Raw genomic sequence first — 60,948 nt, 5'->3', positions numbered from 1 at the left:
CGGCCTAAGACTTATATATTACTTCCTTACAATAGTTTAACTTTTAGCTCCCGATAATTTGCAGTTTACATTTGATATAATAAATACTCCGTACCAGCGTACGTTTATTTGATAGGTTTTTTCGTGTAAATTTACCATCAGGAGTCGTTTCGAGTTCAACATAAAATACACTACAGATCGCGAACTATAACAAAAATATACATATTTGTATTTCTAACACAATAGGAAAATGTCTACATTAAGTATATAAAAAAAGAAAAACAAAAAGAACTAAACTTGTTGCATGACCCGAGATCGAAAAAAAATTGTGAATATGTCATAGCTAGGGGGGAGGACGAAATAAAATTATAGCACGTTTCATAGCTGATGGGCCGTGGCGTTTATATAAGAAAAAATTAAAATAAAAAATTAAATCAGAAATCAAAATGTTACATCATTGCAAAAGCAATTACATTTTAGGGCCTTTTCAGTGCGACGCGGATGGCTTGCGCGGACGTCCGCGGCGGACGGTGGAGTGTATGAAACCTCAACAGCGCGTTCAGAGCGACGCGGTTGAGGTTTCATACATTTTGCCGTCCGTCGCGGGCGTCCGCGTGGGTCGTTCGCGTCGCACTGAAAAGGCCCTTAGACGATTCAAAATTCAAATCTTTATTTCTAACATGGGAATTCATAGTCAAACAAAATAGAGAATTCTTTAGAGGACGATTCAGACGACATGTGCCATACACAACCTTAACGCGTTGTATAAAGGTTGAATATGACGCAATATGTTGTTTGTATCACCCTTTAAAGAAGCCCCTATCTCGACTATGAATTCCAGAGTAACATCCATTTCTTTTAGTTGATAACATTAAGACGAAGTTTTCATTAATTTTATACCCCAAAACTCTGTAAAAAATGTTTTGGTTTAAAAAAATTACACACCGGTTACCATTGGTACCCATCAGCCGTGGCACGAACTACAGCAGTCAAGCAAAGAGGACATCCCGAACGATTTATTTCGCGCCGTGAGATATTCACACGTGTAATATTGCGAGGGAGGGGATTACGCTACGGGGGGAGGGGGGTGGTGGGGGCCTCACTCGCCGGTGCCGGTGCTGATCACGCCGGCCTTGGCGCCCGGACCCGGCATGCTCTGCATTCTGGAAAAAAAAGATTCTAAATATAATTGGTCGCGTAATGAAAAAATAAAAATAGATTGCTTAAAACAAGATCTCAGATTTGATACCAAACTTATTGAACTTGATTATCTCAACTATTGTTTGTCATATCGTCAGGACGTCATAAGCTTTGACTTGAGTTTAGAGACTAGGTTGCGTATGGCGGTGATGAGCACTGTGTAAAGGCGTCGTAGACACATACCCGGTGGTGGGCGCGTCGAGGCCCATGAGCGCGAGGGCGCGCAGCGCGGCGCGCGCGCACTGCTCGTGCGAGTGCGCGGTGGATGCACCGCCGCCGTGGCACATGACGGGCGGCTCCGTCGACAGCGACACCAGCGACAGGTACTCGCCGTGGTTGCGCTGCCGAACAAATACCTTCTCAGTACACACTCAGTATGACATTTTACTTTTCACCTATTTTGATAGTATTCGAGGGTCGAAACAAAATAACGTAAAACTAAAATAGACCTAAAGTTACTTGATTTAAAGTCAATAATTTCGCAACGTTTCCGCTTGGAGCGCTGGCTGTAGTGTACAAACTAAAAGCATTAAAACAAGGCAGTTATGGACCCTTTTACTCTCAATACCTACTAAGTAAGGACTCTAAATACTATCAACGTTGGTGAGAAGTAAAATTTCATACTGAGGGCACGGGGTAAGGACATGTGCCTGAATCATTTGCCTGACAGCAACACCTTGTCATGAGACCCACCGCGGAAGCAAGCTTCCCCACCCCTTACCTATCACAACACTGGGTTTGAATTGATACACATTTCAAAATAGATTAAAAACCAACAAAGGAAACAAAATCCTACTAGCTCCACTTTTAAAAGTAAGTATATGAACTGTAAATAGGAATCAATAAGTTATTGCATATAGTTAGTATATAGCAAAATAGTGTTACCTTGGGGAAGTCGGAGAACTGCACAGTGAAGCCCAGCAGCTGGGACAGGTACATGAGCTGGTCCTTGGCCCCGGGTGAGTTGCTGCCCGCGCCCGTCCCGCTCACACCAGAGGACACGGCGGGCGTTACGCCGCCCGTGGCGCTTGTCTCGCTCACTCCTGAAATATATTGCGGTATAACTTATACTTATTACAGACTAGTTGATGCCCGCAACTTTGTTCGCGTGGATATAGGTTTTCCAAAAATCCCGTGGGAACTCATTCATTTTCCAGGATAAAAAGTAGCCTATGTGTTAATCCAGTAATTTTTGCGTGAAAGGATAACAAACATCCAACACATACATACAAACTTTCGCGTTTATAGTATTAAGTAGTATTAGGAACTGACCATTGGGTTGTGAAGGTTGTCCACTGCGTTGATGGTAGTCCATCATCAGAACGCCGGGAACCGGCTGTCGCACATCACTGTTGGCGCCTCCCGAATTCACCTCGTTTTCCTGAAGAAAAAAAACACTTAAGATTCTTTTCCTACAAAAATGAAGCAAAACGCTACTAAAAGTATCTACAACCTCGACATATTTGCAGCTTTTTCACTTATGAAGCCCAAGCACGAACAATGCGATAATGCTTTTTAACATTTTACAGTAACCAAATATCTCGTTGTTAAAATACTACTGTACTATTTCACTTCTCATGCTCATAAAGTTCCTTATGCTGGCTGTAAGCGGACTAAAACTGCGTTTTATGCTCTTGTGCATAAGTGTTGTATGAAAATTTCTGTAGTGCCTCAGCTTAGCCTCCTAGGCTCCCATGCTCTCCTGGTATTTTATGTAAGCTACAGTCGGTGGCGCGCAAAAGGTCTCCGACCTTGAACTTGCGCAGTGAGTGATATATCGCTTTTTATATTTGGTGTTCCATTAAAAAGCCTTTGACCTTGTACCTGCACAGTGGGTGATTTATCGATGTATGTCCAGAGCATATGCAATGACCAGAAGAGGTGAAGTATGAGAGTTAGATCACCCACAGGTCGCGGACGCGTATCCCTGTTTCATTTCCTCACAGTCAAAGTGAATAGCAGAGTGTATAATTCGGTCACAAAACCCATTTTACCCTCGACTTAAACATCTGCCACGTCTCGGATAAAATGGCTTGTTTAATGTACAATTTCCTATTTTTTATAAGTGTGTATGTACAATGTACATAGAAAGAATAATTTACATACCTTTCGTTTTACGTCAATGTTATTAGCTTTATTAGAATCCCCAGAGACGTTGGTGGCGTCACCGCTGTTTGCACTCAGTGTGGGCTGGTCGTTGGAGTTTGTGCTCATTTCCATTGCCAGCAGGACATCTGAAATAAAACATATTATCAAATATATGTTATGATCTTCAAATACCTCAACAGTTAAAGGACTGAATTCCGAAAGATCACCATTCACCAGTTCTAACCCCACCCGTTGCATTATTGTCGTACCTACTCCTAGCACTAGCTTTATGTTTAGTTGGAGGGGAAAGGGGAATATTAGTAATATCGTGATAAACTTGACTAATTTTCTTTAACAAAAATACATGTTATTACTATGTGCTGTTGCGGGTGCGCATTTCGATTTTAGAAAGCTCAGTTTTCAGGGTGCAATTATAACCATTACCTTATACTTGTAGTTTGAGGGGTTAGTGTTTTTGAAACCCGCAATGTACAGCGTGCAAAACTCGGGGTCAATGCCCAGCCCAGTGCGGGATTGGCCCCGCGGCACCTAACTACGCAACGTTCGTTGACCTCTAGCGTTAGTCAGGTGCACTGACCCCGCGGCGCCTAACTACGCAACGTTCGGTGACCTCTAGCATCAATCAGATGTTTTATTTGCAATACATTGCGAGCTTTAAAAAAAATGTTTTTTAAATGTTTTTCGCGTTTTTTTTTGTGGTATCTTATCAGTAATTACCTGTCTTAGTTTTTGCTAGCATTCTATTTACACTCTGCATAGTAGTTGCAAGCTTGCAGCGGACGAGAATAATAAAAATACCGCGTACCGAGCGAAGGCAAGCGATATAGGGTTCTAAAATAACACTCACTGTGAGCGGCGCGTCGTTTGGCGGTCTTCTTGTTGGGTCCCAGCCCCGTGGCACAGTGCGGCGGCGCCTCGCACTGCACCAAGAACTCCCGCCGCCGCGCCGCGCCCCTCTCCTCCAGCACGCGGTACTGCGGCGAGCGCGCGCGGGCCGCGTGGCGCGCGACGGCGAGGCGCGAGATGGGGTTGTCGGCGCCGCCGCTCGCGCTCGCGGCGTTGACGCCCGCGCCGCCCGCACTCGAGCCCCCGCCTTCACTGCCCGAGCCCGCGCCCGCACCGCCCTCCTGCACGATAAATAAACATTTTTAACTTCATGCTCAAGGCAGCTATGACTCGAGAGCCTGGACAGTGTCGAACCGCATTTCTTCTAACATACGCTCAGAGTATATAGCTTTCATTTACTCAAAACTGAAAACCTCTTGGCAATAGTGCAGTTGATAGTCTTTTGTTCTTGAGTCAGTTTTGTGAGGCCGAAATATAGTCTAGTCAAAATGAAATGGTCACCTTGATGAGGTTCCTGGGCTTCTTCTTAGTGGGCGCGTGTCGGCGTCGGTCGGCGGGCGGGCGCGCACGCAGAAGCGCGGGCGGCCAGCGGCGCCGCATCTCCTCCAGCATGCGCTCGGCCGCGCGCCGCTTTGACACTTTCTTGCCGTTCCCTTCCCCTTCTGTCTCCATATCGCCCACCGTGCACGCTGTTACGAACACCTAAACGCAAAAACAACATTTTACTTCTCATGCTCATAAAGTTGTTCTTTATGCTGGATGTAAGTGGACTAAAATTGATTTTTATACTATGGAAATTTCTATGATGCCTGAACCTAGCTATATCCTCCTATAATCTCCTGGTACTTTATTCATGTATAAGCTATAGTTTGTCACGTCAAAAGGTCTTCGACCTTGAACTTGCGGAGTGGGTAATATATTAATTTACATATTTGGCGCCCCATTATAAGACCTCTGATCTTGTACCTTTCTTCTTATCTGCAATTATTGTAGCGCATCCACAGGCCACAGCCAATGACATGGTTCGTATGGTTCGTTTTGACAAGTTTTAATAAAATGTTCAGTATTTCGCGATTACTAATTAGACATTGCACACCAATAATAATTTTTGCTTCGTGATAGGATTCTATCCCGAATCCGCCGGGCTTACGACCACACTCGTCATAACCAGCTGCAAACCAATCCATGTATTCCAGCTGCGAGCTGAAGAGCCAGATACCCCGCTTCTCATCCTTCCGATTGGTACCTAAGGCCATTGGGTCCATTAACCTGGATACCACCATTGCTGCATCATTTGACAAATTCTTGAAAAGCCGGCAACGCATTAGCGGTTCCACTGGTACTGCAAATGTTCATAGGCGGTGGTTATCACTAAACATCAAATGACCCGGCTGTTCGTTTGCTCGCTCTTCATATAAATATTTTTAAAAGACCCTTACCCTCATGTGTGGCGGTCCGCGCTCCGACTTGACCGTGAACTGCACGTTGAGATTCCGTTTGAGCGCCAGTTCGTGCACCAGCGACACTGGCGACTTCACTTCCGAGTTGAGGATATCCGAACCAGAATCTCCTATGACAAAACATTCCTATAGTCATCTAGATACACAGATCTGACGTCTCTAGCGATTGATGTATATTGTTGAACTTTTTTTTTTACTATAATATATAGGCTTGCACTTGACTGCGACCATACCAAACAAGAACAAATTTAATTACAAGACTCCATAGAATCCTCGTATTAATTAAATTAGTTTAATCTCGACTTAAATTTTCGAACAACTCGGTGTCGATTTCACTAACGTCGAGTGACATTTAACCGAGGAATAAATTGGAATGACAGTTTTTGTATTGAAAACCTGCCAAAATATCAAAATTCTCGAATAAGACTTATTTTACGTTGGTGATATCGATCCTTAGTGTTAGACCTGATATAGATAAAGATTTTTTTTTTATTATACCCACCATTGTCGCTGTCGTTGCCGTTGGAGGGGCGCAAGTCGTGCAGCGCGCGCGCGGCCGCGTCGTGGCGCGCGCCCTGCGGCGTGGCGCCCTCGCCCACCCACGAGCGCCCGCCCACGCACACGCGCACCCTGCGACAAGCGACACAAGGAATGTTAAGCTGGACCACGCCGGGATTACTTGCTCACGTGACCCGAGCAAGATATAACGCGTACGAAGTGATAAAGGATTCGCCATAATATTCTGACATTTGAAAAGTACGGTTAGCAAGGAATTTTGGATACAATTTTTTTTTAACATTATTTAATTATATTTTAACAATTATTATGATAGTGTTTTTACCTACATTTCAAGGAAATTTCTAAACAGTCGCTTCAGTACTGAGTAAAAAAAAAACATATCACAAATCATTACTGGCAGTAAGCGAAACCGTGGCTTAGAGGTCAGAGCGTTGGGCGCGAACCCGGAAGACGCAGGTTCGAATCCTGCCGGTTCCGCAATTTTTGTTATGTATGTAAAAGATTTTATTTAATTACCATTAAATATTGTACTGTACGGTATTGTATAATATAAGTACGACTGGTACGGATGTGTACTGCGCTGGCTGTTACCTGTACAGCAGGGACGCGGGCTCCATCAGCCGCGGCGTGTGAACGTGCGGGCCCGGCGCGTGAGGGTAGGGCGGCACGAAGGGCGCGGGCAGCCGGTACGGCACGCGCGGCCGCGGTCGCGGCACGGCCGGTACGGACGTGTACACCGCCGGCTGACACAGCTTCATCGCCAGTGCGTTGAGTTCCACTGTTGGCATTACAGCACCTGAGACCAATGGAAATGGGTACAGAAAAAATTGTCTCGACCGTTGGACACAAGTGATACACAATTTCGATCTTATCACAAAACGTAGAGGGAGAAAAGGGAGAGGAGCATCGAAAGAGATAGAGAGTGAAGATGTAAGGAGAGTCAGGGATGGAAAAGTAAGGAGAGTTTTCACTTCTCTTCTCTTCACGCTTCTCTTACGAGAAGCGTTCTTACCAGCGTGGCGGTGGTGCGAGGCGTGGTGCGCGTGCGAGGGCGGCGCGCGCGGCGGCGGCGGCGGGAAGCGCGTGCCGCCTAGGGCTGCGCTCGCCGCCGCGTGCTGCGCGCGCTTTATCGATGACCCCTGGACATAATACATCAATATGCATGAACACACAATTGGCTAGTTTTCTGAACAACGTTCCAACCCACAATCTGATAACTTCTAACCTCAGCTGTGTATTCCTCAGTATCACCCAGTCGGAGTGTTACTGTGAATACTTTTTTGTGAGCGGGCCCCGTTTCTGATGTGAGGCGGTATTGGTGCTTAATCTGTGAAAAGATACAAAATATTATAACTACTTCTAGCAAGTATGAAATATAAATAAATATAAAAACAATAAATATTGATGGGAATTTTTGCATGTAAATTTCTCACTACTGACTACTACTACTGTTCGGTACATTTATGTTGTTGTCTTCTTTTCCACATGACTCATACACACGCATATGTACGCACGAATACATTCATACGCATGAATGCACAGTACTCGACTCCACATCATCTGCTTTTCATTTCGTTCATCTTCTTCTTCCACTTCTCTATCAATCTGCTGCTAACTCGCTCACACACCTTTTTGTACCTTGCTCGCCGCCGCATGTTTGCTCTCTTATCTCTATCTGCCTCTCTCTCCCACGTCACTCTACTGCTCTCATCTCATGCAAACACGACGTACGCACGTACCTTATTGTACCTGGCCAGCTCGTTGACCAGGCACATGGGGGTCTTCTCTTTACTGTTGGCCGGCGCGGCGGCGCGCGCCTCGCCCTCACCCGCCGCCGCGTGCTTCTCTATTTTGTCGTCCGCGTCTGTCGCCGCTCCCGCTCCCACTCCCGCATTGTTCGATAATACTATCCCGCTCTCTTCTTTCGTGTCAATATTGTTGCTTGGCGCGGAGTTTATTGTGCTAGCCGAGGTTGATGGTGTCACTATTGGAAGTAAAAATGACGTAAATATGAAATGTTTCGTAATATTTATGAATCTTGAAAAAAAAAATAACAATAGCTACTGTAATGAAGTAAGTAGTAACTAAAAAATGAACTCCAAAGCTAACTACTTAAAAATAATAAAACCACTACAATTTTATTGAATGAAAGTAAAAGTAATTACTTAGATAAAACTACAACAGACAAAATCAAATTCTACTCTAACAAACTATTTACTGACCAAAGTCAGGCTTTAGCTTTGTTGGCACTGAGAGTATTGGTGAGGAAGGCCTGCACAGACCTAGATAGTAAGAAAAGAACAATTAATATTTCCCAATGTTTCATAACACCAGTGAAAGTTGGCAATTTCGCGGTGCTGGCGTTACGGTGGCTAAAAACACTCTGTAGGAAGCCACCCAATCTTGTTTCAATAAACGTTTTCAGTCATAACAGTTCAATGCTAAAAGCAACTATGGTGTGACGGCACCACTAGTAAACATGGAGAAACTTTAGTGTGCGTCCTGACTGACGGCCGACCAGGTATGGCGGATTGCTGAGCGGATTTACATGACGTAGTGAACGCGGGGATAAGCGCACCCGTTCACACTCCGGTCAAGTTCAAACATGTCGAACATTTGTCTAATAACGTTCATTCCGTCTGCGCGGTGCGCCGTCACTATCAGGACGCAGACTTTGGTAATAAGCGCGGAGGATGTTAAAAGACACTTCAAAGGCTTCAATCATGACAAATCAACCAAGGTGTAAAAAATCTATGTGCCACCTGGTCGGTATCGCGTCGCGCCTCACTTCGTTCCATCAAGTAGATTCACCCACTGCGCAGGTTCAACTCACCGTTGTGGCTCTGCTGCGTGGTGGGCGGCGCCAGAGGCGGCGGCGGCGCGTAGGGCGGCGGCATGACGCCGGGCACTGCGCCGGGGCCGTAGCCTCCCCCGACTGAGTACGGCCGCCGGATGCGGTTCTGTTGCTGTCACACACAAATGACAGATGTCAAACTTACAATTTCCTGAAGAGTAAGTGTGTAGTAGACAGAACATAAAACAGTTTCCATTTTAAACAGATTGAGAATGCAGATGCATCTATTCAACACCTATCATCAGTGAATACTCGCCTACCTTGAAACCACAATCCTCAAAGCTGAGGAACCGATAGGAGAAGAAAAGTAGGTAGGGTAAACCAAATCTTAAATTTTTTACCTGATAGTATATTAATAGGTATGTATAGACAATCTGTTTCATGGTTTGGTAGATTTGTAGCAATATTCAAAAAAAAAGTGTATAGTTGCATACGTCGTGATTAGCCCATGAGGTAGTGAGACATAGAGCGTCTTCCTTGGCCCGAGCTGCGTCGTCGTCGTGTGCGACAATAACAATAGAAATTTTCCTGTACGTCTAAGCGTGATGTTTAAATTAGTTACTAACACCATTAAGTAGTGTTGCGTCAGGGGGCCAGATGCATGGGCATGGAGCCCATACCGCCCATCTGTCCATGACCGTATTTGTCGCTATAGCTGAAAGTCCCAGCGTCGTGGGCGCTGCTAGATACATCTAGAAGGCTATAGCTGAAAGTCCCAGCGTCGTGGGCGCTGCTAGATACATCTAGAAGGCTATAGCTGAAAGTCCCAGCGTCGTGGGCGCTGCTAGATACATCTAGAAGGCTATAGCTGAAAGTCCCAGCGTCGTGGGCGCTGCTAGATACATCTAGAAGGCTATAGCTGAAAGTCCCAGCGTCGTGGGCGCTGCTAGATACATCTAGAAGGCTATAGCTGTAAGGCCCAGCGTCGTGGTCACTGCTAGATTACATTTAGAAGGTTACCGGCATTACAGAGTGGTGTTGCCTCGGCGGGTGGTGCATGGACCTCATAGGGTGAGGCGGTCGTGGTGTGGGCGCATGATGCGGCGGGAAGGGCATAGAGCCCTACCAGCCATCTGCCAGTAACCGCATTTGTTGCCGTAGCTGATAGGCCTAGGGTCGTGGGTTCTGCTAGATATGTCTAGTGTAACAGTTACCGGCGGCACAGAGTGGTGTTGCGTCGGCGGATGATGCATGGATCTGATAGGGTGCGGCGGTCGCGGTGTGGGCGCATGATGCGGCGGGACGGGCATGGAGCCCATACCGCCCATCTGACCGTGACCGCCCATACCGCTGGCCTGAGAGGGACCCATCGGCACCCTACAATAAAAAACGATTTCATACTAAATGTGTCTTTGTTGACCAAGTACGCGTTGCGAAAGTCTTGAGCGGGAGCCCTTCTAATACGCTTTAACTCCCTTGTCATTGGTTATTTTATTTGTGTCTCTAAAATCGTCTTGTGTGTAACCTACGTGTACATAAAAATCTGTTACACCTACAGCCTACAGAGTAGTATCCAAAAACCTACCTATACACATAGGTGTGGTAGGTCCCTTACAGGGACAATATTCTATCAAATCCTATAACAAAATTGAACATACTCAATGTAGAGCTCTCTTCTTATTCTGAGAAGTGACCTGTGTTCAGTAGTGAGCCGGCGACAGATCGATTATGATGATAATGATGATTGATGAATGTAACTGTTGTTACATTACCACCAATTTCCAGCATACAGTGTTCTGTATGCTGGAAATTGGTTACATGTTACTACTACTGTAGGCAACCGCTAAGGAAGCATTTCGAAAAATCTCACTGGTTAAAACTATGACAAAATAATTATAATTTATAACACGCGGGCGAATGACGTAGGTTCCGTTGCTGTAGGTATTTTGCCGTGCAGACGTCAACTCGGCATATTAATTATTTTAATCCATACTAATACAAGTGTCAATTAAAAATTTATAACACCCCCGACAAGTGAAGGTTAACTACAGTAACTAGAAAAGAGCTGATAACTTTCAAACGGCTGAACCGATTTTCTTGGATTATAGCAAAGAACACTCTCGATCAAGCCACCTTTCAAACAAAAAAAAAACTAAATTAAAATTGGTTCATTCGTTTAGGCGCTACGATGCCACAGACAGATACACAGATACACACGTGAAACTTATAACACCCCTCTTTTTAGGTCGGGGGTTAAAAATAAATACGAACATGTGACATGTGCCTGTATAACTGTCTAATATCTTTTCACGGCTCAATTGTGTAACCAATCTTTACGAAGAGATAGCTTGCATCCTGGAGAGGGAAATAGAATAATTTTTTTTCCTGGAAATCAAACAGCTACCCAGCAGTAATTTGAACAACCTTAATCCACGCGGATTTAGTATTGTAATAAAAATTACATACTCTTCTGTTGTGTGTTCACTCTCACATTCCGCCATAACTTCTGTAAATCTGCTAACTAACTCGTAACACAAGAATACGATTTAATTTACTTGATCCAAAGAAAATACTAATATGAAAGACAGTTCCTATTTTCAGAAAATCTGATGCTTGATTCCACATTTATATAAAGTAAGATAAATTTTATGTGAAATAGAAAAGTGTTTTTTATTGGAATTTAAGAAATGTAACATTCACAGACACTAAACAGAAAGTCCAATTTAAGATTAACTCGAAAAAAAAAATTCACAACACTGCACCGAATTTCTTACAAGGCCTTGTGAGAAAAACGAAAGTCTTTCTAGGGGTGCTTTCACCCAGGCGTTTGTTGCAATACTGTTATTCCAACTGCCCGTAACTTCAATGGCTTGATATATCGGCCTATACAAGAAATCTCCTTATATTCATCACTAGATAGCCTCGGATCAAAAGTGCCATCATATGTTCCATTGACGACCAGTTCTAGTAACAAAGGGAGCCGCAAAGAACCCTCGACGTATCAACAAATTACACAGGATTTGCATGTCAATGCAGTCGACTCTGTATGGGCGAGCGAGTAAAACACAGACTTTTATTAAATAAGTGTCAATGTTTGAGTAGCTATAAGAATATAAGCTGATATTTGCAGGTATTATTCTTTTTATTTAAGGTGGAACAAATGTGGTCGATTTCTAAGGAACATGTGGTGGATTTCTAATGCAACTTTGACGTCTTATAAGGACGATTTTTTGCGGAAACTAATTACTTTTATGAGATGAGTGAATATGCATCTTCCAGGCAATTACGGTCAAACCCTCATCATTGCTTTCTATTAAGCATTATACAATGCATAGTAAACGTAAGCCTATCTTACAGTTAAAAAACTACTTCAAAAAGTCAGTATTTGGGACATAGTTGTGGAAAAAAATAACAACTAGGTATATCATTGTAACATTAGATCCTTTAACTAATAAAGTAGATTCATCAAAATGTAAAGTTTGCGTGTTTAAAATATTATACCTACACGATTTAGAAAAGTCTAACCCATTTCAATAACGTTTTAATGAAAGTAAAAATACTTGTAATGAAAGTTTTATTTTTAGCTGATGCCCACGACTTTGTCCACATGGATTTAGCATCTTAAAAATCTTGTGAGAACTCTTTGATTTTCTGGGATAAAGAGAATCCTATATCCATATCTCTGGTCTGTATCAATTTTCGACAAAATCGGTTACAACTGACAGATAGACAGATAGGCCGTGAAATGGTAACAGACAGATAGACTTTCGCTTTTATGATATTGGTATTGATTAGTCTGGATTAACCAAATCAAGGTCCATTTTCAAACCAGAAGAAGATTCTCTGAAACCCTAACCCTCTGAAAAACTAGATCTACTTAAATGTAACAAAAAAAGGATAAGTGCGAGTCGGACTCGCACACGAAGGGTTCCGCACAACCGTACAAGAAATAACACTGTTTAATTAATTTATTTTTTAATTTTCATAGAGGTCATTTTGAAATTTTTATTGTTTGTTGCTATAGCGGCAACAGAAATACACATTCTGTGACTACTCTACCTATTACGTTCACGAGATACAGCCCGCTGACAGAGACGGACGAACGGTCGGACGAACGGACGAGCGGACAGACGAACAGACGGACGGACGAATAGCACAGATTTAGTAAGAGAGTCCTGTTAGCACTCTTAATAATTAAAGACCGCCATTCTTCGGGTATGGAGCCCTGAAAAGGTTGCTAGAATTATTTTTATAAATGCATAATATATTTCTCCTATGGAGCATGGACGAATCGTTTATCAGATATAGAGTTTAGACTACCAGACTGGGACATTATAAGCTGTACAGTCCTATTTGAATAGCCACATAATATGGAATAGCGGAATTGACTCTTATAATAGGAATAAAATAACATAAAAGACCCTACGCCTATAGACATGTTGAGTTGAGACTTGCAAAATAGTCATACTGGTTCTTGACACTTGCAAGTTCATTGACTTGATCTCCCCTTTTTATTTTAACCCCCTTTGTACTGTAAATCGTAGACAGTAAAAGTTTTTTTATAACTGTCTGACTTTTATATGATTTCCCTCTTTAGATAGATACGATAGGATAGATGATGCGATGCTTTTAGCATCAGCACGACTTGGTTGTTTTTCGTAAACTCGACAATGTGATTGAATGCTCCACACATACAATCTCAAGTTGCTGCTTTATCAAAATCTTAGGCCCTATTCAGTGCGACGCGGACGCGGACGCGGACGGACGGACGGTAAAATGTATGAAACCTCAACAGCGCGTTCAGAGCGACGCGGAGCTGTCCGCGTCGCGGAGTTGTTGAGGTTTCATACATTTTACCGTCCGTCGCGGGCGTCCGCGTAGGTCATCCGCGTCGCACTGAAAAGGCCCTTAATGTTACTTTTTCATGTAAACTGTACATGGATAAAATTGCACAACATTCAAAGTTAACATGACATTGTGAGTGTATTTTGCCAGACAGCTCTGAAATTCCAGCTTAAAGAAGAAAGGTCCATGACAGCTTCATCTCTCACAGCACTCCAATCATTGTATGTAGCCATTAACAAATAATTAATTATAGTGCCCTGCAAACAACCTTAACAATGATCTGGTTGGTTACCAATGGTTGGGTGCACACAATTTGTTTGCGAGGTCAGCTTTTGATTCCCATGTCCACTAATTTTATCCCACTATGCTGATTTATTGTTAAGATATTTATAATATATAATAAACTATCTTTTAATTAATTAATTTTATTAAAAAAATATCAAATGCAAGCAAATGAGTAGGCGGGTCACCTGAAGTTGAGTGTTTACCACCGCCCATGAACATTTGCAGCACCGGAAACCGCCGATGCGTTCCTGGCCTTTCAGGAATTTGTTGGTCCGCTCCTTGAATAACCGATGGGAGTTGATTCAACAGTTTGCATTTGTGTGGAAACTATGTATTTGTCTGGTACTAAGAGTTTCGTGTTACATTTTATCTCTATTTGTGCTATTAAGTCTGTGTATAATATTTCATATCATACTAGCTCATCAGGCCAGCTCATTACTGTGCACAAGTCTCCTCTCAGAATGGGAAAAGTTTATCCATAATCTACTACTCTAGCAAAGTGCAGAAGTCAAAGTCAAAGTCATTTATTGAAATTGGGTTCTAATGTACACTTTTTGACTGTCAAATAATGATGTAGTGGTGATAATTAATTATTTTAACTTAAAACTAAAGCTACAAGGGTTCCAAACACGTCCAAGTCTTAGAAGAGCCCACAACAAACTCAGCCAGTATTCTTTTTTCCAATTGGCGATTTCACACATCTTTGAGAACATTATAGGGAGCTCTCAGGCATAAAAGTTAATACAATGTTTTCCTTCATCATTAAAACAAGTGATGCTTAATTGTGTAATAAGCATATAACTCCAAGAGTTAGAGGTCAATGCCCGGGATTGAAACCTGGTGCCCCTTAAAGGCGGCAAAAGGCTGGTATCTTAACCACAAGATTATCAGCATTATTTTACCTTACTAGCTATGTGGAATGTATCATAACAGTTGATATTATATTAGGTATCCTTGTCATATCCCAACAAAAACCAAAATAAATTCTCTCTTAGAATAGCAAGATTTTGCCCCACAGACTGTTTGTCAGAACTTTGAGATTTCTAATGTTTGCACAGTGAATGTGAGCGCTGGTGATCAATGTGAATTATGAAATTCCTATTTTATTTTAATTTTGGTATACAAGGCAGGTTTTTACAGTATGTATTCTGAAATTAGGAGACCAATTGCAAGTTATGTGACATTGGGTATTGGTGTAAAAGACATATCTTTGTAGTGATTGGACAACATCATACAAAGGAAAATTATTACATCTCAAGAGTCGCGTTAATTAACATAAAGCCTATGTTTATTTGTAATGTTTGTAGTGGCACAGCAAAACAAATAACTAGTAAAAAGCCGGACGTTACCTAGTTAATGCTACATGCCTGTTCTCCCGGTGCATTTGGTGCGGCGGCATTTGGTGGTGCGCCGGCATGCCCTGGTGGCCCGACAGGTGCTGCGGCGGCGGGTGCCCCGACATCGGCTGATGATGCATGTTCGGGTGATGCATCATCCTAGCGATCGCAGCCTAAACCACAAATCACAAAATGATCAAACCATCACCAAACCGCCGACAATAACATGCCAAAAACACAAGATTGCAAACTCCGCCCTTACCGTAAATTTGTCACACAAATTATTCAAGTCTCCGGCTTCACGATCGACATAAATCCGCTCACAATACACGCGAATATTGTTTTATTTGGCAAACAGTAAAGAAAATCGTTTCGTTCAACATGCGGCCATGTTAAAAATGTTGCCATGCCGTGCGAAGCGAAAAGTGGAAACAAAATTGATTTTATTTCCAAATTAAGATCGTTCTTTTATTAGAAATTGTAGATCATTTTAATCATCATGATAATTATCTTGTAATTTAAACTATTATTATAAGGTACTTCAAAGAATTTTAATTAAAATATTTTTTTTTATATTAAAATAAAAACATGCGCGTTAAGCTCTTATCCATCCATAGGCTATATTATCAACTAAAATGGCGCTAATTTTAAATTGCACTGTGTTTGTGTTTACAAAACGTGGAAACTTGAAAATATATAAAAAGTAACATTACGATTTTGATAATTATTTCGATTTTCGACAAATGTTCCAGAACAGAAGAAATCCAAGATTTGTCAGTCTAGTTTATTTCGTCAATATTGGATTTCCATAGGTATGTGTGAGGCCCTCTGTGTTTAATTCATCCAAGGATCCCAAGAGGGTAACTTATAATATTATAGTGCGTAAATTTTGAGGTACGCATTATACCGTCACGTTTCAGCAAAGTAACGGTTTTAGCATTTTTAAATGATTTTCAAGCTTACAAAAATTCATTAGCTCACTATGCTTATCATCAGTTTTAGACTTTTTTACTGTAATCGGGAGTTCTCATTGCAAACAAGTGACATTAAAAAAATTATTTATTCAATTCGTACAATAATAAAATAATTAATGATTACAAAAAATAAAAATCACAATTCTGTTTGGCATATGTAAAGAAATACAATAGACATAAAATGAAAGTAATCCTCATCATTATTGATTTGGACATCAGTTAAATTGGAGTACACCGGTTCTATTTCTTGAAAGGAACTATCGAGAACTTCATCGCTGTCCCGAGTTGTTTCTGCCCAAGAGACTCGTTTTGAGCTTCTGGAAGTTTCTTTCTTTTTGTCGGACGTTGGGGTGGAGTGGGATACGGGGGAGGGTGGGTCTTTTGTAGGTGTTTGCGCGCATTTATCCAAATAATGTTTGCGGAGAACGAATTCACGCATCGAATCGTGTGATAACCTTTTAGGGGGTGGTGGAGGTGGTAAAGCTTTGTCGTCATCTTCTAAGATGTACGGGTTCTTTTCTTTTCTTGCCATCTCTATTCTCTTGGCTTCTTCTTCGTTGGGCGGCAACGGCCAGGCGCCGAGTTTGTTGCGGATGAGGTGCGGGCGTGAGTGCGCGGCGCAGAGGATGCGTTTGCGCACGAAGTCGTGGTACACGGTTAGTTCGGACGCCAGTTCGCGGCGGACGAGCTGTTTGTGTCGCGTCGAGACGTTCGGGTCGCGGACAGCCAGCAGAGCCTGAAAAGGACAAGATGATATTAATATTCTGATCAAATTCATTCAGGCGTTAGGCGTGAGAAGCGACACTTATATACGCGTTTTTTGGTGGAAGGTCAAAATGACCAGACTGGACTAACAGTCAAGTAAAATAAGAAGTGCCCATCTTGCATGAATTTTCTTCTTCTTCACATTCAAATGTCCTGAAAACTTCGCTTATTTTTGGTAATCGATTTTAAGTCTTACATATTATAAACAGGCCTTCGGCGGTCTTATCGCTACTTAGCGATCTCATCCAGGCAACCAATGGTACAAAGGGCATAGCTATGGATATCAGAGATAGGTAAAGGTCTATCTAGAGTTTATATCTTTACTAGTTACGTACCTGTGAGGCTAGCAGCGTGATGGTAGCCTCAAGCGCGCCGGCTACTAGTCGCTCATTGGGCACGGGTAGGGCGCTAGCAGCGGAAGATATGCTGCCAGCGGACTCGCTGCGAGCCGCGCGTCGAGCTTCCACCGGGCCGCCCGGGCTCCCGCACGAGCATGCTCGACGCCGACCGCGCGGCGAGCGACCGCCGCCACCACTGCCTTCTTCTGAATGATATGCCTGTACCAATAACAAATAACGTAATCTTCATGAATCATGATCAGCGCAATGCCGGCTCGTAACTGAGTACAGGTCTCTATTCAGAACGAGAAAAGGTTTTGGCCATGGTCTACCACGCTGGCTAAGTGCCGATTGGCAGGCTAACTTATGTATACCCTGCGCAAACTGTGCGAGTGTTTTGACCGCCAATAGAGCGTCGCTAAACAAGTTTTTCTTTGATATCTCTTGTTCCTGCGACAAACTAGTGGAGAGAGAGTTTTGGCCGGCAGTGTGCACAGTCAGACATCAACTATCAATATACTTATCTATTTATTTGACACATCATATATATGGATTATACGTTTCTTGAGCAAGAAAATAGCTGATAGCCAGGAGCTTCTTTGTCGGTGGGACAAATGCCTAGCATCCAACCAATCAATCAAATAATATTGTATGGAGAAAATAATAAGGTACATTAGACAACAATATTTCTTGTTTAAAAAAACAACAATATCTAACAAATTGATCACTTACATGATTCAACGACTTTGTCAACAAACAAATCGCGGAAAGAATAGTTCCGAACGTCAGCTGTGGAAATTGTTCGTAAGTAATCTTGGGCGCGCCAAAGGTTAGTTCCACGACTGGCTGCCATCGTTCCAAGTCTAAGCCAGGGTCTGCTAGTAACGACAGCAGGTCTGGGCTGAACGAGAGGAGGCAGAGTGTTGCCATGTGCAGGATTTCCAGAATTCTGAAATGTAAGTGAGTATGAATAAGTTGATCAGTATGTGTAAATTAGGATGATGACTATGTAAATATAATTGTTGTCATCTAAATCCCTTCAACATATCAAAGATTTTATGGGCAGTGGAGCTATACTTATCATAATATGATCCGTGTGAAGGATCGTTTCGACCGATCGATCGAGTCCTAAGTCCTTAAACGAGTAAGTATCTACATCACAATATTAAAGTTTATGACGTCACATCTGTGTATTTCATACAAGCGCAAGTGTTTTGACGTTTAATAAAAAGTCGCTGATTTGATTAGTAGTCATCATCCCTATTTACCGATTTTATATAAAAGAAGATCAATATTGTGGTAGCTAAACTGAAAAATATGTACCTGTGCAGAATCGCCGGTTGCGTGGGCGCCGGGCCCAGCGCCATATCATCAGCTTGCGGCGTGAGGTCGGGCGAGCGGCGTGCGCGCAGTATTAGCATCACACACTGGTGCAGGCAAGCACTCGTGCTACGCTGGGGTTACAAGAAAAAATTAAGAAAATCCTAATGCTAATAAAAAGATTTGTAATATAAATGTGAAACTTTGAATGTTAGTTACTCCTTCCTACAATAACTAAACAGATTTGGCTAAGAATGGGGATAGCTTATAACCTGACTTAACACACAGGCTACTTTTATCCCGGAAAACCAAAAAAAAATCACAATTCACAACTAACCCACAAGGTATCATATCAAATCTAATAAAATTAATTTGTACTTACCATTATCCCAACGAGAGAATTTATATTTTCCATCCGCCAGCGCGATTCGAACTTTACCAGCTGAACTACAAGGTTCAAAGTCGAAGCGCAGAGATTCAACGCGTCAATGCTATACACTTGACGCGGTAACAACACTGCTTCTATCAAATGCTCTAAATGAACCCCAACAAACGTGATCGCATCGCCGACGAAGAACTGCCCATGTTTCATTACCATCATTGAAATAAAGTCCAAACTAAACGCGTAAACGCGCCACCATTCCTGAGGTTTCCATGCCAACGGATTTTTGGCACTCCCATTGGAATTGATCTCAAACTTCGGTGGCAGTAGTTGCAGCCAAAGAAATTGGTCCACGTCACTCATTAGCAAGTCTTTAGAAAAAGGTCCTCTTGCATATGCCGTTAAACACCGCAAAGCTGCTAACGACGTGTCGTAGTGTTGTCGATTCTGCAAGCTAGCTTGAAGGCAACACAAGATTTTGTTTATGAATTTCGTAGACTGGAACCACTGTGAAAGCCCCGAAAAGAGATCATCGTATAACTCCAAACACTGTTCGAGCATCGCTAGCGATAACACTATCGGAGGTATATCCCCACGATCATCAGTTTTTTTACTAGATTTCTTCTCGTCCCTGATTTCGTCCAACAGTTTCTCAAGCTCCAAACTGTTGATATTAGTCACAGAGCGTATTATACTTTGAGCTGTGACACTGTTCGCTTTTATTTCATAATCCAAAGTGCTGATTGCGACCGTGCCAATGGAAAGAATTGCCCGTATCGCTCTTGGGTATAAGCATTCGTAAACGATAGCTGTATTGGTTAGTAAAGTGTCGACTTGTTTGGCGCTTTCTTTGCGGTTATCGAAGCAATCGTCCTTCCAATTCGCTAACATAATGACATAAAGTTCGGCTAAAATTGCAACGAGTCTTCCATCCTTTAAATCATCCAGCTCATTTAGTAACGCATTCATGCATGGCGCTACAAGCTTAGCTTTGTGCGCAATGTTCAGGTTAATGGGTAGAAATTTACAAAAGATTGTTACAAAATCTTTCCAAGAAGTAAGCAAGCCTAACCACACCGGAACTTTATCAACTAGCTCCTCCTCGTCGTTTCTGTCTTTAAAAGAGAATATGTAGTTTATCCACGTGTCCAGGTGCTTTTTGTTTGTATCGAAAAATAGTTCTAACATCTCCTGAAAATTTGGTTCCAACTTTCCTCTCGATACAAACAATTCGATACCGAGGATGTTGAATATTTGGCTGTAAGTTCTCAGTTTGGGTTGAATTTGACTGAACAGGGGGCTGGTCATGTGCTCCCAGAATTTGGGATGCTCTCGTAACTTTTTGACGAGGATTTGCATGTTGTTTTTCCATAATGCGTGGAATAGGGCCATGATACATGCTAGTAAAGGACTGTGGAGTAGTTTTGCATCCTGAAACAAGTATTTACGTGGTAACTAAGATAGAAATTATTAAATAATATTTTTTTGTTCCGAATCTCACACGAAAAGAACCCAAAAAGATATAAAAATAGATAATAGTGCACTCAATTTTAAAGATTCATGTAATTTATCCACAGTTAATATTGTCAACATTGACGCAATCGAAAAGAGTCATTGGGGCGTTTTAAAACAGGGTTTTCTCATGAGAATGGACTATAATACTTACAGATTTCACTGTCCCGAGATAGTCGGCCATATATCCCAAAATACCCTCAAAACTATCATCGGGTTCCACTTTTTCTTTCTTCACAACTTCGCCGTTTTCTTTACTCTTTTCTTCCTCCTTCACTTTTTCGTGGTTCATCATAAAGAACGCCTCAGTGAGACCGGGTTGTTTGCCGATACAAGTGGTGACGAACTCTAGTATCGCGATCTTTAGCTCAATAGTTTCGTGTTGATCTCGCAACCGGTCTAGGAACATGACCCGCACCTGATACGCTGTCATGTCTAATGACGCGAACAGAGACATTTGAAAACCCTGAAAATTATTGAGTTACTTTTAATATTTAAATTCGGCTGGCTACTTAAATTGTACTTCAGTAACAAGAGTAAAGTAAACCAAGTCAATGTAATTACATATAAGTATTTAAATATAAAACATTCCTAAACATTACTTCTCCTACCTTTATCTAAAAGATCGTCTTTAATGAGCCCAAGTCATCTGCAAATTTTTTGTATCCTGATTTCTAAAATATGAGCATTTACCTCAAATCAAAAATGAATAGACAGATTTCAGTCAATCATCATATACTTTTCATGTGATAAAAAGCTGCAGTAAATTCACTTCCAATCCATCCATCCATCTTATTCAGTTTAGAAATTAAGCTAGTTGTATATCTTCTTGAGAATACTTACATCCGCAAACCTTTTCAAGAGTCGACAGCTAAGCACAGAAATACTCTTATTAAACGCATGGTTGATATAACTCGTAACTTTGGGCACCACTTTCAGTTCATCCTTCTGCTTGCTTTGCGCGAATATGAGTTGCTCTAACGGCGACACGTCGGTGTTTTCACCGATGAGCGATTTCTGTCTAAGTGCGAACATCACCATTGCAAGGCATCGCTGTAGCGTGAACGTGTATTGATAACAGGGTCCTGACACCCAGTTGGTGTCGTCTTGAATTAGTCTTTCTAGACGGTCGTTACCTTGAAAAAGTTAATTATTTATTATAGTAATAATAACTCCAATGCACTTGTACATATTAAGTAAAGAAAAGGGAGCAATGGTAGCAATTTATTTCAATTGTTCTTTGCCTGTTTACAAAAAAAAACCTGGGCTTTTAATTTTTGAAAAAACAATATAAATGTCAGAAGCTAGCCACATCTAACAGACGATTGATACATATTGAATTATCTTAGATTTTAATTTATTTACTGGAATTGGTGTCTAATGGTGACAGGTAAGTTTAAAAAAAAAAATGTATTTATAAAAAATAATTTTCCCATCATATGTGCAGTAATGAATAAAAGTAACGGCTAAACCTTGACTTGCCTTGCCTTGTCCCACATTGGTGGGCCAACAAAGCAAGGGAATTTTGATAATGACTACGAAGCTTGAAACAAAAATTCGCATTGCACAATTTTGATATTTGAGAGTTATCTGCAATGGCTTACCAAAAGAAATAATCTTCATTAATTCCAAAGCATTCTCTGTATGCATAAGGCTGTATACACACGTCTTCTTTAAGAGCAAAAGATTGGGCTTAGTCCCTGTCTGCTCCAGCACAAGAGTTAGGAATCTCGCACATCGCTGTATCAATTGCCTCCTTTCATTAGTGTTGCTGTAACGCCAACCGCATACATTTGGGAACACTTCATGCACAATTAGAACTAGACCGGGAAGTATGATCTCTGTTATTATACGATCGTCATCACATGCCTGAAATATTAATATCGTTTTATATGGCAAAGCGCTTTTCTACTATAAGGGACCACAGACAAACAGATACAAAAAATAAATTGTATCTGTTGTCATGTTCTTGTGTGTGCTATACAATTTTTTTTTTCATTTCCTTGTTTTTTCTTGATTATTTAATGTGCAATAAAGTTTTTATTACTATCTATGTTTTATACATATTAACATACAGATTCAAAAGTACTTGTAAAAGTTTAATTGAATTAAAAAAAAAAATTTACTAGGTCTGTATTGCCAGATAATTATAACGCCTATATAAAATCTATAACTTTACCGTATGAAAAGCAGACAGCATATCAATATAGGCGCCCAAAAACTCATAAGATCCATTAGGCTGTTCGATGGTGACCAAATATGAGCCCACAACCGCGGAGTCCAAGGACACCCCATTTGCATATTCCACGTGCGTCAGTTGGTGGTTTACTAAACGCGGGAGAAGACCTGTGTTTATTAACCTGGAATAATTAAGCTAAGTAAATAAAACGGAATGCTGGCTTTGTTAGAATATTCACCATCATTATGAGTATCTGAACCCATCGCCAGTCTATAGAGCGTACTTTGACTTTGCTCAGACTTAAGATTCAGTTAAAACGAAATGGATTTATGTCAGCGATATAACGCTGTCTCGTTTTAACAGTGTCTTAAGTCTACACAAAGTCAAAGTTCGTTCTATTAGTTTGTAAAAAGAATGGTGCTTTGCCATTCTTTTCACAAACTCTCAAGTGAATATCACGATATTTAAGCTATTAATGAAAAGATTAACTTTAATTTATATAGTATGCAGTGGTAGAATTAGTTTAACATCAACCAGTCAAAAGGTCAGTGAATAATGTTTCAAGATTTGTCTATAATTCTTTTTAAAATTTTATGTAAGGAAAAGGGTGTTGCCTTATGAACTATTAAAATTGGCGTTATGAGATTTTAAATAACTTTATGAATGAAGAATTTAACGAAAAATCAGCATATGACCTCAAAATATGGATAAGTAAAGACCACTTACCTTAAATGTACCTCTTTAGGAAAAACAGGTACTATTGTCGTGCATACATTGAGACATTCGACCAGCAACTGCAAGGGCGCTGCGTCCGATCTCATAAACCTCACCAAAATATCGAACACCCCCTCACTCGGTGCCACAAAAGTTTTAGGTATCTCCTTGTCCTCTACTAATCCTTTTAATACACCCTTTAAAATCTTAGTTCCTTCATAGACCTTCTCTAAAGTCATGTTAACGTTTTGATAGTTTCGCTTGCGGTCTAAGGCTTTTTCAACCTCATTATTAAATATAGTCCAATAAGAATATGGTGTACGGTAATGTATCATTGTTCCTTCTCTTCTTTCCATTATGGTTGCATTGGAGCCTGCTTCGATTCGGTATGATTGGTCGCCTAGCGGATAGTATTCGCGACCTATGACTGCAGTGTCTGATTGTATTGCCATCAGAGCTACTGAGTTGGGATTGTATATTTCTGTGTAGACTGGCAGATTCTTCAGTTCTGCGACTAGCTGCAAAACGTTAAGATGGGAAAAGTGAAAAAACTGCAAGATATGCACTACTAAATTTAAAGTTACTGCTCTCCTGAGATCTCCAAAATTTGAGGGTGGCACAGATGTATAACATATATTGAATAACGTCATCACAATTTTACTTTTTCCCCGATCTTTAGTAAAGTATACGATGTACCTAATAGTAACCAGTAGACAATAAATGTAACAGCATTATGAGATTATGAGGTTGTGCTGCAAAAATCTATCCAGTTTAAAAACCCACCAAATCAAAAAAACCTGTGATTCTGTATCGTAGCATGTATTTTTCTTAATTAAAAATTAATTACAAGATACGCTAGCACTTAACAACAATCGAGTTTCATAAAAAGCAATGATGAGGTTTGGAGCATGCTCGCTTAGAAGATGCATATTCACTCTTACCTTGGAGGTATTTAGATATTTCTTTTGGGAAATAAGCTTATTACTAGACTTGCAACGAATATTCGGTTACTATTCGGTATTCGGCCTATTCGGCTGCTTTTATTATATTCGGCCGAATACCGAATATCTACGTATTATTCGGCCGAATACCGAATACTTAAATAATATATTTTGTCATAGAGAAATAATTGGTAAAATGAAAAATTAAAATCGATTGATTACGTATATATTCATATTTTCATTTCTGTTATAATCATTTAAGTTCGGCTATTCGGTCAGGGGCCTCGCCGAATATTCGGTATTCGGTATACTGCCGAATATACTATTCGTTGCAAGTCTACTTATTACTTACGTATAAAACGTAAATAAGTACTTACGTTTCTCACACTGTCTTTCCCAGCTTTAGCCAATCCCGCGGACAAGATTGACAGAGAACTAAAATTGTAAGGAAAGTACTCCAAAGCTGTGTGCCAAAGAGACACTACACCAAATTGCTCCTCCCTTTGATGAAGGGACCAGAACTGCTTGGCTATAGCAGGTGTTTTGAGGAGATCAGCACACAATGTCATGATGCCTGCCTGATGGCTCATGGTGCCGTCTCCATCGAATCTGTCACACAGTTCATTCAAAAGTCGGAACACCCTTAGGCGCATTATGAGTGCACATTTTGAATCATCCTGTAAACAAACATGCTTTAGAGCATCTTCTTTGAAATAAAAATAAAAATCGGTTAATGGCGCGTCTGGCTCGCACACGAAGGGTTTTGTACCATTGTACAAGAAATAAACTTTTTAATTATTATGGCATTATTTTGAAATTTTTATTATTGGTTGTTATAGTGGCAATAGAAATACACATTCTGTGAAAATTTCAACTCTCTACCTATTACAGTTCACGAGATACAGCCCGCTGACAGACAGACAGATGGACAAACAGCGCAGGCTTAGTAATAGAGACCCGGTGGCACAGCCTAAAATCATTTATTCTTACGAAAAACATAAAACTTCTATTTTTTACCTCTCATTATATTCATTAATTTTCTTTGGTACAATGTAATGGATGTAATCCAGTGATCAAATTCAAATTCAAATTCAAATTCAAAATATTTTTATTCAATTAGACTTTTACAAGTTCTTTTGAATCGTCAAAAGCATCTACCACTGGTTCGGAATGCCTTTCCTACCGAGAAGAACCAGCAAGAAACTCGGCGGTTGCTCTTTTCAAAGATTTGATATACAATATTATGCCATGTATAAAAGCAATTGAAGTCCTGCGCATTGCTGGAGCGAATTGCAGGTCAAATCCACGCTTTTTTATCATTTACATAATCTTCGATAGTATAATATGCTTTTCTCAGGAGCATATTTTTAATAGATTTTTTGAACCTGTGTAAAGGCAAGTCCAAAATTGGCTGAGGAATTTTGTTATAAAAGATTATACCCATTCCCACAAATGACTTTTGGACCTTCCTGAGGCGGAGCGTAGGAGTCGCAAGCCTGTTACGGTGTCTAGTCAGCCTGTTGTGTAGATCGCCAACTCTCTTGTAACTAAGAATATTTTGTCTTACAAAAATTATGTTGTTGTAAATATATTGAGAGGCTACGGTAAGGATACCTATTTCCTTAAATTTTTCTCGAAGTGAATCGCGTGGTTTTAAGTTATAAATTGCGCGTATTGCCCTTTTTTGTAATACAAAAATTCTCCCAATATCTGCCGCTCTACCCCATTCAATTGTGTCAATTTCAGTATTGAACCAATCAATTGATTACATTCTAAAATAATATACACATGCTAAAATAAGTGGAGATACTTACTGAATATACTGAGCTATTCAGCATTTGCTCTATAAACATAAAAACTTTCATGCGCAAAGCAGTTGCCCCATATTGCTGGTACTGGCTCTCAAAAAGTCTTACGTGTGATTCACTCTGTAACAATAATTACATTTGAAATATTCTTCTTTGCCCTCAGACCTCAATTTAAATATAATTATAGCTAGGAATGGGTAGTACTAGTACAATAATATGTGGATTGTGGAATGATCTATCCTCTGGGAGCCCACCACATTAGTAAAACAAGTAGCTGATGCCGGCGAATTTGTTTGTGTGGATATAGGTTCATGAAATATTGGATAGAATCAGGCGTTACTTTGCGGAAGTTCATGTTTAGCAAGAAACAGTTAAAAATTATTTTGCTATAATCCGCCAACAGAAAAAATCTGTATGGTCAAACATGCAGTTACAAGCCAAGCACCGCTTACCTCCCCAACCAAGCAATAAAGCCAAGTTCCCAAGCAAGCACTGCCACCACCATTCACATGCAACACCACACAAGACTTTTCCACTACTCTCGACGCACGTTTTGCCCCGACACCGGAGCATCCTCAGGAGATTTTGACTTTACAATGCTGTATTGTCAAGTTGACTGTTTCTTGGTTCATGAAATCCTGTGGGAACTCTTTGATTTTCTGAGATAAAAACTATCCTATGTGTTAATCCAGGGTTTGATCTATCTCCATTCCAAATTTCAGCCAAAATCCAGTATCCGTAGTTTTTGTGTGAAAGAGTAACAAACATACACACAAACTTTCACCTTTATAATATTAGTGTAATAAAATATATTTATTAATTTTCAAATAAACATACCTGCAAAGTTAACATCATCCATACAATAAGCATAAGGCTGTGTTCTGCGTGAGGTTCTAACTTGGTTAGTTCAGTCTCCACTATTTCTTTCGTTTTTTCAATCCAGGCTGAGACATTTTTGCTAAAAGATATGTTGGTAATAACTTAATATTATTATATTGGTACTAATTTAGTTAAACTATAACTTAATAATAAAGGATTTCCTGTCCTTTATTTAATAAGTTTGGCTTAAATTTATTAAATTAAGTTCAGTATAGTTTTGTGTACAGTAAAATTAGTTTATTATTAATATAGTGTGGACAAGTAGCACAATCTGAACACAAGGTGTATGACTGCATATAGACAGATCTCAGCCAGGCTTTTGTATTTAATCCTTAGTTGACCAGTACAAACTAATATTTTGCAACATCGGACTGTAACAATGACATTTAATTTATGTTCAAAATAAATTTAAATTAACTTGACACAGAAATAGATGTTTCATTTATCTATCTAATGGACGCTAAGCTTTATAATTTTTTTTCTTTATTATTCTTACTGGTTTTATTTGTTAAATACTCACATTTTAACACTTTCTAAAATTACTGTAAACAGGCCAACTTCCATATACATGATTCTTACACATGCTTCTCTGTGTTGCTCCTCTAAAAAGTCACTGTAACCCTGATTCTTTCCAAAATAATGCTTTTTGAATAACTTAAACAAATCACTGAACTCAGACTCAGTGAAGGTATACTCATTGGCTATCAACATAAGTATTTGTAGAATTGCCAACTGCTCTTTTAAATTAGACTCGGCCCATTCTTGCCTTACTGAGTCAATCCCAAAGTCACTTTGAATTTTTCTCGGTGGGGGTGTTGCAATTATCAACTTTTCAAATTGGGCTATTAATGATGTTTTCAGGGTCTGTATTCCAATGTTATCTATGATTTTAGTAAACTCTTTAAAATATTTATGACTTTCATCATTCTTGAATTGAATGATATACTGCAATAGGTGTAAGAGAAATAGTCTTTCAGAATAGTAGAAATTCCAAGCATTTGGCAAAAGGAATGTTGGTCTGGTGTCCACAAATGCAACATTTTTCAGAGCGTTTGCAGGTGTGCCGTAAGATATATCACATAAATAGTGCTTCATAATTTCCCATATTTGAAAACAATCTACATCCTGTAACATTAAATAATGAATAGAAGTTATTAATATAGTACTTAGTCCAAAAAGTTACAATACTAAGATGGAAAATCTATTTTATAACTACACGAAAAGCAATATTATGCCAATAAGACATAGGCAAGGCTTCAAATGTTACTGCTGATATTTTGACTAGGATCCGCTCATTATTCTAATGCACAAGTTCAGTTCGACAAGCTGTATATGCTTGCAAGTACCTAACTAGAATTTTAGACTTTGGTACTATAGGCAACTCACTAAATACTGCTGTAAAGTTTGCACGACGCTTAACAGCTTTGCTTGATCAGGATACTTCGTTTGCAACTGTGCATACAATTCTGGTTTATGAGGTTTATAGCTGGCGAGACCTAGCCGTAACGCCTCCACAACATTTTTGTCTAAAACATCCGCTAACTCCTCATTAGGAAGGCTTTGTGATGATACCCAGCGCCATAGCCTCTTCCAATAACTAGAATATAAAGAATTATACCATTTCTAATGGAATATTTACAATTATTTGGCGGTAACAGGTTAGTAAACTAAACACTTACGGAGTCACAGCAGTGGTCATTGTAACACTTGTATTTTTTTTCGTAAGTTGAATATTATCGAAGTGTAGCTGTTTACCGGCATAACATTGTTATATTTATGTTAGAACTAAGAATTAAGAATCCAGAAATAAATAAAAAGTGCGGCTAGTAAAACGGCGTCGATTCGATTTCGTTCAACTTCAAAATTTGACAGTGACATCAAAAGTATTAATGACATTGACACTTGACTTGTCTCATGTCGTGCGGAAATTAAAGAAAATAATTTACTTTACGTACAGACTAAAAGTTTTAGCATATTTTGTACCTACTTTTAGTTTCAGGCCTCAGTTTTCACACTTTTTAAACCCATTACGGTCGACTAATTGCCCGTGCATAATGGATCTTACAGCACAACACGCAACTACTATTTTATGCATTTATGTTACTGAACAAAAATAAGAAGCATTGACACTTTGACAGTGGCATTTGTAGACGTCACTGACAAATCAGCAAATGTCAAAACTGTCATTGCAATATCATTTTCAAGTTTCAACTTTTTGGCTGTGATTCCAACAAGTTTTTTTTGGAGCCAGAAGCTGGAGTGTCCACTTGCCGCTTTATTAAATTTTAGTTTGGGTTAGTACTGCATTTACTGAGTTATATAATAATAATTTGACTGTGCACGTGACTTTTCTATCATTAGGATTACCTCGAGGCCTCGCTCCCTCACTGATAATGACTGATATAACGTAAAAAATACGTTTGTAAAGATATTTATGTTCTAAACTCTAGAAGCATGGCCCCAGCAGCGACTGCAGTGAAGCCTGTGCCGGCTGATGATCCAATCGGCATAAGAGCAGTGTTATTAGGACCTCCGGGTTCCGGGAAGGGCACTCAAGTAAGTACCTATACCTTAAGTTTATAAAGTCAATCATATTTTGATTGAGCAGATTGACCTTTGCAAGAACATGTTATTTATCAATATTGTAACTTGTAGTTTTGAGCGATGGTTTCCTTTTCGTTTGATATGTCTATCTATAAGTAATCATATTGATAAAGGAAGTATATTTTGTGTTTATGATACACATTATTGTTTCTATTTGCTTACTTTTAAGTAGGTACCTACTTATTTGGATGGCAACTAAATTTTAGAGTAGACATCTTTTTTTTATCAATGTAATAAGAAAAGGACAGATAAACTTATTTTTATTTAGAACTTGCAAACTTAGCATAGCATATAGCTATAGGGAGCACTCAAGTTAAATTTTAATTTTAAAAATCGTTTTCCATCCTTTTTAGCTGTGTTAAAAAAGCGAAGAATAGAGGTTCTCCACTGTTCCTGTATGTATGATTCTTATCCCTTTAATATGACAGCATCCTTGCAAGAACGTGTTTTTGACTCTGTTACTTTATACTACATGTTATAGACCCAGTAACATTTATGAGGATGCACTTGAACCCTCTTTCCCTTTTATACATTACACACACACCGGAGCAACACTCCAAGATATCTATGCATGGAAATGGTACCACACAATATTATTCCCAATATTTCATTGTAAATAGCTCAACTAAGGAGTGGGACTAATACCTGAAAGGTTGTTGATTTGATTTGATTCACACCTAAGCTTGAAAGGGTGTGCCCCCACAATATTAATAAATATTTCTTGGGTCATGTACCAAGTAGCCCCTGCCTGACTAAAATAAATTGACAGGTCTATATCTAATGCTGGTCTTTTCTGCCAGGAGCATTATGAAAAGGACAGCTATTTAGATCTATCATTTTAGTTTAGTGATTGTTGATAGAACTAATCAACCGAATTAGCTATATTGATCTACTACTTTGGTATTTGTATTTTTTCAGGCACCACGTCTGAAGGAAAAGTTTTGTGTATGCCATCTATCAACGGGGGATATGCTGCGGGCCGAGGTGGCCTCCGGCTCGGAGCTTGGACGTCGTGTCAAAAAGGTCATGGACGAAGGGAAGCTTGTCTCCGACGAGATGGTGGTGGACATGATTGATAAGAACTTGGATCAGCCTGAGTGTAAAAACGGCTTCCTACTCGATGGGTTCCCTAGGACAGTGCCACAGGCTGAAAAGGTAAATCAAAGAAATATTTGTAATTTTTTTTATTGTATTTTTATGATGCACTTGTGGAGGTCTGTCAATGCTGTGCTTGCCAATGCGTGGTCTCCATTCCAGTATCTTTGGATCCCAAAGTATGTTCTTTAAGCTATGTGTCCCACCCATTGCCACTTCAGCTTCACAACTCATTGGGCTATGTCACCTTACTCTGCTAGATCCAGGAGGTCTAGACTACGGCATGTGAAAGTTTTCACAAAATACCTATGTCTAGCAATGAAAGTCTATCAGTTAACGATGAAAATAACATAAGTACAACAAAACACAAAGTTTCTACAATTTTTTTTTTTTGATAAATAAGTTTGTTATTATCTTTTTGTGATGGATATGAGCGCTACCTATATCTTGCAGGTAGAAAGACAAATCTTCTGTTTGTAGCAAACTAGATGATGCCTGCGACTTTGCCTGGATTTCGATTTCTAAAAATCCAGTGGTGAAAAAGTTTGATTTACCAGTGTAGGGATTGGGGGTGTGTTGGGGTGATAATAATAATTACTTTTCTCTGTCCTCACTGTTTATTTCGGTCCACACTTTTCTCTGCACACACTGTTTATTTTGGTTTACATGACAAAGCCCGTTCCCCCAACGGCCACTTGGTAGCGACTGACTATGCGTCCTGCCTTAGCTTACAAGCTACCCGCCACAGCTTAGTCTGCCCCTACAATATTCTAAAAAAAAAAAATACTTAAAAAAAGGAAATATTTTACTTATATAAAAGTTGTACCCATTTCGGTACATCATTGATCATTAACTAGTACACAAGACGTTACAACGTTTGAGTTTGCAAAGTAAATGCGCAAGTCACGAGAAAACAAAGCATCAGCGCATTGTTGGCTCCTAACTTGATCACCCCATTATCAAATCACGATGTGCATGACGAAATAGTACAAAAATACCTCTCTTATGGGACTTGACAACCTTAATACTTAAAATAAGCACAGTAACCCTTTTAAAAGAAAATTTAATTGTTGGATATGTGTTGTACATATAATAAAACTGTAATGTTCGTCACTGGTATTTAGCATTCGTATGCTAATAATGTACTGCTGCCACAGGTTCAGCAGCTGGCTGGGCTGCTGTATGAGCTGGCTCATTTTGGGAACCGTGTCCCTATTCTATGGTTGAAATTATATCTTCTACTAGCATTCCTGCACGCACTTTCCACCTGCAGAATCGTACAAAGCTATTAGCTTCCTCTTTCTAATTGGAACCGCTAGAGTATGGAACGCCTTTCCAGCATCAGTTTTCCCTTTCACTTTTAATATGGGTACATTCAAGTCAAGAGTGAATCGGCGACTTCTGGGCGGGCGCGCTCCATCTTAGGCTGCATCGTTACTTGCTAGCAGGTCTGATTGTAGCCAAGCGCTGGTCTGTAAATTAAAAAAAAGAACTGTGTGTAATGTTCTATCTTCTCGCTTAGTGCAGCTAATGCATGGTTGTACGCACCATTCGAAAAGCGGTTTTCTGAAAAGCGGTATACGAATCGGTACACAATATCAGTCACCCAGGCGAAAAAACCACCCTTAAAATAGTATGTGACAAATTTTCCTGGTCAGGAATGAAAAAGGAAATAAACACTTTGGCAAAAACTTGCATACTATGTCAAAAAAGCAAAGTAAGTCGTCATATTGTGAGGAGTAGGTACATTTCGGCTCAGTCAGCGATTCGAACATAACTATACATGTCGATAACGTGGGCCCGCTACCTACAACGCGCTATGGTAATAGATATTGCGTTATGATCATAGGCCGTTGTACACACTGGCCCAAAGCTATACCGGTCAAAAACATGACAGCCGAGACAAGCAAGCAAGGGTTGTGTATGAGAACTGGACGTGCAGATTTGGTGTGCTAATCCAGCTTACGTCAGACCAGGGCAGGCAGCTGGAGAGCCAGCTCTTCGCCAACCTTCTAACGTTGCTAGGAGTTCAGCGGATTCGTACAACACCTTACCACCCGGAAAGTAACAGAGCAGTGGAGAGATGGCATCGCTCTCTAAAGGCAGCTTTAACCGAAACTTTAAACTTGCCGATTCTTGGGACTTACGTGCCGCCACTCGGAGTGACACAAGCTTTATTGCAGCCGAGTTAGTTCTCGGACAATCGTTGCGCTTACCCGGCGAATTCTACAGTAAGGTGAGTCCAAAGTATGTTGAAGACGATTATACGTATGTAGAAAAATTGCGAGAAATCATAAACTAAACAACTTACATCCCAAGTCACGAAGCGCAAACGATTTGTGGAAATTATTTATACACAAAGAGCTGAGCGATTGTACACATGTTGTTATAAGAAACGACGCGGTTAAAAAACCTTTGACACCTACTTATAACGGTCCTTACAGCGTTAGAAGCAGGAGTAATAAAGTTCTTAAGTTACAACTTCCTGGCAGACAAGTTAATATATTCCATATATAGACATAAACCAGCTTTTATTATAAACAATGAGAATGGTGATAGTAATAAATCCATTACTCATACCACACGCAGCGGTCGAGTAGTTAGGCCATCCGTGGTGCGATTTGCGGATATGTACGTAGATTCTTAGGTTATTAGTACGCAAGTAAGCAAATTTAAGAAAATAATACATTTGATATTTTTAGAATATTATATTAGGCAAGAATCGCAGTAACTACTAATTATACAGTTTATCTTCAATTGTTGGACATATAGTCTCCGTAGTGTTTATCATGCATAGTATATCTACGTAGGTATATTTACATGGCAATTTTGGCAATATGGGAAAGCAGCAATCGAAAAACGCCGAATATTTATATAGAAGTAATAATTATTATCGCCTCATCACATCCCCAATCCCAACATCAGGATAAAAGTTCCTTTGTCCATTTCCATCAAAGTATATTTGTACCCAATTTTGCCAAAATCAGTTAAATGGATGGGCTCTGAAAAGATAACAGACTCTTTTGCATTTATAATATTAGCATAAAGAACAATCATATCCCTAAAAGAAATATTAATAAGAAAAATATCAGCATTTCTTCAATGCTTGCTTTTAAGTTTGCCACATTCATGTATAAGTACATTGCTTTACTTATCATTGTATTGTTGTAGCTGGATGACTTGTTAGCGAAGAGGAAAACAGCACTCGATGCTGTCATCGAATTCAACATCGAGGACAGCTTGCTAGTGCGGAGGATTACTGGCCGACTGATCCACCCTCCCAGCGGACGCAGCTACCATGAGGAATTCCACCCTCCCAGGAAACCCATGACCGATGACGTCACTGGAGAACCCCTGATCAAGAGATCAGATGACAATGTTAATGCTCTTAAGAAGCGACTTGCTACATATCACAACCAGACTGTGCCTCTTGTTGACTATTACATGAGAAAAGGATTGCATTATCGAGTGGACGCTGCCAAGAAAGCGGATGACGTTTTCAAAAGAATCGATACCATATTCAAAAACAGGATCTTCGCCAGAGAACGGTCAGGGCTATAAACTTTTGTAGTTTACTACTAAACGAAGGTGATTGTACAAAACTGTAATAATTATTTTTTAAGATTCAATTGCATGGAGTTTGCTATATACAGCAATGTACCAATAGCGTGTTTGCCTGGGGTAGCAAAACATATTATGAGGAAGTTAATAGGTCGAAGATTTTACATTTTACAGTACTGGTACTGTAAATATTTTATTTTTGTAAAAAAATAGGGGGGGAGGGGGTGGGGGTTATTATTCTGTGAGTCACTTTTCAAAAAATACGCAAAACTAGCTGCTAATCTGTGGTTAGGTGTGGTGATATGTTCCACGAATACTTATTCCGATCTAGGCACATATTACATAAACAATTTATGATTGTATATAACAATTTATATATAACAATTTATTACAGAAGCCGCAGGTTCGAATCCTGCCGGTTTCGCAATTTTTTATATGTATTAAAAAATCCTTGAAGTGTAGGTAAAAAACGCTATCATAAAAATTATAATTTTTTTAATGATTATATCCGATCGACGCGAAGTTCCATGGGTCATTTCAGGTCGCTCCTTCGTCCCGCACTTAATTCACGATAGCTCTGTCTAAACGGCTTTGTTGAACCTCTGTAGGTAATACCATATTATTATCCTTCTTACTCTGTGCTACGGCGGTAGGCCTTCTGAACATGCCGACGCGTGCGCCCGTCCTACACCATGAGTATGTATTTCGACCATTTTCAGTGCATTTATCATGTTCGGATTATTTTTTGTGCTTTGTACAGATGTGTCAAGGGTCTCATGTGATCTTGCACGACTTACCACCTGACCCACACTAATATTGGGGTTTATTTTTAGAAATAAGGATGTGCCAATTTACTCCATGCAATTTAATCACGCTATTTCAATGTTACTTCTTTTTCTATGATTTTGTTACTCTCTACACATTTTACTATAATATGTATTGTAATATTTTGGGAGAACATGTAGCTGTAATAGTTAGGTCTATTTTCGAGACTTGTTTTTTGGATAAATACAGTTATTACTAACTATGGGAAAACGTTTTTCTTTTGAAACTGTTACCAAATGAACAAAGTGCATATTTGGAGGCTTGGACACGTACAATACTGGTCGCGTCTAAGGTTGAAATCTATAGAGCGCCCTTTGACTTTGCTCAGACATAGGGCCGGCGCACATATGACGGAGCGCAGAGCAGAGCATGCCCGCGAAATTTTCTAATCGCGTGACACATTACGCGAATTTGTACCAGAGAATGCGCGAGCATGCGCGGGACTGCGCGCGGATCCGCGAGTATCCGCACGGATGCACAGTTGATTTTAGATATTATTTCAATGAGGATAATGTCGACAATATTTTGACTGTGAAAAATGCTCTGCGCTGCGCTCCGCCATATGTGCACCGGCCCTTAAGTTTCAGTTAAAACGAGACAGACTTATGCAAGCGGTATAACGCTCTATATAAAGTCTGAGCAAAGTCAAAGTGCGTTCTATGGATTTCAACCTATGTGTCAGGACGCCACATTGAACGTACGTACATACGTTTATCCTCATTGAATGCATACCTACGTATAAAAATAACTATTGTAACCTAACTTAACGTTACAACTAACCAGGCAAGCTTTGTGGAGATTTCTGGACTTTCGATCGGCTGCTAGCTACGAACATTTAATCGCAAAAAAATTCCATAAGTACATTAAAAATATTTTAAACTAACTTTCCCGTGACATCAATCAAAAAACAAATTTCAAACTCCAATTTACCCCCTTAGGGGTTGAATTTTCAAAAATCCTTTCTTAGCGGATGTCTACGTCACAATAGCTATCTGCATGACGAATTTCAGCCCTATCCGTCCAGTAGTTTGAGCTGTGCGTTGATAGATCAGTCAGCTTTTCATTTTATATAGTTATTTAGACTAAGAGGAAAATAACGAACAAGGCTTTTAATTTCAGATTATTATATTTTCACTATACTAAAGTAGGTACATCAAATGAATATTCAAGTCTCACCATTGAAGTAGGTAGGTATTTTTGTTTGAATAAGCTCATAAAAGGCAATCTTAAGGAAGTTCAAGTTAAATATTATATTCATCACATAAAAACTGTTACAATCTCATAATTAGTATCGTCTCGTTATTAGTTTTACTTTTAACCAACTTCAAAAAGAAAATTCTCTTCACTTGGATGTATACAATAATACTATGTTTGTTAGTAATTTTTTTTAACTACTTGACCGATTATTCTTTCACTGTTGTAATTTACATATAGCTAACTAGCTATTTTTGCTAGAACAATTAAAAACTTAGTAGGTATATGTATTACTACGGAAGTACTACGGCTAAAAGGATTAAGGGTCAAGGCACATTGCGACAACTTCGAGGCGAAGCAACGCGTCTTTTATTAGGCAAACTGAACTTTATCTCTACCATATAATGTTTAATATCTAAAGTTACAGCAATATGTAGAAAGAGGCGCAAATGCGCCTCTTTGTATTGTTCATTTTTTTCTTCACAAATACATAAGTAGGTATGTACATTACGCCGTAAGAATAATTCAGTTTACCTACTTTGCAACATACGTCGTCGCATCCTTCGACTCTGCCGGAATATGCCCAGTATACTTTGATCAACAACCTGTATGTAAGTTTATCATATTTTAAATCTGACTTATGCAAATGACATTAAAATTCCTTTACACGAGTTATATAATATGGTCTTTAAAACTTCTCAATTAATGTATAGAAATTTAACAGTTCAATATATCTACAGATTATACAATATATTCATTAAAATCGTAAATCTAAAATTTTAGCTAAACTATAGAAATAGAAGGTGGGCAAGTAGGTATAAGTTGATTAATTATTATTATTTATTACTTTTCTTTATTAAAATTGTTTATACTTAATTCACAAATTCACAGCCGTTCTATCATAATGTGCATTTTATTAACAGCACGCAATAAGTATTTAATTTTCTTTTTCAAAAATCTTATAATGTGATCATATAATCAGAGATTAATAGGTAATAGAAAATCATTTCATCATTATTTTAAACGTACAAGTACAAAAGCTTAAGGCATATTGGCGCTGAGATGCAGCGCAGCGTCTTTCTAAAATGTTTGCAACTTAATTTTAACTAACCGACTTCCAAAAAAGGAGGAGGTTCTCAATTCGTCGGAATCTTTTTTTTTTCATCAAACAAAGTACAAGATATAGTTTAGTGTGCTTTGGAACATTTAAGAAGACGCTTCGCTTCGACTCTGCACCAATGTGCCTTGAACCCAAGTTTATTGGTACAAGCGGGTACAAGATCCAAGATACGAAAGATTTTCAGATGAAAACCAGATGAAAAAAAATTCTTTGAAAAAATTCGTTCAACTGACAAATGTAAGTATAAATATAATTTACTCAAATTTTCAATTCTTAATTTGATTATTTAGTAGACTCTTGCCCGATTTTCCTTAGAACCTTACATTTTTGTTCCTAGTTTCCTACTTTCACTTGGTATGGAATTCGCTTAGTTGTGATATAGTTGAAAAAAACTAAAAAAATTTGATTACTCTCGATTATATCAGTGGTAGCCTGCTCCTGGGTTCTTTAGCAATCCACTCGAAGCACGTTGGTTCAATGTCTTCATCATCTGGTTATCATCAGAGAAGGTATAGCGGGATCTTAGACCATAGGTCTTAAAAGAATGTCATTCATCAAAACTGGCTTAACAACGGCGTAGCATTTTATACCTATAGATGAAATTGAATTAATCGGGTGTAATTCAATTCAAATTGTGTTGCCACACTCCATACCCTACAGTGATCAGTGCCGGACTTGTCGATATAATAGTAATAATTTAGGCGTTTATGATAATAATAATTATTATTAATAATCGTACCTAAAAAATGATTCTGCCTACTTGTGATGAATTTCAGCCAAGAAATGATTCATATAAAATATTAATGGTAAAAGGAAAATGAAATAAAACAACAAAAAAATGGACAAATGTTTGTAATTCGTGGCCAGATTTATAAGGCTAATGATCTCTGTACATAAGTCAAACTTATACATGTCGGATGTAAAAAAATAAATCTTAAGCCTCCCGTTCACGTTGGCCCAACATCTTAGGCGAGTGTTATTCGACCTTTGCGAGTACCGTTAAGAACCTAATATGTCAAGTATAATGTAATGGGGCAAGTTGGTCTGTGTTGAACGTATAGTACCTAATAGATAGGTACACCAAGTGCAAATTCAATTTACGTTGAAGGCGTCGCGTTGGGGCAATGTGTACAAGGGACTTTACAATGAGAGGCAATGGGCAGGTACTAATGTTTATTAAATTTAATATTATTTATCGCAAATCGATATTATTTTATATTCACATGAGCTTTTCAAATGATATGCAATGAGATGACATAGGTAATAATGATATTTTATAGTTATTACATAACGTTACAAAGACATGACAATGATATATGCGAGGATATACAAAAAAAAATCGCGACTAGTATTTGTTTAATACTTAAGATAGGCAACAAAAGCTTACGTATCCCCCAGGGCCATGACTTGTCAATGCCAGCAATGCGCCTGAGCATTCGTGGCCTGCTTCAATTGGCTATATGTACTTACCATGCCTCGAGACAGAGCAATCTCTAAGCGCAAAATCCTGTGGGCGCCTCTTCGGTGGTGAAAAATAAAGGCCAAGATTATTTTTCAAAAAAAATTGTGCTTGCTTCGCTCGCGCTAACATTGCATAGTGACTGTTTGGTTTAGAATATGTACGTTTTAACTATGAACATAATGTCAAGTACAGTACAGAAAAAAAAATTGAGCACGTGATAATTTTTAATATTTTATTTCACGGTGTTTAATAATGAAAAGCATTGTCAAAAATCACAGAAAAAATTGACTGTAATTTTAAAAAAGGGTATTTTTACAGGGGGCCACCAAAATACATTTAATGTACTATAATGGACAAGCGACATAATATAGATGTCGCTATATTCTAAAAAAACTTCGGGCAGGCACTGAAGTCCTTGGCCCTGAGTCAATAATGCACCAGCGTTTTTTTTTTTCATTACATAAATTATTTATTATTGATTACATTAATCACGTTTATCAGTTGTGTGTGGGGCACCAAGATATGATAAGTACAGATAAAAATTTAATCATAATTAAAGACGCGGCTTAACACAACACTCGATGGGGTACGTACAGTCAGCAGGAATTTATTTACCTTACTTATGGTCTCGAAATATCTAACGGGTTTTTAGCGTTTAAACAATTGTGAGTGATTTCCTTTATAAATATAGAAGATGTCTCAACCGAACCGACCAAACCAAAGAAAAAGGATGCCAGATGGGTTTGAAACTAGTTGGGCTTCCAACGACTCAACGGCCTACATCTATACTTAATAGCTTACTAAAAATGTTAACCTTTATATTATGTCACTTTACTGCTTTTAATTTATCAGATAAGTAAAAACAAAATGAAAAATTCAAGACTGCCAAGTCGGTATTTTTCAGCGATTTCAATAAAACATTATGATGTCGGTTTTTTGTGTCGTGGTAACTTTTGTGTTTGACTTTTGCTGCTGACTGTAGGGTTAATGTACACAGGAAATAGCGAACAGGGGATAATGTCATGGAGAATTGAGGTGTATCTAATGAATACCATCAAAAGCACTCGTACACAAAGCAAAACAAATCGGTAAGCAGGCAACACAACTAAGCATTATGTGTGTGCATAACTCGTTTACTTATTATTTTACACCTATCTCTCTTTAATGAATTGTCGGTCTCTTTTCACCATACCTACGTGCAATAATTACAAATTACATATTTCGCTGATTTCCCCACAGCAGGCACTAGGTAGTATTGCCGCTTACCCACGCTGATAGAATCCGATCGTCGAAGCACAATTATGTCAGAGTAAAATGGCCTTAAACCACCTTGAGATAACGTCTAAAATTCACGACTTTAATTAGCAGTTTTCACTTGCAGTGCTGGCTGTAGATATGTGGACGAATTTAAGCTTTAAAACAAGACAGTTAAGGTCTATTCATCACTGAAATGTTTCGAACCCACAAAACGATAAATTATGCGGTGTAGGTATACCTATAGATTACAGAATGGCAGTATCAAGTTGATGTCCCATTTTTTAAATCTACCCTACCTATTTTATAAATTATTGTCAAATAGAACTTGAGCACGCGGATTAATAGATCCTTGTAGTGAATTTATTTATGGTGTATTGTGTTATTTTTCACACTGAATAACTACTGAACTTCTCACCACCATGGAACATTTATTTATCTTTGTTTAAAAAGCAGAGATTGTTATTTGAGCGGAATATTTCGATAACCGAAATCGATGATATCGGTAAGTAAACAAATATAACCTACTCGTATTGAAATTATGTTTATGGTTTTACTTATGTGCATTTAGTATTTTCTAAATGTTAGCGTAATGTTTTTAGTCCATTTAATACTTTTAATCAGACGCATTATAATATAACAATGTAACCAATATACTAAATACTAGTTGATGCCCGCGACTTCATTCCCGTGTATATAGGTTATTAAAAATCCCGTGGAACTCATTAATTTTCCGGGATAAAAAGTAACCTATGTATTAATCCAGGATATAATCATTTACAGATGAATACCGTGCGCTTGTGGGTCTGTCACTACGGAGAAACGGGGCATGTAGACAATTGTTGACCTGGGCCCAAACCATCAGCTTATAAGATGGAGTCACATCACCACCAAGAAATCGTTGCAATGCATAGCGTGGATTCCTTTTTAAAAATTTGGTTGACAGCGACCAAGCACAATGTAGTTCTACAAACTGTGCGGAAGCATTTGCGTGCAGCCGGAATACATTACGAAGAAAATATTACGAATGGTTTGCACCAGGACCATAGACTTTCATTTTGCAATGAAATATATAAACTTTGACTGATGTAATTACGTTGTTATTTTTAATAATGAAAAATCTTTTGAGTCGGACAAGGATGGACGTAAAATACTATAATAATAGAACAACAGGTAAACGATATATTATACTTTGAATAAAGTGGTAACTTCAACCTGGGAGTCTCTGCGGGGCAGCATAGACTTGCTGGAATATGGTTACTAACATGACGAGTCGATTACAAAAAGTAATAGCTTACGAGGGTGGCCTACCTTTATACATTATTAAATAAAGTATAGGTAATTAATTTAATTCTATTTGTGAGTGATGTTATTGTTATTGCAGTTAGAAGTTATAATTGATTTTGATTTCTAACTAAGTAATTAACATGTTGATTCATCTCACAAACCTAAAAGTAACCCAAAACGTAAATAAAACATTACGTTCATACTTGACCGACTTTTAGCATACTTCACATCGATATTGGTTTTAAATTACTATAGGAGTAATAGGAGTAGATAAAGTATGTCAATTTTTTTTCCTCTTTTGTATACCTTCTGTTAACTTGATGTGTTAATTTTTTGACAAGCGTCTTATTTATTTCTTGCTTATTATAATCATTTATGAACTGCACAAAAGACAAATAAATAACTTCTAAAATAGAAAAGTGTTATTATTTTTGTTTTTTCTTGCTTATAATTATATTGTTTGAAAGTATGATAATTTTGACTGTATAAAGAAGACAAAATAAATAATTGCAAAAATAAAAAAGCAATCCCCCACTAGGATTAGAACTCACGCCATATTTAAGAACTTCAACACTATTACCACTCGGCCATCAGAACTATGTTGACGAATGTGAAATTTGCAACCCTATACGACTGGTAAGGTTATCTAGAAGTGTGAGTGAGTGTAGTAAGTGTGAGTGTATCTATTATCGGATAGCATCGGGTCGTATCTTTGTGTGTTATACATACGCGCGCATTAGTATGCTCTGCCAAGCGAATTATTTTTCCGAGTGTACCATCAAAAGTACTTGTAGTGTCGAAATAAATAACTAAAATTAACGTAAAAATGATATTTACAGGGGAAAATATTACAGTCACGGCTGCTTTCAACAATGTTCCAAGAGCTCGTGGGAAATTTTGAGATGGTGTTTGATAAAAGCTGAAAGATTTTATTATATGTATGCTTAGTAATTAAAAATCTGTTTAAACCTACAATACGATTCTAGGACGTCAAACCATATAATAAGCGTCCTATATTTTTAATCTCAAGCAGGAAAAGATTTTCCCCAATGAAAATGTGATGAAATATTACAGTTGACTGAAACAAACTGAAACGCATTTTATGAGATTGCTTATGCTAGTGAGTTTTGAGAATTTGCAAACAATATTGACTGTCATTTAAATTGTAGACCGTAGAGATTTTCTTTTCCCAGTCTGCCACTTTTAGCTTTTATCAAGTAGGTATCCTCTCAAAATATTCTACCAACTCCTCCGCTACGTCCTACGTCACTATACAATAGCTTTGGATACTCCGAATCGTAAATATAACGATCTATCTCTAACACTAATTTACAATAAAGCTTTTTAGAACAACATTTACATACATTTTAACAATGTTACTGGACGTCGTTTCTGTTGCACACAAAATTTTGGACTAAATTGAACAGGGCTTAAATTCTATGCTTTTTTGCGGATTATATACTGATAAAGATGTTTTAATTTAAAATCATCTGTTTTTATAAAAGTTTTTAGAAAGTTTCTCCATTTAACTCTACCATCGGAGTCTCCCAATAAGAAGGTTAAAATAATAATAATGATATATTCTGAATAAATCGTTATATTATTTGGAGGAATAAATTAGTCACTATTTTCGAAGACATTTTGAAAAGTTCCTCAGTAAGTACCAAGTACCTTCAGTCCGGTCAGTGTAGGCTAAAATTTTATGCACAACAAAACTGACACATTTGTTTGACATTAACAAACAAGTGGGGTGAAATAGGCGCTACATACCTAATACTTCTACTACATTTACTCCACACAAACATCCATAATCACAAATTCAAAAACGCATAATTATTATGATACCAAATAAAAACAGCAATTAAAAAGCCGTTATTTGAAACAGATAAAAATTTAATTTTTTTTAAGTGGTGACTCTAGTAAAGATTAAACTTTAGCACCAGTAAAAAAAATACGTCATCATAATTTAAGCACCAATTCAAAAACAGCAAATTACGTATCAGAATCCAGAACAAAAAACTTTCATACAACATTTGATTCACTAAACAAACAATTTACAACCCACAATCAATAATCCTAAATGCAATCCAACTAGCAACAATTACACATCGACTTTTAAGATTTTGAACTCGAAGTTCTTACGCGTTTATCGAAATTTTACAACACATCCATCGCAAGCAGTTAGCTATTCCACCACATAGGTTGAAAAAAATCATTCGATTTTACAAGTTCAACGCCTACAACTAAGCTTCACAACTGAAAAGTGGTGTCAATTCTTCTCTGGAGCAACCACTTCACGTTATCCCCATGCACTGGGAGAGTGCTGGCCACGCTATTCGCGAATTTCATCAAGATCCTTTCATATGTGCATCTAAACCTACATACATTACGCTAGTAAACAAACTGCCAACGCTAACCGCTCGCAGCAAATTTTCGCCGAGCGTGTCGGGCCAACGCATCCAAGGGACTTTACACCAGGGCTCGGAAATCGGTTAATTTTCCAAACCGGTTTCAGTCATTGATCCCGAACCAGTAATAATTGTGGTTAGGTTTCAATTACTGATATTTTAACCGGTTGATAAGAAAACAGCTTCATTACAATTTCCTATTCGGTCGTCAAATTAACCGGTTAATAGAAGTTAAGACAATTTAATCAACAGCGGACGGGTGTGATTTTTTTTTTTGTAAAACCGATTTATTCTGGTCGCTTCGCTTAGCGCAAGTCTTAAAATTCTGTTTAACTTATATAAACCGTTTTTTTATTGACCGGTTAATCGATGAACAGAATAACGGTTTCATTAACAATATTAACCGTTTTCGAAACTGATTCCAAGCCCTGCTTTACACAAATCTGAACATACAAGTCTGTGAAGAAAATTGGAACCGCGCAGTAACTGGTCACTTATTCAACTTTCCTGACGCGAACTGTATTAAGTGCCGTGCATGTAGAAGAGTCTCATCTCGCGAGAGTATCGCGTTCAGTGGTCGTGCAACCGGTCGTGCGATCGACTCGACGAGCGCGAAGTCTTGCGCTGGTCCAGGTAGGCCGCCGGCGCCCAACCTTCGCCTTGACCACCTGCAATGGAAAGGAAACTCTTAGGGACTTCGCATTTTAAGGAACGAAATACAACAAGCGTCCGCGTCGCGCCTGTCTCTTTCGCAGCGACCCATTCGCTTGCCCAGGGCGTTTTCTATATCATTATCAAGTCTCTTACGTCCCGTACTCGTCTTACGGGTTTAAAGCCTTAGCTTAACGTAGACGTAATATGAGCGAGATAAATCTGCTATTTATATGAGACTGCAGTGTAATATTTCCAAACAAATATGCAGAAAAATTAGTAAGTATAATTCCCGTGTCATGCACATTGTTTCAGGGTTTAGAAACTCAGGGCTCAGAGGTAGACTGTCTTAGACGCTCATATTTGACAATAACGTAGTTTTATTTAGCCAACCGTTTTTGCGTACGTTTATAAGTGTACAAAATTCGCTGGGCTGAAGACCTAAACAAGGTCCGCGAAAGTGTAGGTGAAGACCGTGTGTAGTGGCAAGTTCTTGGAGTTTTGTCCAGAAAGGACAAGTGAGGTGATAGACATATGGATACAAAAGTTGATGAACTGACCTGCAAGTCGCACGTACCACCAGCCGGCGCAGCCCACCTTGAGCAAGTCGGCGTGCTGCCCCTCGCGCAGCGACACCTCGCTCGCGCCCACCGCCGTGTAGTCCGACAACGCCACCAGCGGACACCCCACCGCCTGCGCCACATTACCAACACTCAGTAAAAATAATCAACTACTGCTTTATTCAGACTGTGGCCTTTGCACCAGGGCTTGGGCAAGGATGAGTAGCGAGGGATGTGTGTAAAATCTACCGATTTCCATAACAATTAAAATGTAGAACTTGTAACTCATTTTCATAGTTTAGGGTCTAGATAAACGGCACTTGGACTGTAGGCAGACTGTAAAAGTGCAGTTGCGATACAGTTTTATTGCAGTTGACACAACTGCATTGCAACTGCCGCGTGCAGTCCGCGTGCAGCCGGTGTATAATTCAAGTACGGGCATTCAGTGTAAACTGCACGTACCTATAGAGGTTTGTGTAGAAAACTGAATCTTATTGATGGATACTCATCCTTGCATATCCGTGATGGAAAGGTCTTGGTTGATAGGCTATTGTTAATGTACCCTATGTTGGGCAAGTGTAACTTAAAACATAAATATGCGTATTTGAATGAAGTAAGTTTGCTGTCTTAAATATTCGTGAAATTACTAACTTATCGTAAAGTGTAGGTCCCCAATACTTCCTACTACTTTTTTCTTCATATACCTATGTATGTGTACCATATGTATGTATTTTTGACGTCATAGTTAAACCGTGTTCAGCTTATTTAATAGGTATATAATCCCATACCATGCACACACAGTTCTTTAGAGAAGCAAATAATATCCACACCTATAGTTGTTAGAAACACATCAATATGCACAGAGCTCATGCGTGTCGTTGCCATTGATATTCGAAACCAAAGATATACAAGTCTAATGCGAGAAAGAATTGAAACAAATATACTTAAAATTTGCAAAAAAATATATTTTAGATTAGCGAAATTTCTTCTTTGATTTTTTAAACTATAGGTGTAGACTATATGCGGAGTGCTTGAATACAATCACGCTGTTGCAGCCTGCCTAAACTTATAAACTTCATTAAAAAAGATATCTTTTTTAATGAAGTTTATGTAATATAACTCTTCAGAGTTACATTTGTATTGTGTATCTTTGGTTTTATATCAATGGTCGCACATTAAACCATAGTTATTAGTTATTTGTGAGATTTTCTTGTAATCACCCGATAGCATGCTATATCGCAGTTAGTACAGTTTCTGATTATATTGAGCTTTCACGTCTATAGTTATCATTTCAACCGTGACAATATAATTTTATCATTCTTGGATATGGATTCCACTGTCAGAGGTGTGAGTTTTGCGTAGGTACCGCATAATTTGTAAAAGTAAAAAAAAACTGACGTTTTCGACTGTGTAACGTACCTATTCCAGACTTTTGGCCACGGATTACCCCAATTATTGTTATAGTTGAAATGAAAAAATATATAGTTAGTATATTGTATAGTTATGTTAGTTTTTATTCTCAAAAAGTAAACAACAATATAAATTGTAGTAAGTTTCAGTTATTACAGTTTACATTGAAATAAGTATTTTTACTGATGAGAACATGCTCTAATGCATGTAGGGTACCTATATTGATAAAATAACACACGAAAATTTTGAGTACCTACGTACAAGACAGTTTTACTGTGCATCGAGAAAATATATGATCTAGTATATGCCATTTAGAAGTAGGAGCGAGAATTATATAGCAAAGTATGAATAATATAGTTACAAGTAATAAAGTTTTCAGTCTTATATATAGTTGATAGTACAATACTTATGATATGTGGTGTAGAGACAAAAATGTAACTTTTTAAACACATAGGTACGTACTTAACAGGTTTTATTTTTAACCCCCGACCCAAAAAGAGAGGTGTTATAAGTTTGGCGTGTGTATCTGTGTATCTGTCTGTGGCATCGTAATGAACCGATAAACGAAGAAACCGATTTTAATTTAGTTTTTTTTTGTTTGAAAGGTGGCTTGATCGAGAGTGTTCTTAGCTATAATCCAAGAAAATCGGTTCAGCCGTTTGAAAGTTATCAGCTATTTTCTAGTTACTGTAACCTTCACTTGTCGGGGGTGTTATAAATTTTTAATTTACACTTGTATAGTTGTAAGTTTAGCGAGTTATTGATATAAAAAGTGTAGAAATTGACATATTTCAACAAGCTGTAGACTTTACATATATTTTTGTATGTTGGCTATTGGTACATAGGGTAATCTACCTACATAATCTTAAGTGTAAACATAATAACATAATATCTTATGTTTGAATTATTTAGATTTTAGATAGCTAAATAAAATAAGGTAATAATAATTTTATTTAAAATATATAACTATTGTATTAGCGATGTGTAACAGTCTATAGAATGTGAAGAGTAGTTTATACTATAGTAGATAGCACGTGGAAAGCCATGAAGTGATTGATGGAAGCTGGAATACTGTGCTTGAGCTGTGCCGGCGTAAACAGAATCTTCTTCATTCCTTAGTTCTTCTTTGATAACAATAGATCATAAGTAGATAGTTAAGTCATCAAATAATTCGTAAAGTATAGGACACAAAACGCAGAAATGTGTAGGTAAGTATAGATAGAGTGGTGTAAGTATATTTAATTTCAGTCATGATGCAACACTTCTAAGTTATCTATAAATAGTAATACACACAAATATTATAAAGAACAATGCTGTCAATTTCATATAGGTATTTAATAATAACACGTAAGTATTCAAAGCGAAGCGCATAATATAATAAATAACAAAATGGAAAAGCACACGACAATGAGTGACATAACAAACAAAAACATGACTTACACGACAGTTAATGTTCAGCGTATACAAGTTCAACTGATTTTAATCCACTTTACGTCGTTTTCTTTGGTTATATTACAAACTTTGGATATTATGAAATCAGTCTCTTTTCATTGTATTTACAGTGCCTCTACGGTTTAAGGTAGAGGCGTTTCTATCAGTACTGTGATACGTAAAACGTGGAGTTGGCTTGTGTGGAGCCCGATACGGAAAAGAACTGTACCACTCTGTGTATGGTACCGTTTAGACCCACGGCCTCCGTCACCTGTTGAACAACACAGCTTAGAGCAAGGCGGACATTTTGAAAACATCACGCACGACAAAATGGCGTCAATTGTCAAACCGCAATGGTTATGACGCGATACAAAAAAATCCTCTTAAAAAAGACAAAAAATGTGAATAAGTGCGTTATTCGAATCTAGATTTTATTACAGGAAATTAATTAGTGCTTCATAGTCTTTAAGATTCAAGTTGGTAAGTAGTTCGTATTTTAAGCGATGATAAGTGGTTTGCGAAATCAAATAGGCGGTGACGGCTCGTAAACTAAGGGGTTGTGGATGTTATTTTTACAAATTCAATATTCTTTAACAGAAAATTCGTAGTCTTGCTAAGCCTAGATGCTAGAACTAATAAAGAACAACCACTACGAATTTTCTCAGGTATTACATAAACAATTTTTTTTTAAATATCTTTGTGGATGTTACAGTTTTTTTTATTTCGAGAAGCGTTAAGTGCGTTCGGGTTGCCTGCGTTCACATGCGCTACCCGTGTCTAGGCAAAATAGCCCGCATTCCTTTAAAAATGTATTTAAAACTTACATAGAGAGTGGATTTCACTTCACTCACAACTGCAAACCCAAAATTAGTCGCCATTAACTTATGATACAGTGAGAAATGTTATCCCAAAACAAAGCACCATGTATTTTATAGTTGTTAGTACATAAGACGCCACAAAGTACAATCCTCGGTACATTATAACTTTTTAATTCTACTGTGCGTCTCTATACACATTAGAAACGGTTTTAATACAAAAAATACCATTGATTTACACATTATTATTAAAAACGTCTCTAGATAGAACAGTTTACGTTGTAAAATATAAATAGTTAACAGACTTTGAAAAATCGTACCAGTTTTACACAAGAAACTATACTTAGATTCGCACAAAATAAGGAGCATGACGAGTATTATTGGTCTTAGGGCATGACAGAGAAAAGTTACAAGGGGAATTAGGTAGGATAGAAACGTAGACGATAAGGCTGCGGTTAAACGACACGAAAATTTTCACGATAATAGACATGTGCACGCGGTTGCTGGCGGTTTATGGCGTCCACGTGGCGCAAAAAAAATCGTGTCAAATAAACGCACCCTAAGGTTTAAGTCTCGGCACTCAGTGGAGTGTGGTTGAAATAATTATAAAAGGTAGGATAAAAAATGGAGAGGTTAAGGATTAAGGCTCGGCACTGATCGGCGCGTGGCCAAAACAAATATCAGAGTAGGATGTGGAGACTAGGGTCAGAGTGCGGCACTAAGGGTGATATTTATAGAGCGCACTTTGACTTTGCTCAGACTCAAGATTGAGCTAAAACAAGACAGATTTATGCGAGAGTTACACGTCTGTCTCGTTTTAACTATGTCTTTAGTCAGTGTCAGAGTGCGCTCTATAGATCTCACTCCAAGGAGAATGAGGGTAGGGTGGCAACGGAGAGTTTAAGGAATAAGGCTGGGCACTGACCGGCGCGTGTTCGGGCTCGTCGTCGTCGTCGTCGGAGGGGTCGGTGGACCAGCATGGCTCGTCGTGCGCGTCCACCGACGCCGCGCGTGCCGCCCCGCCAACCGCACCCACGCGCGCGCCCCCGCCCGGGCCCAGGTCCCACGAACTCGTTTGTATTAGTGTTCTGTACGAGAAATGTAGAATGAAAAATTCTTGCGCTCACTACACTCTTATATCTGTGGAAAGTATTTCTCAAAGTGCTACAGCCGAGCTATGTTTCGTAATTACTTTAATCTTGCTTTCATATCTTGCGGAGACAGGATTGACTTTAGGAGTACTTTCGACATCAATGAATTCAATAATCCGAAATTTCGCGTTATTTTACTGAATTCTCTGCGTAGTTGAAATTCCTCGGACACATACGAAGCGATTTTCTTCCTCGTTTATAATCCGAACCGCTAGGATATGGAACGCACTTTCGGCATAAGTTTTTCCTTCCACTTTTAATATGGGTACCTTCAAGTCAAGAGTGAATAAGCAACTTCTCGCGTTCCATCTTAGGCTGCATTATCACTTGTTGGCAGGTCTGATTGCAGCCAAACGCGTCTGTAAATTAAAATACGTACTTACCTATGGTGCTGCTGTGCGCCATACTGCCTCACTCGCTCGCCCTTGAGCTCGTTGAGCTGGTCGAGCAGCACGCGCTTGATGCGCTCCACCCACGCGCGCTTCACCTCCACCGTGGGCGCCGTGATCGTGTGCACCTCCGACCTGCCCTGGCGCCATACCTCGAATTTACGCGGGTCGCCCTTTACGGACTCTGTTAGACCCACTTGTGACATCTGGAAGGAGGAATTTAGCATTGAGATGAGGAGAAAGTAAGAAATTTTGGGTAAACGATATTGTACGATATTCAGGAGATCGTAGTCATGAGATCACAAAATAGAAACTTTAAGAATTCATATCACATAAAAGAAGTTCTACCCAAGGTTTTACCATAATACGCTATCTTCGAGTTCGACTAACGATTTAATTTCGGAGCTGAACCATTATTAAATTAAATTACAACCGTCCAGAATCATGAAGATCTATGCTAGACAGAATTGGTAGTTCTTATATCTCATACATGATAAAAAACCATCGTATTAGATGAAATAAAACCTTCTTTCTAGGCAGTAGGTATCAGTCAAACACATTACAGTCTCCCACCTCACCTAATTTAACAAACCCTCATTTCATAACTAATTTTTTGCTTAAATCAAGACAAGATGAACACAAAAACTTACTTGGAGATCATGTTTGAAGTGATAAGTGGCTTTGTTGTGACTGTTCTTGGTGCCAGACTTGCAGAACAGCATGGCCTTTTCGTAGAGGAATATATGTCGGCGTCGCGGCCGTATCCTGAGCCGGAGGTCGCGTTTGTTCTCTGTCACCACCATGAATGAACTTTGTAACAGTAGCTCGCCTTGCTGATTAAGGTCCACCTGAAAAAGTTAGTAAAAACTTAGCATGTATCTATATTTCACTGTGAATATCTATATTGATTGAAATTTTCTGGAAATATCTGGGATTTTAGCCATTAATTTGAAATGTTGGTATCATGGATCAATGATTGGTATTATAGGTATCCATAATTTTTAAAAGATGATGTAATATGTCACGCATATTCCTCAATCTTTCGCAAAGAATTGTCATGAGAACTTTGATATTATCAGAAAACTAAACAAATTAAGCGGTGACTTTTCGGACATGAAGAAAATCTATAAAATAATATGTGGATGCAAGTGACTTACAGGAACGCCGGTGATGGCAATCTGATGCATGGAGTCGTTGACACATTTGAGCACCACCAGCATGCAGTCCAGCGCCTGCTGCAGGCCCGCGCTCATCGACCCACACTCGCTGTAGCGAAGCAAATCCTACAATTGAACTAATGGTTTATTCAAATATCTTGGAACTTATGAAATATCCTTCCATCAAAAATTAGGTAGGTATTTATAGATCGAAACAATGGGCAGTTATTTTTAATCTTTGTAGCATCAGGAAAGTTGAACCATGAGTACGTAAACTGTTTGATAGATGAAAGTCTGTTTGAGCTGATTAATAATTCGATACATATCATGAACACAAAGGAAAAGGATATACAGAAGAAGATTTTGCCACATACCTTAAGCAATAATTGATATTTGGTAATCCTCTGCACGGGTTTGAGAAGGTATGCAGCAAGCGGCAGTTTGTGTCCCAGCCGCTGTTGACAAGCCTGCAGGAAGAGATGAGTGTCCACTAACGTCTCACGTAACCGCTCTGAACGAGGGATATTCTGGCAGTAGTAGCTGTACAGGCGGAAAAATGTCTCTCTCTGGAAAAAAAAAGAGCAAATGGTATCATACCTACTCAACTTTAAGGCTATATAGGTGAAGTGAGAGAGAATATTATGATACGAAAAAACGATTTGAATTTCAATAGGCCAGATTTATGAATCTTAAGATTGCACCTTTCATCGCATAATAACAGATAAGATCACAATATCAAAAATGCTTGCTGAAGTTACAATGTGATAAAATGATTGATAATATGGCTTCAGTCACGCATCAATTTACGTTAGAACTAGTTAATACAGAGAAAATTAATATGCGAGAGAAACTGTGAGTTTTCAACGTAAAACAAAGGTATTAATTAACTTACTTTTTCAACAAAACACAACGCGACGAGTTCGGTGGCCGAAATTGATCGTTCCAAGTCTTTCAGAAATACGTCTTGATGGAATGTGAAGAGTTCGTGTAGGTTGCCGAATAACACGTCTGTCTGTCCAACCAGACCTGCTGGTAGAACGTGTTGATTTTCCGGTTTTTCTAATTCTTCTTTATAACCCTGTAATGAAAATAAAGCCTTTTTAATACAGTGGCCTTACGAAAGAACGGCAATCAAGAAAATAAATTACTATCTATTCTATAATGTCTACTAATGAATATGCAAATACCGAATTTGTGTTAGTCGAATATTGGCTAATAACATCACACCAATGTTGTAATCGTTTGTCGTATTCTTCATAAATGGATTCCAAGCATTCACATTCGGATGGGGTTAAGCTTCCATTGTCTTTTTTAAATAATCGTTTGAGATTTTGTAACGTCGATGTTTTGCTGTTAAACTTGTGGTCTCTATTTAAGCTTTGCGTTTTTCTTGTCTCGTAGCTTTGGTATCTTTTATAATTTTGAGTTGCATACGTACATTTATAATAATTTTTGCCACAATATTTTGAATAAGTGCGGCGATTTTTAGAACTCAATGTAGAATGCAGGCTGTGTGAAAAACTTCCTGTATGAGTTTTCGTGCACACAGTAGAACCCTTTTTCTCATGTTGTATTGCAGAATAATGGTCTTTAATAGTATTATTCCATTCTTTCATTATCATTTTGTAATCATTCAATATAGTTTTCAAAATTTTCTCTGGATCTGTGCTGTCCATTGTGTTTCTGAGTTCGGTGCAACTGTTGGACAGCAATTGAGAATCCTTAGTTGCCGACGAATCGGTGGAATATTCTGGTGTTAGAATTTGGACATCCGTTTCTCGACATCCGAATAGAGGATTATGAACAAGTTCTGGCAAATCAACCACCGTGGGTGCCGTCGTTAAAGATTCAACTGTGAGATCTTCTGAAACAGTAATCACATCGGAATCCGGTAAATATGTTAACTTTTCTTCCGTTTTTTGTGTTCCGTCATAGCCCGGCAGCGGTTTGCCATAAAAGAAATTTCCAGTAAACGGCTCCATGTAAACTGGTTTGATGTTTCGCAGGCGGCACTTAACACGATTTTTACCGGCATCACTCGCGGCCTTCTTACACTTTTTGTCTTTCGAAGGCTTTTCTTTTTCAAACAGATTAATCTGGTTAGCGTAATCACTGAATAGCGTAGAATCCGACGCGGCTCTCGTCAACCGTTTCGTTTTACTTTTTGTGGAATTATTTTTTCTGTAATACCACGAGTAGGAAGTGCCGACGCTGAGGTTCGCAGAAGACTTGTGGAGATCGTATTTCCCATGTTTCATGTTGCAGAGCGCCACAAGGTGCAACACGCGACCGAGAAGCTGCGCCGGCGAACACTTGGCGAATGTGTAAAATGCATTGCGTTCCGCTTGCTGGCTCGGCGTACTAGTTTGCGTGCACCGTATCGAATGCATCAGATGTGTATGGCTCGAAAGATGTCAGATGGTCCGTGACTGCGATGTTCTACTACCTACATGAATTGGCATATTTAATTTTCAGAGCGCGGAGCTCATGGGGAGATATCGGACCAGAAGCCAGTTAATGGAGTATAACGTAGACTTATTAGATAAAACAAATAGTTGCAATGAAAACGGCGGATATTCTACGTCCGCAATATGGTCTTGATCGTAATGTCTTCATAGGAAAGAGAAAATGGAATTTCTCTTACGTCTTAAGAGAAATAAATGTGTAATGGTTCAGGGTACCCACGGTAAGTATAGAGCCAAGTTCTTGCACGTAAACCCGTTCAGTCTGCAGCAGTTCGGCGAGCACGTGACCCCGCCGCGACCGCCGCGCCTCTGCGTCTTCGCCGCCCGAACTCTCTGACCCTCCTGACGTCTCCATCTGAAAACCATCAAAGGTTTAGCTAAGAACCAAGAGATGTACCACCATAAGGGGACAAGGAGTATTTTCGTCCGGGAAGTTTTTAGAACTCTCATTTAGAGAAAAAAAAACATCACTGGTATCGTCTTGCGTCCTTCTATAGATGAGCATCTAGATGATCTAGACATAATTTTAACGGGAATATAGCAGGCGTTTGTTTGAATAAGCTACTAGGTAGTAACTAAGGTAAGCTAATTTTATTAATTGAAATGAAGACAGGAACACCTTAGCAAAATATTTCAATACTCTTAATATTATAAGCATATTATTATAAGTAACTTTATAAACATGTCATGGTGAATTTCAGAACTGCTTAAATTATTCGTAACATATTTGTTTGTAACATTAAAACAACTAACTTTTATTAAGTACTACTCCAAGAAAATATAAATCAGTACCTATGACATGGATTTATTTTTGATTTGTTGATATTTTTTGACATTTTGGTCATTTTTTGGACATTTTTAACTGACAAGATAGGTATCAGTTCATTATCAGTTGCATTTGGATTGCGTTCAATTCAAGGATAGGAATAAGCATTGAATTTGAACAGTGTTCAACTTTTCAAATAGCTGTAAGGCGTTAGAAGTCCTCCTACCAGGTGGACAGCCGCCATCAAATGAGTCGCAGGAAGTCGCTGGATTCAGGCGGTGCAAGACCGTGGCTTTAAGTAGTCCTTGACCACTGTCCACTAAGAACTAAAAAGTAACACTTCAACATTTTAATGCCGCTTTCGTAGGTACTTTCTTTCATTTGCTTCATAAGTATTATTTGAGCGCTCAGAATTTGTTGTGTATTCTGAGTTTGAGCGACATCTTTAACATTTTACCTGGTATTCGGTTCGTATCGACTCTACAATTTGGGAGAAAGCGTACGTGTTTTGACTTTAAAATGGGAGAGTTTTTTACGGTGAATACATTGTTCTTAATAATGCAGCCTGCAGCGACGTTTACCATAAGAATGCTTCCTTGAATTCCTTTTAGGGGTATAGGTAACTTGTTGAGCTTTGAGTTGCTGTACTAGTTTTTCATCGAAACTGATAAAATTTAATTTATTTTATAGGTATTTTATTACGTAAACTTAAAACTAAAGCTACGAGGGTTCCAAACGTGCCCAAGTCTGAGCCCGCAACAAACTCAGCCGGGTATTAAAATTCACAATTTATCCAGTATCGATTTAAAAAATAGGCACGGATGCGCGTTTAAAAAAAACGCGTGAGATACCTACGTCAATAAATAACTACGTGTTACATTATGTGCAGACATATCCATATTATTAAGTGGAATAGGATATCGTGTCGAATGTAAAGATATACAAGTATGAATTAAGCGGTTTCGATAATAATCTGTTCCGATAAAAAGTGGTTGTAGTCGAGCGAGATTTGAGTATTAATTTCCGTTAATTCACCGTTGGGCTGGACGTCCGTGTTGTTTTACACATTGTATGCACGCGATGTTACTTAGTTTGTAAACTGTAAGCATAGACGTATAATACTACTGTAAGTAACAATATGTGTATATTAGCTGTAACGTTTAGGTATTATACGAAGTACCTACCTAGTTGCTTATGATCCTTTGATGTTTTATATTCAAGCGCGTTTATTTCATGATATCTAGGTATAGTTTCAAGTCTCACAATTTTCAGAATGTATCTATCTACTTACTATGTAGGTACCTATTATATGTATTTCAGTAGGCTAGTTTAATTTACACGAAATATGCAGATTCTTATCTTACTTGGCTACTTTAGCTACAGCTGCGGATACTTTTGTGTTCTTTCTTATCAACAATCAAATTAACGGAAGTTAAATAATTAGTTAGATAATTTTTTCTAACCCAATATTCACGATATATATCAAGAAAGTATATAACACATATAAGCATCAGAGGGTTTCCTAAGTAAAAAAAACTTACACTTTTATGTGGCTCAGAAAAGTCCTTAACAATTTTATAACCAGTTTTCAGAACAACGTTTATAGTCTCCATTTTCGACTGATTCTTGTCTCTAATGAAACAACACATATTTCACGCACATATAAACACTGTCCAGACACGCACAATTTATTATACGATTCTATAGGTAGAATTCCGTAGAAAATAAGCAGAACTAAACAGCATGAATTCCACTACACAGCTAGAGAACAAACATGCCGTTTCTTTGGTTGAGTCTTGGAATTAAGAGCTTGGATGCTAGCTGGATATTTGTCTGAATAGAGCACGTAGATCTCATAATATTTCACGCAATATAAAAACGCACATTGGAGACACGCACATAATAATATTTTTATAGGATTTTACGCAGAAAAAACGCGCGTAACGGAAATATATGTAGTTAAAAGCACAGCACATGCTATGTGTCTTTACTTGAGTGTAAGAATAAGGAACTGATGGGATGTGAGGGGGGCCGGGAATACGTTGATGTCGTAAAAAAGCGGTTGCCTCCACTTTACAGCTGTGCGACCGAGCAACGCGTTGGATGCTCTACTTTGACAATGAATTGAGAATGATGCTACTTCACAGTTCATCATTCACAAACTTTTGGCATTATTTAATTGTCCTCGGTTTTATAAGTTTAGAATTTTTACTAACTAGGTATATGGAACTCAACATTTTTTATGACGATTTTTTATGATTTTTTATGACGTGGAACATACATACATACATTGGGCTGATTCGCCCCGGGTAGTGCTAGCGGTGCTCTACCTTAAGACTTCCACTTGATACTGTTTTTTGGGACAACCTGTATATTGATCGACGATCGATATATCGATTATATATAGTGACTATAATATTGGTAAAAATATATAACTAGCGACCGTCTGCGACATCTCTGCAGTGGTAACTTCGGAAAATCCGGCGTTATTACTTATCTACTTCATAAGAGAATCTTTGTGCACAAGTGTAAATTAAAAATTTATAACACCCCCGACAAGTGAAGGTTACAGTAACTAGAAAAGAGCTGATAACTTTCAAACGGCTGAACCGATTTTCTAGGATTATAACTAAGAACACTCTCGATCAAGCCACATTTCAAACAAAAAAAAAAAATCGGTTCATTAGTTTAGGAGCTACGATGCCACAGACAGATACACAGATACACACGTCAAGCTTATAACACCCCTCTTTTTGGGTCGGGGGTTAAAAATATCAGCTTTCTACGATCAAATGCTGCGCGTTGATGAGTTAGTCAGTGAGTGAGTCAGGACTTTATTTCTTCATAGCGAAACGCAACAGTATAATACAGGAGTAAGATATATTTAAACAAGTAAATAACGAAACACTATATTATAAAACTTGGTACTTAAAATTGGTCAGGAACAACAAAGCAGAGCATACTTCAATGCGTATCAATAAAGGGCAAGCAGGCAGTTGCACCGCGGTCTTCAAGACTTCAACCACGTTTTATTATCTGCTTGTGTGTTTGTGTGTGTGCGTATACGTGCTATAGTAGAGCACACCTGCCGAAAGTTCGGTATTTGTTAATAGGGAAAACGTCCCTTATGCCTTAATATTCTGTTCTGTGGTGTCTAGCAGCGATTCCCAAAGTTTATTTTTCTTTTCAGTATGTTTTTTTCCGTGGTATGTACCACCTGGTGGGAAGTGACCCGGAAGAGGTGTGGCAGTTTTATTAAAACCTCAAATCGGTTTTTATGCGGCATTGTATCGGAACGTTAATCGCTTAGCGGCAATTCTTTACCAGGTAGTAAGCCTTGAAGCCTTCTACCAGTATACTTAAGCCCATTTAGAAGTTATCCATACTGACTCAGCTGGGAATCGGACCCAGGACCTCGTTAAAAGAACAGCGCTCGCCACTGAGCCAGGGAGGTCGTCATATTAATTTGATTACAGAAGTCTATCTTTTTTTATCTCTATTTATTTTTAAGGGTTTTTATCAGTCCTATCGAAGTCTATCTTGATTCACGTATTTTGTCTTCGGGGCCTATTGTTAAATCCTAACTCATAATCTATTTGGGAAACATTGGTTACCGCCTCTACAGTAAAAGCAAAGCCCCCAAGACTCAACGGATACAAAAATCAGTGTTCATTCATTGTGCACTTTTTTTCGAAACATCTGCGACGTTTCTGTTTAGGACAGAGGACAGCGGACGTGAGATGAAGCACGTGCTACGTATCTCGGTGGGATTACATCTTGAAAACAAATAACAGACCTCAGACTCTGGGAATATCCGTCAGCTGAGAAAAAGATTTAATCATTATGAAACAATCTTGCTCGTAATTTGAGATATTATCCGTAGGTATTGTATAAAGTGATAGTGATCTTATTACAGTAATCTACTTGTAGGTTATGTTTTTCCCTATTACCTTTACGATTCTACATCTCTTTTTTGAAACCACCTACGTACAATCACATGAATGAGAATCTCCAACGCGCCACAATATTAGCGAAGCAGTGGGCACATGAATTATGTTATGTTATTCATGTGCTTATATGGGCGCACTATTCTTCTACAAAGAGGATGCGATACACTGTCACAATAACAAGTGTAAATTAAAAATTTATAACACCCCCGACATGTGAAGGTTACAGTAACTAGAAAAGAGCTGATAACTTTCAAACGGCTGAACCAATTTTCTTGGATTATAGCTAAGAACACTCTCAATCAAGCCACCTTTCAAACAAAAAAAACTAAATTAAAATCGGTTCATTCGTTTAGGCGCTACGATGCCACAGACAGATACACAGATACACAGAGACACAGATACACAGAGACACAGATACACAGAGACACAGATATACAGATACACACGTCAAACTTATAACACCCCTCTTTTTGGGTCGGGGGTTAAAAATACGAATTCACATTGGAGATGAACCATGTCAAGTTGCAATAATTGTTCATTTATCGGCTTCTCACGTACAGATTGATACAGCACAATAATCCTTGACCCCAGTGCTCAGACTGGTGCACTTGAACTGATTGACCATATTATAACTCAACTCAATAGCAGACAATTGCCGCCCGATGAGAACGGCTCGAAGGCTGCGCGAACGCAACCGAGGTGCATACTTTTATAGCATGGTATATTAAATATGTAATTAAATACCATTATTTCATATTGATGATATTGATTAATTTATAATCCCATTTTTTTACAGGGTTGCGGCCTGTCCCCCCGCCCTTTAACTTGAAGCTTTTGAAATAGTTACTGGTGGTTACTGGTCACTATTTAGGGCAGGTAAAATAGATGGAGAACCTCAAATGCCATGAGAACTAGAAATTTTGCTTATAGGTAGCTTAGTTACCTGCGATAGGAGACGACGCTAAAAGAAGGAGAAAATATTGGTATGGCGTATCCAGTTAGACACAGCAGGATTTAGGCAATTAACGTTACAAAACCTATCTCACTATGAGTACGAATTTAGGGGCATATGAAATAATCCAGTTTATCGAATTTTCACTTGAGAGTCACGTTACATAAGATCGCGAACAATATTTAAAAGGGCTAGTAGGTACGCTACTTGTAGTCTGCAATACGTAGGTAAAGAAAGGCAAATATTATGTAACATGTTAGACCGGTTAAAATGCATAGGTAATTGGCATAATGGAGCATTGCAAAAAATCTTATTGTATCACGAACTATGAACCCAGAGTGGATGAAGAGCTTGTGAACGCCTAAGGGTGCGTTCCCACTAATGGTAACGGTAACTTAACCGCCAATTATTATTTATCGTTAGACGACTATCGTATCTGATCCCATTGGAGGTTGTCCCATTAGATGTACCATCACGATCAGTCGCAACGTTTTGTTATCATTTTACGTCTGTAGTGCTAGCTATTCTAAATTGTCTTGACAATCTGTCATCACTGCAAATAAAATCGTGGACGACTGTTTATCGAGCCGTCTTATATTATGTATGTGAACACCTCCATCCTAATACATAAAATGTTTCTGCCTATGTGCGTTATAGACTTTGAAACCATACATGTACCCGAAACCGGTTTAGTTAAAAGGCAATAATGTGAAGATGGTTTAAACTTTAAACCACCAAAACATTACATTAGGCACAATCTTTTTTTAGCGTAGTAGCACACGCCGGGTATCGGTAGTTTAAAATGAACGTAGATCTGTTGTCAAAACAGAGTGTGAACGCGCCCTAACTGAACCAGATCGCAAAAACGGGAGTGCAGTTTGCGCAAGCTTCGCAATAGGGACAAGCCCCCGTTAAGAACCGTTACTGTAATCAAAGGAGAATGTACGTGTAAGATGTAACTTGTAACTCATTCAGTCTGCCACTAGCGGTGGTCAGAGGGAAAATTGATTTGATGTTCCCGCTCGATTTATACATTTCATCGGTTTTTACCTGCCGTTATAGTTGTACGATGTTGTTCTATAATTTTCGAATCACTACGTATGCATGATGTTGTATGAAATTAATCTTATTCGCGAATAATTTTTGCACGAAAATTATTAAAAATACAATAGGTTTTACAAATTAAATTATTTGAAAAAAATTCATCAAAAACGTACTTATTTACCTAATAAGTAGGTAATAATACATAGTTAAT

The 60,948-nt window shown here is 38.6% G+C and overlaps 4 protein-coding genes and 1 long non-coding RNA gene across 15 annotated transcripts in view; 2 read left to right on the top strand and 3 right to left on the bottom strand.

The window, feature by feature from the left end:
* Positions 1–630: 630 nt before the first annotated feature.
* Positions 631–15,778, bottom strand: LOC123875172 (double-stranded RNA-binding protein Staufen homolog 2). 5 transcript variants are annotated; one of them, XM_045920861.1, is made up of 18 exons: positions 15,637–15,778; positions 15,387–15,547; positions 10,122–10,284; positions 8,947–9,079; positions 8,336–8,395; positions 7,853–8,097; positions 7,339–7,440; positions 7,126–7,252; positions 6,705–6,909; positions 6,097–6,224; positions 5,574–5,704; positions 4,636–4,836; positions 4,136–4,415; positions 3,286–3,413; positions 2,452–2,560; positions 2,065–2,222; positions 1,363–1,520; positions 631–1,142 (listed from the first exon to the last, which is right to left on the bottom strand). In XM_045920861.1, exons 2-18 carry the CDS (start codon positions 15,530–15,532, stop codon positions 1,079–1,081), a joined length of 2,538 nt encoding a protein of 845 aa, XP_045776817.1. In that variant the 5' UTR covers positions 15,533–15,547; positions 15,637–15,778; the 3' UTR covers positions 631–1,078. The 5 variants fall into 5 exon arrangements, with proteins under 5 accessions (XP_045776817.1, XP_045776826.1, XP_045776832.1 ...); XM_045920870.1 differs by having other exon boundaries at positions 5,574–5,701; XM_045920876.1 differs by having other exon boundaries at positions 15,405–15,547.
* On the top strand, positions 3,747–3,959 carry LOC123875219. Its single transcript, XR_006798103.1, has 2 exons — positions 3,747–3,855; positions 3,915–3,959. It is a non-coding gene; the product is annotated as an uncharacterized LOC123875219 (long non-coding RNA).
* Positions 15,779–16,420: 642 nt separating the features above from the next.
* On the bottom strand, positions 16,421–29,032 carry LOC123875148 (nucleoporin Nup188). The gene is made up of 16 exons (XM_045920834.1): positions 28,866–29,032; positions 28,573–28,783; positions 27,707–28,311; positions 27,145–27,265; positions 26,314–26,427; positions 24,877–25,176; positions 23,571–24,076; positions 22,845–23,025; positions 22,270–22,534; positions 21,509–21,801; positions 20,820–21,131; positions 19,154–20,584; positions 18,775–18,905; positions 18,184–18,400; positions 17,449–17,670; positions 16,421–17,084 (listed from the first exon to the last, which is right to left on the bottom strand). Exons 1-16 carry the CDS (start codon positions 28,883–28,885, stop codon positions 16,485–16,487), a joined length of 5,529 nt encoding a protein of 1,842 aa, XP_045776790.1. The 5' UTR covers positions 28,886–29,032; the 3' UTR covers positions 16,421–16,484.
* A 306-nt stretch (positions 29,033–29,338) lies between these two features.
* On the top strand, positions 29,339–35,473 carry LOC123875212 (adenylate kinase). Its single transcript, XM_045920924.1, has 4 exons — positions 29,339–29,480; positions 29,637–29,742; positions 30,709–30,945; positions 34,057–35,473. The coding sequence occupies exons 2-4, from the start codon at positions 29,641–29,643 to the stop codon at positions 34,444–34,446; spliced, it is 729 nt and encodes a 242-aa protein (XP_045776880.1). The 5' UTR covers positions 29,339–29,480; positions 29,637–29,640; the 3' UTR covers positions 34,447–35,473.
* Positions 35,474–42,430: 6,957 nt separating this feature from the next.
* The window catches only part of LOC123874877 (guanine nucleotide exchange factor DBS-like), a 125,383-nt gene continuing 106,865 nt past the window's right edge, over positions 42,431–60,948 (bottom strand). For 4 of the 7 annotated variants that reach the window (XM_045920426.1, XM_045920451.1, XM_045920443.1 and 1 more), the window contains exons 12-20: positions 54,246–54,380; positions 52,453–52,638; positions 51,935–52,126; positions 51,561–51,686; positions 51,054–51,251; positions 50,398–50,609; positions 49,789–49,951; positions 45,208–45,340; positions 42,431–44,664 (exon numbers count right to left, since the gene is read on the bottom strand). In XM_045920426.1, the coding sequence (XP_045776382.1) occupies positions 44,567–44,664; positions 45,208–45,340; positions 49,789–49,951; positions 50,398–50,609; positions 51,054–51,251; positions 51,561–51,686; positions 51,935–52,126; positions 52,453–52,638; positions 54,246–54,380 (1,443 nt within the window). In that variant the 3' untranslated portion in view covers positions 42,431–44,566. Of the gene's footprint in view, positions 44,665–45,205; positions 45,341–48,057; positions 48,320–48,872; positions 48,902–49,788; positions 49,952–50,397; positions 50,610–51,053; positions 51,252–51,560; positions 51,687–51,934; positions 52,127–52,452; positions 52,639–54,245; positions 54,381–60,948 lie in introns of those variants that run through there. The other 3 variants (XR_006798032.1, XR_006798028.1, XM_045920465.1) reach the window with 3 other exon arrangements.

Source organism: Maniola jurtina, chromosome 2 (genome assembly GCF_905333055.1).
Source record: "Maniola jurtina chromosome 2, ilManJurt1.1, whole genome shotgun sequence".
NCBI lineage: Eukaryota > Metazoa > Arthropoda > Insecta > Lepidoptera > Nymphalidae > Maniola > Maniola jurtina.
Note: the sequence above shows the minus strand (reverse complement) of the source record. Positions and strands in the feature narration are given on the sequence as shown.

Excerpts from the sequence above, each read along its gene's own strand:
- LOC123875212 (XM_045920924.1), top strand. The coding sequence starts at position 29,641 with ATGGCCCCAGCAGCGACTGCAGTGAAGCCTGTGCCGGCTGATGATCCA. Across the intron at positions 29,743-30,708 it reads GTTCCGGGAAGGGCACTCAA|GCACCACGTCTGAAGGAAAA; the intron begins GTAAGTACCTAT and ends GTATTTTTTCAG. Across the intron at positions 30,946-34,056 it reads CAGTGCCACAGGCTGAAAAG|CTGGATGACTTGTTAGCGAA; the intron begins GTAAATCAAAGA and ends GTATTGTTGTAG.
- LOC123875172 (XM_045920861.1), bottom strand. The coding sequence starts at position 15,532 with ATGATGCATCACCCGAACATGCATCATCAGCCGATGTCGGGGCACCCG. Across the intron at positions 6,910-7,125 it reads CTCGCACCACCGCCACGCTG|GTGCTGTAATGCCAACAGTG; the intron begins GTAAGAACGCTT and ends CATTGGTCTCAG. Across the intron at positions 1,521-2,064 it reads AGTTCTCCGACTTCCCCAAG|CGCAACCACGGCGAGTACCT; the intron begins GTAACACTATTT and ends TTTGTTCGGCAG.
- LOC123875148 (XM_045920834.1), bottom strand. The coding sequence starts at position 28,885 with ATGACCACTGCTGTGACTCC. Across the intron at positions 28,784-28,865 it reads ATGACCACTGCTGTGACTCC|TTATTGGAAGAGGCTATGGC; the intron begins GTAAGTGTTTAG and ends TTTATATTCTAG. Across the intron at positions 22,535-22,844 it reads TGCTGTCTGCTTTTCATACG|GCATGTGATGACGATCGTAT; the intron begins GTAAAGTTATAG and ends TTAATATTTCAG.